Here is a 51,666-nt window from a genome sequence, read left to right as displayed (position 1 = left end):
TTCTTAGCCATCCTCAGGGGGTTGGGAAGTATTTTAGAGAAGAGTCTGTATAATCAACAAATGTCCTGCTAAAGATACAGGGAAGGTTAATTTTCAAAGAAAGAACTTTAAAAAAAAGGATTGTCAGTAGGCCCCTGTTCTAATTTTGTTTCATTAACAATGTTTTTTCTATTGTTTTTAGGTTGTCAAAAGCCACAGCTATGCTACAAAAACTACAAATTCTGAGGCTGGGATTATGAACAGAATCTACTGTTATAACCAAATAAAACACACAACAAAGTATTTGAAATGAAAATATATAGATACATATATGTATATATACTTTTTGTTACATTGTACAGGCACATAACAAATATAGTTTTACTGTTATACAATTAAACATGTTTTAGATTTTCTTAGTAGTGTTTAGTCTAGGACTACTCCTCCAGTTCAAAATCCCACATTGGGTCCCCCAGGAGGTGTCTGCCCCAGACTCACAGTTCTTTGTGGGTCTACAACTCCCATAACTGTAGTTCTTGGGCCCCCACCAATGCATTTTACCCTTATTAAACAGCCAGAGGCCACCATTAGTTCAAGCAAAGTCATTTATTAAGATGACAAAGTAAAGACTAGTAACAAATGTGCCCCCATAAACCTGGGGCACACTTTCCCACAAGTACAAACATCAGTGAGAAGAATGGGCACACGCATACAGCATATTTAAAGCAAACATGGTGAACACACATGACCCAGGCAATTTACACATCCAACACTGTAGCCTGTGTCCTTTGCCATCTCAAAGGGAACAGTACCTCCATTGGACTTCCTGGGTCTATTTCCTGCTGACCCTAGTGGCTCCAACTGAGCAAGTAATTTCATTTCAAGATGCCATAATAATGGCAGTGGGGGGGGGGGGTTGTGGGAAAGAAGGAAATTCCTTTCCCCTACTTCGTCAAGAGACAAAGAGCAACAATTCTTAAGAGCTTCTTAGTTCACCTTCATAAGAACGGTTCTTGATTCTTGACTCACTACCTAGAATGAGGCAGCAAGGTAGACAGCGGATAGAGCCCTGGGCCTGGAGTCAGGAAGACCCAAGTTCAAATACCCAAGGATTTGGGGGAGAAATGTTTTGCTTTTATTAGCTTTTACTTTGCCAACTCAGTAAATGCCTTTGCTTAGACATTTACTTGCTGGGCAAGTAAGTCACTTAACCTCTGTCTGCCTCCATTTCTTCACCTCCCAGGATTTTTGTGAGGATCTCATGAGATAATAATTATAAAGCACAGTGCCAGGGCACAGAGTATGTGCTATAACATTTGTTATAAATTATTTTAAAGAGATTATGTTTTTCTTTTTAAAAAATCCCCAAGGCCTTGGCTGGTTTTTAAGCCAGTCAATGACTAGGCATCCTCCAATTCCATCAAATTCAACTGAAGAGTTTCACAACTTGTGAGAGTAGCAAAGAATAATCAGATATTTAAACTCCATTTCAGATGTTAACATCTGTTTGTCTCTATTATCTGCTCCTTTTATTTTATAAATCAATTGAGTAGGGATCTCCTAATCATTCCCACTATATATTTTCCTCTTTTGGTTAATTCTCCAGTCAACAGTACAACAGATTGTAATCAGTTGTACTTTAACTTTGGGATTCTAGAATTTAGAACCGGATGGGCCCAGCTAGATTTTTGAATTCTTCCTCTTACTTTGCAGATACTAACACAGAGCCCAAGAGAAGGGAACTGACCTGTTCACTGTCACAGAGGTAGAAAACAGCCCAAATGGGGTTTAAATCCATGTCCTCTGACTCTGAATTCAAGATTCTGTCCCTTTCCTTTGCTGCCTTTTGGTAATATACACATGTGTATATGTATTAAAAGACAAAGATTCTACATTCAGGCACTCAGCACCTAGGGTTCTGTTGGGCCACTTAGCCTGAGGCTGAGAGCAAGAAACCATTGCCAGTACTCCATGACCCCACCCCAGCTTTCTACTCAGCTCCACTGTACCATCTAGTGCCTGGGTTATCACCATCACCTCTCCCTGGACCTTTCTGGATTTCCCCCGAGTCCCAGGACTCCTTCAGACCAGAGGAGTTTTCTCTCCCTCCTACCCAACATTTCACCTTTTCTCTAATGACAACCTATCAGCATTTTTGATATTGTAAAAATTAAGTTATTTGCAATGCAGTATAAGTAAACATACAATGGAGTTGGCATACAGATGAAAAGGTTAACTTAACACAAATTGCAAAAATTCCTATGGTGTAATCCAGATGCTTAGAACCAGCCAGAGAACACTTGACTTGCTCTGTTTGGGCTTCAATCTGCTAATATCCTTGTGCCTTGACTTGGTCTTGATACAAACTTAGTTCTTACTCCCCTGCTATGAGTTTATCCTGCCAAGACTATTCTATCTTAACCTTCAAAGATATTCTTTCCTATTTCTCAGCTATTGGGTATAGGGATTGGGATTTGGACATGTTTTCTCCTATTAGCCCCCTACCTCACAATTTATTGGGCCTGAGATTTCTCACTCTTCTGAGAGTCATGGATCATGGGTAAGAAAATATCAATTTTTTTTTCCTCCAAGACTATCCATGAGGAAAGACATTTTCCTACCTGGTTCCAAAGCTGATTCATGTTCACCACAGGCTTTCACCATTAGCTGCCTCACTCTTCCTCTGAGAGTCTCTATACTTGGTATTACCATTTAGAAATTTCTCTCTCATTCTTCTATCTCTTTCTCTTTTCTGACTACTTCCCCATACAGGATCTTTTCAAGTGGTTCAGACCCTAATGGTAAAATCCCTACCTATGTTATGTTGACTAAGGACTATCTCTGCCCCATTAGCTTACCCATTTCCCCAAGTGTGGCTCTCTATGCCCTAACCACATGACTTCCACAACCAAACAAAATAGATCTTTAGTTGTGAATGTATGTTCTCAAGTGGACTCACTTTGTCTCCCCGTTATTGATAGACTACCCAGTAGTCAATAGAGATTAAACATCTTTTCTCATCTTCAGAGAAAGAATCAACCATTTCTCCACTACACAGTAGCCTTGCTTGGGCTCCTCTGCCTACATTCCCAAGGGATGCTGTTAAAATCAGTAAATGAAAACTAAATAGATATAGCAAGATCAATGTATTCTCTAGTAACTGGACAGAATGATCTCACCATAATTACCTGTGCCATCAGATAGTCCTCTCTTTTCTCCATAGAGAGAGAATATAGAGGCAGAGGACTTCTACTGAAATCTTGCCTCTGACACTACACAAACAGAAAATATGGCACAGTGGAAAAAGACAACTGGATTTCTAGTCGGAGGACTTGATTTAATATTCCACCTCTGCTACTTACTACTACTTGATGACCTTGGGCAAGTCACTCAGTTTTCCTGGGGCTCAGTTTTCTCCTTTGTAGAATGAGGACCTTCCAGCTCTAAATTTATGGTCTTATGATTTAGTGTCAAGCTCACCCAAGACTTGCTATCCTTCCAGTCCTCTCTTTTGTCCCTTTGACCTGAGAAGATCTTAGAGAAACAATTTCAGCCACTTCCATCAGCTCTTGCCAGGCATCTAGGGTACCAGACAGCTCAAGGCAACAGAAATTCCCAGGCATGGGACAAAAACAGGAAGATCATGATGTTACCAGGGAAGGAGAAATACTGATTGGAATGAGGGCACCAATGAGGGGATGGGAGAAGGGATGGTGAAGGCATGCAGGAGGAGAAAAGATACTGGATCCCAGAAGTCTTGGATTCTTGTGGCAGTGGCAAGGAAAGATTAAAGTTAGAACCAGAAGGTAATAGAGGTAACTTACCAAAAGAGAATCAGGAGAGAATGATCTTGTTATCTGGAAAGACCTCAGGCAGGGTGGGCTATAACAGTCTTGGCTACAGTTATAAAAAGTTAGTGATGCCAAGGCACTATGGTGAAGCAATAAGACATGGTAGTAGAACGCAGAAATGGTGTCAAGAAGACCTGGGCTTGAAATCTGCCCAAGATTCTTACTAGCTGCATGACTCTGGGCAAGACAATAAACTCTGGGAGCCTCGGTTTCCTCATCTGAAAAATGAGGGAGTTGCATTTGATAAGTTCTAAGATCCCTTTCAGTTGTGAATCTGTAACTCTATGATCTACCTCAGCAGCTCCTAGGAATATGTCTCCAATAACTCAAGACATCTAAGAGTGAGACTAAAAGTCATCCCTTTCTGACCTTACTGCCTCTTTAAGCTCCCTTGCTTCTCAAGCAGGCTTAGGATGCTTTGTACATAGTAGGCTCTTAAGCTACTTTGGAATGACAATTCCAATTGTCCAATGACAATTCTAAGGGGCAATCAGAAGGCCTGGTGCCTTGTTTCTTCTGTCTGTGGTATTAGTAAAAGTAGATAGGTAGAGGTTTCCTAGCAATCCAAATCAGACAGCCCACAACTGGAATAGCTTTCAGTTCTGAAGGTCACATTTAAATTTTTTTCCCTTATTTTATTCCAGTAACAAATCTACACATAAGTTTTCCAATGTTACATGATTCATTTTGTCTCCCTCCCTTTTTCCCTCCCCCCTCCCAAGCAATTCCACTGGGTTATACATGGATTATCACTCCAAACCTATTTCCATATTGTTCATTTTTGTAATGGAGTAATTTTAAAACCAAAACCCCAAACCATATACCCAAATAAACAAGGGATAAATCATATGTTTTCTTCTCTGTTTCTATCAAATGTTAAGAGAGACACAGACAAAAGTGTGTCCACTGGAGTTAGTGTGTCTGGGACCCTTGTCTGAAGAGTAGTTAGAGGAATTAAGGCTATTGAATTTGGAGAAGAGAAAACTCAGGGCAAAGGTCTTAGCCATATTCAGATATTTGAAGGGCCAACATGAGGAGGAAAGTTGAGATTTCTTATAATTTGAGGAAATTGAACTGGAAGCACTGGGAGAAGTTTCAAAGAGGAAAATTTCTCATGAGTTCGGGGGATCAATTTCTGACTGATAAAACAATTGAATAATAGTATAGAACCCCCCCTTATAGTATTGGTGTCCCAAAAGTCTCAGTGTAATTTAAAGCTTAATTAGCTTGATATTGCTGTATTGTTCTTCCCATCACTATAACTTTTAGCAGACTACCTTATCAGTGAAGGTATTCAAACAATCAGTCAGGGTGTCAATAGACATTTATTATGTGCCTACTATTTGCAGTGACTGTGCTAAGGCCTGGGTTTGGGCTCTGTCCTGAAAGCTGGAGGGCTGTCAGGAATGTTGTAAAAAGGATTCCTATATAGGGTGAGAAATTGGACTATAGGCCCTCTGAGATTCCTTGCAGCATTTAGATTGTATGATTAATGCTTGCTGAGCCTGAAATGAAAGATCAAGTCTTACATTCCACAAGGAAGGGATTTGAAGACAAAAGGCCTCGTAGGGCTGGAGACTGGGGGACATTGCCCCTTGGCAAGGAGACAATGATTCTGAGACTTCATAAGGAGTGGGCTATGGAGATGCTAGCCAGAGGAGGGAGGCAGGGTCACACTAGGCCAGAGAGGAGCTCACCTGGTGTATACTACATATGACTACAGATGGAAACTCATCATCGGGTAGTTTTCTATTTTAGTTGGTTAGTCTCATTAACCAGGAGCTAAGCTCAAGAGTTTCTACCAGCAAAAGAAATGTCATATGGGTGCAATTTAATTTTCTAGATTTAATTGTCCCTAGCCATCACCCAGCATTCTTGATGCTTCACGAAGCATTGTGAAGTTGCCCAGTCATAAAGTTGTTCGCCATAAGTTGGGGTTTGGTGATGTACTTTTGGGAAAGAAGCAAGACTTCCCCTTCATGGTTCCAAGCTAGCTAGGGAATAACAATCTACCTTGCCTGAATGGTAGAGAAATGCCTTATTATGGCACGATAAATTTATTTCTGCATCTCCTGTATCATTTCTGCTTCTATAGCAAAGTTTCTCAAAACAAAGTGCCATCTGGACAAATCAACTTCATGAGCAGAAATCTTATGTTACATGTTCTGAGAAGTTTAGTCTCAAAAGCACCTCTTTTACTAAACTCTGCTAGAGGGAAACTCCATTTTTCCCCCTCAGGTTGGCCTAGCCTTTTGAGCTGTGTGATTCTTTGTTTCATAAAAAGGCAAGGAATAATCATAGAAGTTTTGCATCCTCAATTTGCAATCCTCAATCAGTCTTTATTTTTTTCAGTCTTTTTTACATCAACGTAATTTCTCCCTGTGTTCCCCCTCTTGCCAAATCCAGACAGCTATATCATATAATAAGGAAAAATTCAGTATAACCAGTCAATCCTGTGAAACAGTCTGAAAATGTTTATGATATACATCTGTGGACTTCCCATCTGTACAAAGAAGAGGGGTGGGAGTCTTTTCTCATATCTCTTCTTCCAAGTCATGTTTGTTATTTGTAATTTTGCCACAGTAACTGTTCATTTTTATTAATAATTGAGCTTTTCATTTACATTGTTTAATCACTGTGTATTTTGTTTTCTTGCCTCTGCTTATTTCAATTTTCATCAGGTCAAGTCTTTTTTGTGATTCTCTTTATTCATTGTATTGTCATTATTTCCTTACAGCTAGTGATATTCCTTTACATTTATGTACCATAATTTGTTTAGCCATTCATTAATCCACAGGTACCTACTTTGTTCCTAATTCTTCACTATCAGAAAAAGTATTTCTATAAAAATTTTGGCAAACAGATACTTCCTTCATATCAATGGCCTTATAATGGTAAAAACTTAGTAATGAAATCTCAATCAAAGAGCAAAGAGTATGGACATTTTAGACTTCTATTTGCATAATTCCAAATTGCTCTCTAAAATGGATGTACTTATTCTCAACTCCATTAACAATGTACTAATATGCTCATTTCCCCACAATCTCTCCAGTATTGACTATTTTCACCTTTTTTCTCATATTTGCCAATTTGTAGGGGGCAAGATGAAACCAATATTATTTTGATTTGCATTTCTCTTATTAGAGATTTGGAACATTTTTTCTTATAGCTATTAAGAGTTTAGAATTGTCCTTTTGGAAACTGTATACTTTGTCCATCCTTATTGTGGAATGGCTTTTAGGCTCAATTTGTTGTTAACATATCATGGATGCCAAATCCTTATCAGAGAAATTTGATGTAATTTCCCACCATTTCCCCATTTATTTTCTTCCCTTCTTATCCTAACTGCATTAATTTTTAAAGCTTTTCAGAAAAAAAAGAAAAAAAAAGCTTTTCAGTTCCACATTATCAAAGTTTTCTATTTTATCTTTTATAATTGCCTCTATCTTTTTTTTTAGTTAAGAAGATATCACCTAACCATCACTGTGAAATATATGCTCTGCTTCTCTTCTAATATTTTTACAGTATGAGTTTTAATATTAAAGTTTCATACCTATTTAGAATGTATTCTGCAATTTTATGTAAAGAATTACTAAGATCAATTTCTGCAGACCGCTTTCCAATTTTCTTAAGTTTTTTTCCTAAGAAATTTGTATTTTGAACTTTACTGAATACTGAGTTTCATTGGTTCAGATTCACCATTGTCTAGTCTTGTCCATTGATCTGGCTCTATTTTTAAGACAATACCAGAGTTTTAATGATGATTACTTTTTGCATAATATGAAATGTTGAAAGGGCTATCCCCCTTTTCTCTATCTCTTCATTATTTTCTTTGATCTTCTAGATGTTTTATTTTTCCAAATGAATGTTATTATTTAATTGAGCTTTGTAATGTGTCCCATTAATGATTGGTATAGCATTAAAATTATAAAATAATTTTGGTACTACTATCATTTTTATTATATTGGCATGGCACAGACATGAGCACTGAATATTTCTCCAGCTTTTTAAGTTACTCCTTATTTCATTAAGGAGGAATTTAAAAATTAAATCTATACAGTTATTTTGTACACTTTGGTAGACTGAACTACAGATAGACATTTTATATATATGTTGTAGCTACTTGGTATTGTGAGTAAACCGAGGCTTGTATTTGATCAGCTAAAGTTGCTGTAGCTATGCTAAAGCTGTCAGGGGTTAAACTAATTTGTAGGCGGTAGATAGAAGGCCAGAAGCAGTTTGATCCAATCCTTATTTACTTATTCTATGGGAAGAAGTAGGGAGAGGACATAGAAGGATAGAACTAGAAGTTAGGAATAGGATAGGAAATCTCTTAAGCTTACACTAAAATCTCTAAATTAAAAAAAACTGGCTGCTTTCTTTGCAGCTTCTTCTTGTCTGCAGAGCAGACCTACACTTAACTACTCTCTCTAAACTAAGATTAAATTCTGTCTTAGTACCCGATGCTAAATGAAGAATCTTAAATTTATAATAAACTCCTTAAATTAATTCCTATAGTAATGGTCAGCTGAAAGCAGTCTGTCACACACACAGACAGTTCTGCAGCTCCCCTCAAAGAGCTGTGAAGAATAGGCCTCAAAGTCAGACCTATCTCCTTTAGAGTACTGAGAAGGGAAACCCCTCAGTAACTAGACTCTTAACTAAAAGTAAGTCTTTTCTTCTTCAACTTCCTTAAATCTGTTCTCAAACTCCAACTGCCACCAGTCAAACTGTTAGAGACTTCTTGACAGAGAGCCCAGAGAAGATGGAGCCCAGAACCAACTGAAATTCTCTCTTTTATCATAAGCCACTTAAAGAGCCAGAAGCAAGATGTTTGCCGTTTCTTAAACACAGCATTATATTAATAAAACTTCTGCTCCTAATGAGACAGAATGAACATTCACTAAATTCCTTATAATATTGGACTAGGATTTTCCTTTCTATTATTGCCTCTTAGATCTTATTACATGTTATTATAAAGGTATTATTATTTAAAGGTATTATTGTTATAGAGAAACTGTTGATTTTTGAGTCTGCTGTTTAGCTGAAGATATTGTCTTGATTGGGATCTTTGCTGATTCTCAAAGAATACTTAAATAGACCAATATATCTTCAGCAAATGGGATAATTTTTATCTTCTCATTATGTATCATACCTTAAATTTTTTTCTTGTTTTGTTAGCATTTTAAGAACTCTATCAAAACAACAGAGGAGAAAGCAGATATTTTTGCTTTACTCCAGAATTTACTGGGAAAGGCTCCAGTGATGCTTTCTTTTGGTCTTAAATACATTTTGTGACTGTATAAAAGGTCCGCTTATGTCAATACATTTTATTCAACATATGAATATGTTGTCCTTTGTCAAAGACTTTTCCCTCATCTATTGAGATAACTATGCAGTTTGAGTTGCTTTTATTTTTAATATATTTTGATTGCTTTCCTTGTATTGAGTCATCTTTACATCCCTTGTATAAATCCAATCTGTTTATGAACAATTTCTTGGAGGAATTGCTGTCATCTAACAGGATTTATTTTAAAATTATTAATTCTCATTAATGATATCAGTATACACCTACACCTATCAGACTGACCAATATGGCAGTAGAGGAAAGTGATAAATGTTGGAGGGGATGTGGCAAAATTGGGACACTAATGCATTTTTGGTGGAGTTGTGAACACATCTAATTATTCTGGAGGACAATTTGAAATTATGCCCAAAAGACTATAAAACTCTGCATATCTTTTGATCCTGTAATACCATTACTGGGTCTGTATCCCAAAGAGATAATAAAAAGGGGGAAAGGACCTACTTATATAAAAATATTTATAGTTCTTTTTATAGTGGCAAAGAATTGGAAACTGAAGGGATGTCCAATTAATTGGAGAATGGCTGGACAAATTGTGGTACATGTTGGTGATGGAATACTATTGTGCTATAAGAAATGAGAAGCAAGATGATTTCAGTAAAAGCTGGAAAGATCTGCATGAACAGATGCAGAGTGAAAGAAGTAGAACCAGGAGAACATTATAACAACAATATTGTATGATGATCAACTTTGAAAACTTGGCTACTCTCAGCAATGATCTGAGACAATCCTGATCGACTTATGTTGGGGAATGCTATCCACCCTCCAGAGAAAGAATTGTTGGAGTCATCTTTCACATCAAGTGTATTTATGGTTTTATTTGGGGGTTTTGGCTATATATGAATATGCTCTTACAATAACTACCAATATGGAAGTGTATTTTGCATGACAATAAAAATAATTTTAATGTAAAAATGGTATCAGTACATAGTTCTGTGTTTTATTCTTTCTGGGGGCATTAAGATTGTATTTACTAATTATTCTTTAAAATTTTGAGAGAATTCTCCTACGAATCTATCAGGAAAAGTACCCCCCCCCCCTTTGTTGTTTCTTTAATATCCAGTTCTATCTTACCTCCCTGAATTTGGATTAAGATTTCTATTTAGTTTTATGGTAGTTTGAGAATTTCATGTTTTTGAAGGTATCCCCAGTTTCTTCCACATTCTTTGTTAGCATTTTGCTGTCCATAGTAGATCCTGATTATATTTTTTTACTTCTTCTGGTTTTATTGTGACTTTATCTTGTTTATTTGCTATTTTATTGACTTGATTTTTGCTCTAATATTTTTTTTTAAATCCTGAGCTTTTCTTAGAATCAATACTGTGTATTGGTTCCAAGGCAGAAAAGTGGTAAGGGCTAGGCAATGCTGGTTAAGTGACTTGCCCAGGATTATACAGCTAGGAAATGACTGAAGCCAGATTTAAACTGAGAACCTCCAGTCTCTAGGCCTGGCTCTCAGTCCACTGAGCCACCTGGATGACACTGTTCTATTCTTTTTAATGAGATTGGCTAAAGGCTGAAAAAATAAAATTTGAATTTTATTTAACATTTCTAGAGTTTTTCTTGGATTTCCAGTTTTTCTCCTTCTCTAATTTTTAATATCATCCTCCCTTTGTGGTTCCTTTGGTTATGTTTGTTGGCTAACTTTTTAAAATGTGTATTCAGTTCATAAATACTCTCAATTTTTCCATTTTGTTACTGTATTTTGTTAGGGATGTGATTTTTTTTTTTAAACCCTTACCTTCTGTCTTGGAGTCAATACTGTGTATTGGCTCCAAGGCAGAAGAGTGGTAAGGGCTAGGCAATGGGGGTCAAGTGACTTGCCCAGGGTCACACAACTGGGAAGTGTCTGAGGTCAGATTTGAACCTAGGACCTCCCGTCTCTAGGCCTAGCTCTCAACACACTGAGCTACCCAGCTGCCCCCTTGGGATGTGATTTTTATTCTGCTTTAGTTGCACCCTAGAAATTTTGGTATGTTGTTTCATCATTATCATTTTTTCCACACAATTATCATGTCTACGATTTGTTCTTTGACCATTCATTGTTTAAGATTTCATTATTATTAAGTCTCCATTTGGGTCTGTGTCCATGAACTAATTTTGCACTCTTTTTATTATGTTATAATCTGAAATGGATATGTTTATTATTTCAGCTTTTTTATATTTGTTTATAATATCACTGTGTTCTATCTAACACATGATCAGTTTTTGTAAAAGTTTCATGCAGTGCTGAAAAATACACATTTAGTAGACCCATTTAGAAGATGCCATAAATCATTTAGCTCAAGTTTCTCTGGAAATTTTTTTCAATTCTGTATTTTCCTTTTTGTTATCTTTGTTTGATTTGTAAAAAACTGAAAAAAAATAACACTGAAATTTCATAGCACTGTTGTCTTACTACCTATATCTTCTTGTGATTCAGTTAATCTTTCCTTTATGAATTTAAATGCTCAGGATTTAGAAGATACAAGTTTATGTTGATATTAGTTTGCGATCTATGATTACTTTTAGTTTATGGAGTTTATTTCATTTTATGTTGTTAGTCTGGGGGGTTGATTTTTTTTTTTTAAGATTCACCTGAGGTGTAGTAAAATTTGTTCCAGACTAACATTTTTAATTCTATATATGACTTTGTTTCTTAGGTATATTTCTCCTAAGCAATTGATTATGGAATTTTGCTTCCTTATTCCATTTGTCATTCTGTTTCATTTTATTAGTTTGTTTAATCTATTCACATAAAGTTATGAGATTTTTGTTTTACTCCATTTGCTTCCAATACTTTTTTTCAAATTAGAATTTCTCTCCTTTTCCTATATAAACACAGCACAAAATCACTTCAGTTATTTTTGCTTAGTGTACTTTAAGACAACTCTATTCCCACCAACTCTCTACCCTTTACCTACAATACCCCTCCCCACCTCCAGTTTGTTACTCTTTCCCTATTTTTTATTATTTCCCTTTTCTTTCTTTTTTTCATTTTATCCAGTTATTTAAAGCTACTCCGTTTTTTTCCCTCTTGGTTAATTAAGTGCTCAAGTAAATCCCCTCTTCCTCTATTCCCTTTCAACTTGTTTTGTTAGATTTTAAAATTTCATTTTCATTGCCTTTTTTTCCTAAAAAGGATTTCCTATTCCCTTGTACAGTTAATTACTTATCTTCTTTTTCTTTCTATTCCAGACTTTAATTCTTTGGTTCATTGCCCTTATACTTAGTCCTTCTTTAGTCTCTGGTTTTTAGTTTCTTTATTTTCCATGGAATTAAAGTTTCTAAGGAACCTATTTTAGGTTACCTCTTTTAAACCTTTTCTATGTTATTGCTGTCTAGAGCTTGATCCCTTACCCCCTTTACCTGCCATGCCCCACTCTTAGAAATACCAATTCTTACAGGTAATAGAATGTTGCTGTTTGTCCTTCATTTTCAAAGAGGATCAAGGGCACTATGGGGTGATGTCTTGATTTATTTATGGATTGGATTTGAGTGAAGCAGAGTTAAAGTTATCAGCCTCACTCTTAAAGAGTCATTGAAGTCCAGGATGACCAGTGATGGCCCAGGCCTTCATGGCTGTTGGAACAATGTGCCCATCTTCCCATTCCTCTGAAGTCTTCACATGCTTGGAGAAGACATTCCCCTAACTCACTGACAGATCTGAGGCTTGTTGGTCACCTTCAATTTGTTTTAGTCTGTCTGCTGTGATAGTTGTGCTGAAATGTCACCACTGTGTACACTACAGCTTCTTGGAGCCACAATTGAGGGTTGGGTGAAAGGTGGACACCAAAGGTAGAGAAACAGCCCTGAAAGGAGCTTAGCAAGCCCTCATGCCATATACTCCTGGTGATAGAATATCATTCCCTGGCAGGTGGGATTTTTTTCCCACATCCCTGAATGATCAGTTCATCATTAACTTTTATAATTAACTTTATTATTTATTATTAACTTTGCCCTTCCCATAGCCATTTCGCTTCATTTGTCAGGAAATCTCCTCTCTGTGCCCTCTGATTCATCTGTTCGCCCAGGAGGCCTGATTCTCCCTCTCCTGCAGCAGGATGAGTAATCTCTCTCAACACCAAATCCCTGCAGATTATACCCACTATAAGGTCTTCATTTCCCTTTATAGAATAGCTCTCTTCCCCATTGGGAGCATTTGTCAGTGGTATTGCCTCCTACTACTGAAAAACAGCAACAACTCTTTCCCTGCTATTCGGTGTTTCCTCACCCATTCTCCTGTATGCTGTCGTCTTCCTCAGAGACTATAGGGTTATTTTCCCTTCATTATTAACTGTTGACATAATTAGAATACAACACATATTCCCCTCTATCTTCTTCCTTTTCTCTCCCCTATTATGTGCCCTCCTATTCTATAATTCAGTCCCACAGAAGGATTGATCTATTGGTTGGAAAGGTGGAGTGATTTTGAGGGCCCGTTTCCCCATCATTTCTATTTGACTTCTAATTTCAAATTTGCTTCCTTTCATATTTTTTTCTTTTTCCTAAACCCTAACTTTCTGTCTTGGAAACAATACTAAGTACTGGTATCAAGGCTGAAGAGCTAGGCAACTGGAGTTAAGTGACTTGCCCAGGGTTACACAGCTAAGAAGTATCTGAGGTCAAATTTTAACTCAGGACTCCCATCTCTAGCTCTTGCTCTCACTCCACCTGAGTCACCTATCAGCTCCTCCTTTCATATTTTTAGAAAGAAATCTGAATCTCTTATTTTGTGCTGGTTGTTGTTTATAATATTTGTTTACCTTTCCTATGTTACTGTCTTCTGGGATGTTAGCAAAGTGAATAATTTGCTCATGTCTAGTTTTCTTTCTAGTAATGCTTAGAATGCCTCTTTTATTTTTATTGAGCATCTTTTTTATTTCTTAGTGCTTTAGGTTCAGGTTTACAAGGCATTTCACTCTGGGTTATCTCTTGAAGCCTTTACTCTTCAAATATATCATTCCATTCCCTCCTGTGGTTTTGGGGGAGGCAATAAAGGGAAGAAGGCTATGGAGTAGTGGTGTGTTTAAATTTCCTTTCCTTTATATTGGAAGGCCTTCCCCTGGTTGCTTGCAGAATTTATCAGTAGAATAGTTCAATTTAACCACAATGTTTAGGGCTTTTGCTCGTTTTCTGGAAGTAATTTGAGTTTTTTCAGTTGGCACACTTTTCTATGTTCAAAACTTCAGGGATATTTTCTTGTATTATTTCTTGCATTATCAAGTTCAGGTTTTTTTACTTATCTTGTTCTTTTGGGAGACCTATAATCCTTAAATTATAACACCACATCCTATTTTCTAGAACATTTTATTTTGCTTATATGAAGATCATGTTTTCTTTTAAACTTATTTTTTTCTTCTCTTCCTCCAGATTGTCCTTCATTTCTTTATATTTATATTCCCAATCAACTTATTCTTTTGTTTCTTTGGTAAGACTTTGCACAGTGCATTCAAATTTATCTATTATGTCAATTATTTCTGCTGTGCATGCTTTCCCAATTATTTTTCTTTTAAACCATTCATTAATATCCTGCTGTGGTTCCATTCTCCCTTAGGAATCCAGAGTTCTCTGCTTCCCTAGGCAATGATTCATATTCCTTTGTTTTGTATTATGTGTTCATATTCTGGATGTTCTGGAGGCTATATTCCTTTCTATTTTTAGTATCTTTATCAGTTTATCTGCTTATGTTCAAAATATTTAACTGAATTTTCTTTCTCCTAAGATCCTTTGTCTCTTTCCTTATATTCCCCTGATGCTCACTTTCTGACTCCTTCCTCTCTACAGTTTCACTGGATGTTGGACTTCAATGCTATCTCAGCCTCCTCCAACACTCAGCAATTCATATTCCAGCAGGTGACTTCTTGAGGGACAGAACAGGCCCTGGTTAGCTGCTGGACCTTTTTGGCTTCAGACAGGCCTGGGCATGGTGGAAACATATACTCTAGGCATTCCACCCCAGGTTCTTCTGTGTCTTAGTTCTCTAGCAGAGTAATGCTTCAACATAGAGTGCTGCATTCCCAGTTAAGAGCAAGTGTTTGTCTTTGGTTTTCTGTGCCCCTTGGGATGAGGACAGGGAGGTCAGTACGTTCTGAATGGGATGAGGGAATAAGTATGTTAAAAATTAACCATCTCTGCTTTTAGTTCATTGAGTATTTTTACCTCCTGAAGGGTTCTTGGTGTCCTGGACCCTGGAGACAACTAAAATTGCAAGCTGAACTGCAAGAGATAACTTGCACATAATTTCAATTTTGGAGATGTTTGAAAAGTCACGAGGATTGGATATATTGTCTAATCCTCCATATTACCGGCCATGTGAACCAGAAAATATGACAAAAATCTCAAAATAAGATATGGAGCAAGTGAGAGAAAATAATACCTAATGTTTTCAAAACATGCCATTTGAACTTCAGAACAACCCTTTCACATTGGTATTATTATCCCCATTTAACAGAAGAGGAAGCTAAAGCTCAGTAACAGGGTAACTGGTGGGTTGGAACAAAGCAAAATTGCTTGATATTCCTTAGATGAGGTCCAATGTACTTGCCCCTCTTCAATAAAATATTCATTGTGCTGGACCTGGAATCAAGAAGATGTTCATTCCAACATTGCCATGGATACCAACAGCTTTCTGACCCACAGACAGTTATTCAGCTTCTCTAGGCCTTAGCTTTTTCTCATATATATAAAAGAGCTTTGCAAGCATTAAAAGCTGATACAAATGTGAATTATTATTATTCCTAAACATTTCAAGATAAAGAAACTTAAATGTTGGAATATAATAATAACGATCTAAATTTTCTAATGAGTCTTTATACTATTAAATTTTTATAGAGAAAAACTTGAATCTATGAGAAGAGTTCCTTATTAAGTCTGTTTAGCTCTATTTTTCCTCTTATAAAGAGATTCAAATATAGCTCCTGCACAGTAAGAGCAAAACAGTGTTTTTTCCCATTACGACATTTTTTGCTTTGTTTATTATCAATTAGACCCAAATTAGGCCTCAAAAGAAGAAATCTTGTTAACATTCTGATTAGTGATATTGGCAAGTTGCCAGCTAAAAAGCTCCTATTTCTTCCTTTGATAAGAACTGAAAGAGTAATAACAAATGGAAAAAATAAAATTATGGCTTCCCTCCTGGTGCCAATCAAAATCATGTATTTCCCAGACTGCAAAATTACAACATTTGAAAGCTGGAAAGAAAAGGGTTGATTCTTGTTAGGTTTAGGAAGACATTTTTGTTGTCACTTTAACAAACTTTCCATCCAAAATATCAAAAACATACTTAAAAGCTATATTAACACTAAATGTAGAAATAATTCCAAATTGCCAAAAAAAAAAAGCCCCAAATATGTTAAAGTACTTAGTCGCTTAAGAAAAGGCACACTTAATATTCCTTTATAAGCAGACGTTCATCAGGAACTAAGTGAATTTGAAAAGGAGAGAGAGAGATGATAGCCCATTTATTATGTGTTAGGAACTGGGCTAAGTGCTGGGAATGCAAATCAAAGTCAGAAAGACAGCCTTACCCTCAAGGAGCTTACATTCTAATGGGGGAAGATGACACATAAAAAGAAATTAGAAAAAGAGGGAGGAAGGCAAGGGTACCTGTAAGAAAGAAAAGAGCTAGGCCAGGAATGGACCAAAAAATGAACATGAATGGCCTGGGCCATTCATGAAATGGCAGTCCTGGGCAGGAGCTCACTAATAAGTGGAGAACAGCAGGGTCAAGGCATCTCCAGGATGAGGAGACTGCTAGTAAAGCGATATTTAAAGTTCAGAGTCAGGAGTGGAGCTGAGAGAGAGAAGATGCTCCATCTCATTAATTTTATTGACTTTATTCATACACATCTGTCATCTTAGAATTGGGATGAATATCAGTGGTTATTTCTAAATGATAAAAGAATGTCTAACTATATAAATCGATCAATCAATAAACACTTATTAAGTGCCTACTATGTGCCAGGCACTATGCTAAGCACTGAGGATGCAAAAAGAGGCAAAAGACAGTCCCTGCTCTCAAGGAGTTTCCAGTTTGGTAGGGCCCTCCAAGTTCTGGGCAAATGTAGAAAAGGCCCTATTCTTGGGGACCTTCACCCAAAAGGCCATGTAAGTCATTATGGGGCAACATCCTGATATTCAGGTGAGTCTTTTGCTTTCCCACAGAGTTCTACACAACCTGTCCAAGCCGCCACATGGTGGTTTGAACTTCTCTCCTCCACCAGAAGGCAAACATACTCTAAGGCTGCTGGACCAGCAACTTCCTTGCCATTTATCCTACAACATTTGAATAATGTAAGGAAATAGGTGGGCAGCAAAGGACAGGTATTCTGCTTCCCTATTTTATGGCTTTCTAATGGGAGCTTGCTACTCTTCTAGATTTGGGGAAGTTGCAAGTGAGAAACTTCCCCTCTCTGAGAGCAAGCTGCTCAAGGACCTCTCTTTCTCTCTCTAGAAAGAGCAGATCCATAAACTCTCAAACTTAAGAATAAGTGCATGCATTTTTATTCTCCCACCAAAACAAAGAGAAAATGAAATAAACCCAGAAAGAAATGGTTCTGGAGCACCCCGGAGTTTGCAGGGACCACTGCGGCTATAAGGGTGATAGGTAACTCCAAGCAAGTCCTACACCTCAGTCCCAATCCCTTTGGAAATTGTCATAAAAGAGTCAATCGACTTGACAGCTCCCTCCATTTATTTACAACTTTCCATTTGCTCCCTCCCCCTAAGGTAGAGCTATTATTAAAACTGAAGAGGTGACCCATTATATGCCTAACCAAAGTGTGATTTTGGTGTGAACAGGTCTAGTTTCAGACATTGGGTGACATTTTTGGTTTCAGAGTATTCTCCCAACATGAACTTTACACAAGGAGAGATGGATGATAAGGAAAGGCTTATTGATTTTATCCCTCAGGCCTCTGCCTCTTGAACAGTGAATTTTAAATTCACAACAAACAAAATAATACTCAAAAGCTTCGAAACAAATGACTTAAGAACTGTCAGAAAAGAAAGCCAAGGAGTTCAAGGTTCCATGCTAATTTATAAATCAATTGGAGATCAAAGTCTCCATTAAAATTCTCCAGTTTTCAAGAAAGGGGAAAGTGGAGCATTAATACCTTAAAAAGAAAAATCTAAAAAAGGGAATGAATAGTCCTCCAGTAGCCATCAGCATTGTAGCAATGTTGAATGGAAATAATTTGTGCGTGCAAAAAAAACAATAATGTAATTCCATCCTGTCGTATTTGAAATAATATTCTTAAATGCAATGGAACACTACTGTGCTGTTAAAAAATGAAGACACAGTTTCAGAGAATAGCATAAAAAAATATTCTGAAAGACTTGAGAAATCTATCAATGCAATAATCAACCAAGATTCCCGAAGACCTTTGGTAAAAAATACCCCTCAACCTTCTGATCCAGAAATGATGGACTAACATGCACACATTTTTGGATATGGTCAACATGGGAATTTGTTTTACTAGACTATACACTTGTTAGAAGACTGTCTTCCCCCACCCCCAATGGGAGGGGAAAGTAAATGCTTAATAACTTAAGAGAACATTTACAACATATGTAAAGGTATCATATAATAAGGGGCATTCAAGGTTTTGATTGCTGATGTTCAAGAGGTGGTCACCATGAAAATTCCTATTAAAAAAAAATTTTAATAGGCATAAGCTAAGTTAAATCCACTTAATTCAGTACTTCAAAAGAACTGCAATTTCCTAAATGTGGACACTCTTTTGCTTGACATGGATCGCCACTACCCCCTCCAGGTTTGGGTAAATGTTGGCCATGAATTGCTGTGACCAAAAAAAAAAAATTCATCATCTTGTAGTCGACTTTCTATTCATAAACCAGCATTCAGAGAGGCTGATTCTTGGATGACAGTCCTTCGCTGAGCCTGAGCTCAGAGCCTTTCCAGCTAGGGAGGACCTGCCAATCGGCTGTGCTCAATTGGCATCGCCTTCGAGAATCTCTGGTCACCCTTAAGCCTTAAAGAGTCATCGGAATAAAACTTCAGGAGAGAAGTTAGATATTCTATTGACAATAATTAGAGATATCCAGAACATGATTTTCATCATTATGTTTTTCTCTGAGTGAAAAGGAGGGGAGAAATGTTACTTTTTCAGCTTAAAAGTATCTTTAAAAAAAAAATCACTTCCAGTGTGCATCTGTGATGTTAGAAGCTGGGGGAAAAAAATAACTACCTCTAGGATTTCATCTTATGTGGTAGGCCTCCTTCTGTAAAGCTCTTTTAAATGTGATAAAAATCACCAGCACGCTGGAGGGAATGCTAAGCCACGCAAACAGCACAGACAGAGGCATATTTAAAGGATAAGTCAATTTACATTTTTTTTTAAAAAAAAAACACCTCTAACGGTAGGCAGCTTTTTACAGCTCTGACTACTAAGACATTTTGCATTTATAATTCAGAGTAACCAACCACCACGTCTCATGATAGGTTAGAGGATCATAAGTTTAGAACTGGAAGGGACATTACAGGTCATCCAAACCAGCCCCTTAATTTTACAGATGAGGGGAACGCATCTGTAAGCCAGAGACATGGAGTAACTTGCTCAAATTCACACAGGTTGCCTAGAAATGTCGTTTAGTCACTTTTAGTCATGCCCAATTCTTTGCGACCCTATTTATGGGTTTTCTTGGCAAAGATGCTGGAGTTGTTTGCCATTTGCTTCTCCAGCTCATTTTACAGATGAGGAAACTGAGGCAAACAGGGTCAAGTGACTTGTCAAGGATCACACAGCCAGTAAGTGTGTGAGGCCAGACTTGAATTCAGGTCTCTCCGATTCCAGGCCTGGCGTTCTATTCTCTGCATCACCTAGCTGCTCCAGTGCCAGGATTCAAATCCAGGTTCTCTGACTACAAAGCCAGTGCTCTTTCCACTGGACCACAAAGAGAAGATAAGGGTCTGAGTCTTGACCCTCAGCCACTAATGAGGTCTGGGGACTCTTTTCTTGTCTTGCTCACTTTCATATTTTTAAGGAGGGAAATAATGATGTATCCATCTACACTTCTCTCCTTTTTTACCTAAAATAATGCAATATAATGCATCAATGCATGTCAGAGAGAGAGCCTATGTTTGGATAAATTCTGACACCTAATACCTCTGTGCCCAAGTCATTTAACTTTGGGGGGAACCTCAGTTTCCTGAGTTGTAATAAAGGCAATTATATACTTGTATATGTAACTATATGAGCACATACATATGTGCTTATATTTGCATGTAATACATGCATTACATGTGTCTATACCCATCATGCATGTATGGCATCCAGGGTGTGCACGTGTTGTTTACGCATTATACCCACCACAAGCACACATGTACACACACACACATGCGTGCGGGTCTAGGTGTCCCCAGCTCACCCCACTAGAATCCTGGGGCTCCTTAGGCCCCTGGTGCCACTCTGGTTGATAAGGGAGTTTTGACCAGTTCCATTTCTGACCTGGACCGGTCTAACCCCTTTAAACAATCTGGTGGGATGCCGGTTCCAGGGGGGGTTCACCATATGATGTCATGTTTAGTAGATTCCCAATCAGCCCATCCTACTACAGCTCAGAAAACCCAAGCTCGAGAAATCCACCAGACTCGGTCAAACTGTAGCTGGGATTATGGGTCAGCAGGCTCAGTAACAAATATTTTAATATGGTGCTACGAGGCTTGCAAAGCATTGTGTATACATTACATCGGGGGACTGTGACAGAGGCTGGCAATAAGTAATTTATATATATATAATAAATAATAAAATAATAATCCTCACAATAACCCTATGAAGTAGGTATTATGCAGCTATTTTTGTGCCCATTTTACAAATGTGAAGGCTGAGGATGGGAGAGGTTATGCTCCCTGCCCAGGGTCTTTAAAGTTAGGAAGGTAAAATCTGATGGTACTGGAAACCAAGCGCCATGGCCAGTGGCCCATCTACTGCACTATTCGTCCATGGGACAAATGGGACAATGGGAAGGAGTCAGACAAGATGATTTTGAAGGGCGCTTCTAGCTCAAAATCTACGCTTCTCTTCCTCAAATATCCTGTTACTTTGAAAGGTACCCCATTGATTTTAGTGACCAGAGGAAGTAGTCCTCAAATATTCCTAGAAGTATTTTGTCTGAACCTCTTCTTTGCCTCCCTTGACTCCGTATCTATCCTAGGAACATGTTCAGATTTTCAAGCCAAGCTTTTAGGGTTTCCTCTTTTACTCTCATCAAAAATCTTCTCAGTTCTTTACTTTTTGCCATCAGACTGCTATCATCTACATATCTGAGATGGATAATTCTCCTGGCAACCTGCATTCTGGCTTTTGATTCATCCAGCCTGGCATTTCCCTGGATGTACGCTGCATGGAATAGACAATATACAGCCTTGTTGTATTCCTTTCCAATTTTAAACCAATTAGTTGTTTAATGCTCAGTTCTAACTGTTGCTTCCTGACCCACTCTTTGCTTCATATCAATATTCAGCATCTCTTCTTCAGTAGCTTATGATGAATTCAAGGGGAGGAAGGGATAGAGAACTAGAAGGGACCTTAGGGACCTAGTTCTATCCTGGAGGAAAACAAAAGTAGCACAGGCAAAGTCGGGGTTCAAATGCAGATCCTTTGACTCCCAATCTGATGATCTCTCCATCCTACTATAACACTTGCAGTTATTATTTAACTCCCAAGGTCAAGAGAATTAATCTTCTCCCCAGAGTATTATGCTTTATATCAGTGTTATTAGACTCAGATGGAACCAAGTGCCACTAATCTACCTATAGGGATTCTTGCACATCACATAATGACAGTCTTAAAAAATAGCCTCTCTTTGTTGTATTTTATTTTGCTAAATATTTCCCAAATACATTTTAAACTACTTTGGCTCACAGTGCTGCAGGAAGGCTGAGTGTTTGACATCTCTGCTCTAAATGCTTATTGTTAGAGAATTGCAAATTAAAGCGACTTAAGAGGTTCCGACTGGCAAAGATGACAAAAAGATGAAAATGATGAATGTTGGAGGGGTGGTGGGAAAATAGGTACTCTAGTGTCCTGAGAATGGAGCCGTGATTGGTCCAGGTATTCTGAAAAGTAGTCTGGAGCCCTTCTTGGGAAATGATCCAACTTTACATGCCCTTTGACCCAGCTGCACCACTACTAGGCTTATGCCCCCAAATAAACCAAAGAAAGGGAAAAAAATATATGAAAAATATTTATAGTAGCTCTTTCCATGGTAGCCCAAAATTGTAAACTAAAGAGCTATCTTTCTACAAGGGGAATGGTGAAATGAATTGTGCAATATGAATATAATGGAATATAAGAAAGGATGAAATGGACAATTTCAGAGGAAACTGGAAAGATCTTTGTGAACTAATACAAGGTGAAGGGAGCAAAACTAGAATAATCTTTACACTAATAACATCATGGAGAAAAACAACTTTGAAAGACTTTAGAATCATTGCAACAATCAATGCAATGATCAATGACGAGTGCTACAGAAAGTGAAACACGCCACTCATCTCCTGATACACAGGTAATGATGAACTTAAAATGCAGATAGAAACATATTTTTGAACATGACTAATGAGGGAATTTGATATGCTGGACTCTATAGTTCTGTATTGAGGGATATGAGTTTAGTTTTGCTTAAAGAGGGGAGGTGGTGGGGACAGATTAAATTTTTTTCAATTGCTCCTTGAAAAATAGAAAAAATGATTTTTAAAAAGGAATGGATCATGAAGGAGTATTTAGGTATTAAATCATTTGGAAGACTTTCTCTCCATTTAACTCGGGGTATCTACACTTGCTCTTCTAAAGCAGTCATCTCCAAAGAGGTCCTTTAGGGGGCTATCTTAGTATGGTACAAATAAAAAGGATGGGAATGTGGGTCACATGGCATCCTCCTCTTTATGACTAACCATGGGGCTTGTCTCTACTGCAACCACACCCACCCTTCACCAATAATCTCCCAACACTCCTTGACTTTGCTCTCCTCCTCCTCCTGTTCATGCTTCCAACCTTTCCCCCTTCTGTAGCCGGTATTAGTTACTCCCTCAGGGCAATGATAATGGAACCACACCTTGGACACTCTAGTAACAGATTCACCCATCCCAGTGGGAAAACCCCCTCCCCCTTCCATCTCAATTGACCCCAGATCACCTTGTGGCAATGGCAAGAACTGCCTGGGAGGGTATGCTTTGAACTTCAGGGAAGTGAGCAGGGAGCAAGACTTCCCAAGAATGAACAAGTAGGAAAGAGTTGGGAGACCCCATTGCTTTATCTTCTCCTAAAAACTCATCCCTGTTCCAGATTTCTCTTATTTCTATTTGGGGAACTCTCACCCTTCCAGTAACCTAGATCAAAAACTCGCTGGCATCCTTGATGACTCATTTTGACTCAATCCTTTGTCAAAGTTTGATGTTTCTCTCTCTTTCCTCTTTCCCTTCACTGTACTCACCCAGCCATCACCCCACTTCAGGTCACAATCACCCTCTCCCATTTATTAAGACAGAGATCTCCCAAATGGTCCTCCATTCCTCAAGTTTCACCGATCCATGTCAGTCCACCCTCTCCACAGCCCATCCAAAGGGATTTTCCTGAAGTGTAGGAATGCTTCTCTCCTCATTAAATAAACACCAGCAGTTCTCTATTTCCCTCCATCAAGTATGGACTCCTCTCTTTGAAAACCTGGCCCCCATCTACTATTTCTTTCTAACTTTAGTATACATTACTGTCCTTTTCTGGGCTCTACAGGAAAGAAGTGAGCATTCTAATGTACCAGGTACTCTGCTAAGTGCTTTACAAATATCATCACTTTTGAGCCTTACAACCGCCTTGGGAGGTAAGTACTAATATTATCCCCATTTTGCAGTTGAAGAAACTGAAGCAGACAGAAGTTAAGTGACTTGCCCAATGTCACATAGCTAGCATCTGAGACAGGATTTGAACTCAGTTCTTCCTGACTTCAGGTCTTCCTGACTCCAGGTCCAGTGCTCTAGCCACTGTACCCACTAGCTGCCCTATCCAGGAAAACGTCCCACTGTACTGTTCTTCACACATAAAAACATAGCTAAAATATCCAAGTATCAATAGGACATTAAAGCGTGGTACCAATAATTAAGCAGAACTACATCAAAAACAAAGAATGATTTATGTGAGAAACTTTCTGCTCAATTAAAATTAGAGATAGTTCACTTATATCTGTTGTTTTGGTATTGGGTTTGATGAATAAATCCAGAAAAACATGACTCCTGCTGAGAAGCTGTTATTTTTTGACCCGATATTGGGTATTGTATTGTGTATCTTTCAGTGAAAAATGAATATAAAATAATCATGGTAACGGGACCCGGGCAGGAAGGACTGGCCAAGGGAGTCTGCTCTTTGAAGCTGGGTCACATATTCTCCCTCCTGGTTTTGGTCCAAGAGACCATGTGGAAACTTTAGGGATCCGTTTCAGTCATGATGACTCAGGAGTTGGTACTTGGTGATGAAAAAGTCTTAAAAACTGATGACTCAAAAGGAGCTGATTAAGAATTGAATGAGCATACAAAGGGTGTAACTTGTCCATCTCTTTTGCTGTTGTTGTCAAGGGAGTCAAGAACTGCTTTGAGTTGCTAGGGGAGGGAGTGGCAGTTGGCCATGCTCCCCCAACTGACCACTGTGGGTCCATCAGTCCATGGTAATTCCGTTTCTTTTATCCTTATTCTTTTCCTCATTCTTGGTGAATGTGAACCCTGAGATGGGAATACCTGGGTGACCTTGTCAGGATGGGAAATCCAGAAGTCCCAAAGCTAACTATGTAGAGCTGTAGGGAGGGATTTTGTTTTCTTTTGTTTTCTTTTGTTTTGTTTTTTAAATAAGAGTCTACCAGAGCAGGGCAGCAAGGTGGCTCAGGGGATAGAGAGCCAGGCATGAGACAGGAGGATCTGGGTTCAAATGTAGCCTGAGACACACACTTCCTAGCTCTGTGAGCCTGGGCAAGTTACTTAACCCCCAATTGCCTAGCTGTTAACTGTTCTTCTGCCTTAGAACCAGTACAGAGTATTGATTCTAAGATGGAAGGTCAGGGTTTAAAAAAAAAAAAACTCTGCTAGAGTCAGTTAGCAGGGATTATTGCTATAGCAATAGAGCCAATAACAGAGGAAGTACATAGGTACATGTGGAAAGATGGAGCCAAGGACAGCAACAGCTTCAGGGAGTATGACCCTTTAAGGGAAAAAGGCTAAGTATGGACTTTTTCTTGAAAGGCACCAATAATCAGAGCTCAGTGGAAAGCCATACAAAGAGAAACAGGATGTCCAAATTTGAGCCCATTCTCCCCAAGAGAACTTGTGTTTTTAAGGGGAGAGTGTGCCCCCAGTTTGGCCACATTTTGTACTAAGTATTCTTGCTGTATCTTCTCAGTAAACCCTCTTACTAAAAGCAATTGAAGTCATGAATGCTTGATTAATGATGGAAAGTACATCATTGACAGTTCAGAAGTTATAGCACTAGAAACCCCACTTTTTAGAGTTATTCTCAGAACTCTAAGGGAAATAGAAGTCCACTGGCCTATAGGGACTGAGCCCACCAATGTGATTGGGAGTAGGGGAAGTGAGCTTTCACAGGTTACTAGGCAACCAAACAGAAACATACCTACTTGGCTAGTTACATTGATCAAAATGACTAACTTATTTACTAATTATTTTCAAATTTTTCTTAAATCCTAAGACAGAAAATCTTCTAAAATAACAAAGCATATTCAATTCTACTTTGCTTAAAAGTAAGAAAAAAGTTTTTTATTAGTATAGAATATATATATATATTCACACACATATAGGATTTGTGACAGAAATAAATATTACTGATAGGTGCCTATGATCAAAAGAGTTTGGAGATTTTTGCTTTAAAAAAGGAGCAGCAATTGACTATCTCTAGGTGCTAGAAAGTTAACAGTCCATTCTGAATTGAGCTTACTTCATGGCCTAGCCCTATCACCAAAGGTGGCCAAACTCCTAGCCAAAGTAAAAGCAAATAATTTGTGTATCATCTTCAGTATTAATCATATGCTAAGGCATCATGGTGTAGTGGGAAAATCATCAGAAGTTTTGAGTTGAGTTCCCAGCTCTTTAACCCCAGGCAAATCACTGAGATATGTTTTCCACTGATAAAGTGCTATATAAAAGCCAGTTGTGTTTTTATCATTTTACAAGTGTCAAAATGCACCCATATTTCATCATCTCTTTTAATTCCAGTAGCTCTTGGCTGCATTGTTTCTTCAAGGTATGCTCTCCTATGGAAAATATCTGAGTATTTCCCCAGAATCTACCAAAAGCCTCCGAGTCTCAAGCCAATTTCTCTTGGTGGCAGGTAGAGGGGCTAAACAAATATTCAGAAAACACTAGCTCTTCCAAATTTACCCCCACACTCCTCCAGCCCCCAAATTCCTCCTCTTCTTCCCTTCTTAACATTGAATAGATGACCTAGCCAGGTCTGACCCTGTCGACTCCCCAACCTTCCCCATTTACCATATAAATTCCATTGGCTGTTACTTCCTTTATAACCTGGCCTCTTCCTAGGTTTCTAGCCTTCTTACATTTTACTCCCCCCTCTATGAACCCCTACATTCTGTCACTGGCCTCCATGCGATTCCTGATACAAGGTACTCCTTAGTACATGCATGCCTAGTTGAACTTCCACCTTGGCTATGCTTGAAAATGTCCTTCTGCATTTTAAATTCATCATCTCTCTGTCAGGAGGTGAATGGTATGCTTCATTTTCATCCTTTTGGTATTGTGGTTATCATTGAACTGATTAGTGTTCTCAAGTTGAAATTCTTTTTCTTTATAATGTTGTCACTATATAAAGTGTTGTACTAGTTTTGCTTACCCCTGCATCAATTCATAAAGGTCTTCCTAGTTTCCTCTTGAAACTACCCATTTCATCATTTCTTATGGCACAATAATATTCCATTACTTTCACAAACCACCATTTGTTTAGCCATTGCCTAATGGGAGGACATTTATTTGGTTTCCAGTTTGGGGCTACCATGAAAAGAACTGTTAGTTATTTTTATATTTATAGTTTTTTGTCTTTGATTTCTTTGGGGTACAAGTATGGTAATGTGATATATAGCTGGGTCAAAGTGGCAACTTTCTTGGCATAGGTTCAAATTGTTTTCCAGAATGGCTCAATAAACTCATGGGTCCACCAATAGCACACTAGTATAGCTGCTTTTCCAAAGCCCTGCCAACATTTGCCATTTTCCTCAACTGTTTTTGAGTTTGTTCTAATATTTCTTCTTGACTGGTGGTGATTGTTTTCTCTAATCCATTTCTACAGCCCTCATCTTGGCTATAGTTTTCAGACTTTTGTTCTAAACAAAACTCCTGTTTTTCTCAAAAGCTCTAATTTCAATAATCTTCATTTTTTAAAATATCACTTCATTTCTTCTACTCTCTCTTGTTCTTATAACCAGTCAGTATATGTTATGGAATTTTTTCTGAATTAACTTTTTGGGCTTCTCTTAATATTTCCTCATTGTATAAGGCATTTTGTTTCCCATTTTCTGTTTCTAGATTAGGACTCCATATAAAGCTAAGCTTTGCCCCTCCTTTTCACATCCCTAGGTGAGATAGTCAGGTCCTTCTTGGTCCTGTAAGGATGTACCACTGCTGCTGTAATTCTGAATGGAGTGACCAGTCCCCACCCCTCTGCTACAATCTCTGGCTTCTCCCTCTGGGCTGGCAGCCCAATGTGGGTGATATGGCCCCAGCCCATCACTAACTCCTTTTCCTTGCACAATCCCTAACTGGGAGTTGGTTCTGTGTCCTGTTGAGGCTCTGATAAACCCCATTTATACACAGGAGATTATTCCATGCTCAGTCCTCCTTTAAGGCCCCCCCCCCAAACTTGAACCTGGTTGTTGAGTTGGCCTTGACTCCTGCCATGTTCCCTCAAGTGTAAGCTGCCTTTTGTCCTTTCGAGCTGAAGTAGTGACCTTTAGGTAAGAGTTGGCTTCAACCCTCAAATAATTTCATCCTGGTTTCTGCCTCCCCTAAAATATCTCTGCTCCAAGCATTTACATGTTTCCAGTGTGTATAATTTCTGAAATCAGTTTAGGGACAAGCTTCAGGCCATTTGTTGGAGTCTGTGTCTGCTTCTTCCTCCTCTGGCCCAACCCCTCCACTAGGACCTCTAGGCTTCTTGTCTTTTTTTGTTCAGTCCTAGACTGGAAGAGACTATCATACTTTCTTTGGCCTTTCTTGATCCTGGTGACCTGTTAGCTCTTTGCTATAGCAAATGTAAAACAAATGGGTTCTTCTATAACTTTCTACCTCACTGTCTTAACTGGTAATCATGATAAAAACTTTTTTTTTTTGGAGTTAAACTGAGTTAAAATCCTATGATGGTAGGACACCAGCCTGAGTTTCTTGGGATTTTAACTCTCTTCTTCCCTCCCCTCCAGGCAAGTATTTTCTAAAATTAAAGTTATTCAACAACCTGCATGAAAAATGCCAGATTTACCTCTTGGGGAGGCACAAGAATCTTGGGCCTGAAGGAGTAGAAAGTAAATAAAAAGACTCTTTGACCTTCCTCTGAGCTACTGAAGTCAGATTGTTCCCTTTTAGTTTCCATTTGTTTCAGGACCACATTTCTTTTCTTCTACAACTGACTTTTTCCTTAAGAAACCAAAACAAAAAAATGCCAACCACCCCACCCACCCTGCTATCCCATACTTCCAGGCCCAGTGGGTTTCTTTCCCTTCTCCAGGGTGGTTGCCTAGCAACAAGGATTCCATGCTGGGTGGCAGTTGGTCCTCTGAGTATCTACCTCCTCAGAAGTCCTTGTGGCAGTTGGCCAATGAACCGGTCTCTTGTGGTGTTTCAGGATGCTGAAGAGTCCAAATAACCCCCAAGTGCCTCTGGGCCTATACAACAGCTCTCAAAGATTTCAGAACACTTTTAGGGGATTATCCAAGATACCCTTTGAGATCTTCACAATTTTTTTTCAATAAATATCATGACCCTGTAAGATTGGTAGAGGTCTGATAAATAAAAAAGTCAGCATTTATATGAAGAATGGTTTAAATATGCATTATCACCTGGGAGCCTCACAATGCCTCTGTGAAGTAGGCATTAGTACAATTAGAATTATTTTGTTTATTATGAGGAAACTGAGGTTTAGAAAGGTTTGGGGCCACTTATGGCCACACAACTAATGTTATCAGAGTTAGAATTTGAATGCCAGTCTTCCTGACAACAAGTCCAACAACAATAAGTTCACCTCAATAAGCATTTACTTATTAAGCACCCACTACATGCCAGACATTGTGCTAAATGGTATGCATACAAAGAAAGGCAAATGAATCCCAGACAGGGGAGATGACATACAAGATACATGCAAGGTAAATGGGAGAGCACACTCAGAAAAGTGTTGTCTCTGGGATATGTGAGAAGGGGAAAGAGGAGGACTAAGCATTTATGCAATGCCTACTGTATGCCAGGCGCTACACTAAGGCTCTTGCAAAAGGTAAGTTTTGGTCAAAGACTTGAAGGAAGCTGAAAGGTGGGTATAAGAAAGGAGAGCATTCCAGACTTGCGCAACAACCATTTGAAAGGCACAGAAAGTCAGGAGAATGGAGTAAACTGTATAAGGAAAGGTGAGAAGAGCCAGTATCACTGTATCACAGAGTCTATGGAGGGAGATGATTGTAAAGATTTTGAAGGCCTTAAAAAAACCATAGGATAAGAGGGAGCCATTGGAGTTTAATGAGTAAGAGAGTAGCATGTCCAGACTTTCACTTTAGGAAAATCATTTTATCCACTACATAAAAACTCCCATTAGACTGGGAATTCTACCAAAAGTTCTTTTATTTTTTTAATTTTAAATTTAAATTTAAAAAATGTTTCTATGTTTGCATGATTCATTTTTCTTTCCCTCCCCTCTTAGAGCTAACAAGCAATTTCACTGGATTGTACAAATGTTATCATTTGATATCTATTTCCACATTATCATTCATTTTTACCATGGAACAATCTTTTAAAGCCAAAACCCAAAATCATATACTTATATAAACAAATGATTAGTGACAAGTTTTTATTTTGCCTTTCTCTCAATATGGATAGCATTCTTTCTCATACGATCCTCAGGAATGTCCTAGATTGTTACATTACTAGTAGTAAAGTTCATTACATTGAACTGTTGCACAATGTTTCACTTTCGGTATTCAATGTTCTCTTGGTTCTGCTCATTTCACTCTGCGTCAGTTCTTGGAGGTCTTTCCAGTTCATATAGAAATCTTCCAGTTCATCACTCCTTACATCTACCAAAAGTTCTTAACACTTCTGCATGTGGTGGAGTCTATGAACTCCTTCTCAAAGGAATATTGTTTTTTTGTTTGTTTTTGTTTGTAACTGAAGGGAAAGCTAAATTTTGGTTAATAGTCATTGAAAATAAAGATATCTTTTTTCCCATCTAGGTTCATAGACCCCCTGAAGTCTATCCATAGTCTGTGGACTCCTAAGAACTCTTAGTCTATAATGGAAGGAACCCTTAGTGATTACTTAATCCTGTCTGTGCCTGAAATCAGGAAAATCTATGATCAAATCCAATTTCAGACACTTGTTAGTTGTTTGACCCTGAGCAAGTCACTTAACTTCTGTCTGCCTCAATTTCTTTGTATGAGGATAATAACAGCAACCTCCCAGGGTTATTTGATTCTCACAAATGGAGAACAAATGAAAAAATAATTGTAAAGTGCCTAGAAGAGTGCTTGGCACATAGAAAGTATATCAATGTTAGCTATTTTTAAGAGAGGAGGAAACTAAGGCCCAATAAAGTCACCCAGAGTTGTTCAGCTGGTAAGTGACTGAGCTGGGGCTAAAACTCAGCCTTCTTTTTTATTATTTTTTACTATACTATTGATTACCACTATTTTACAGATGGGAAACTGAGGCATAAAGAGGTTTAAAGACAAAGCATAAATCTAAGGAATAGAATTGCCAGCAGCATCCTCCCTGCCTTGCATGTAGCATATTCAGCTGTCAAATAAAAAAACTTGTCTGTGTGTGTATGTTTGGGAAAGCATTGAGTGTCACACACCATCAGCCCTGTCAATCACATCTATTCTCATGGAGGGTGATCACTCTCTGATACCACTTTCAAATTTGAAGCAAGACAAGATACAGTGTCAGTTATCTCTATTTGGCTCGAGTTTTTTTTGTTTTTTTTTTTTTTATCTCAGATTTGTCTTCCTCTTGCCAGCCAGCATCCTGCTGGGCTGTTTCTCAGATTAGTCAATATAAACTAAGAGAATAAAATTTATTTTAATATTTTCTGAAGCAATATATAGGTAGAATGCTACAGTAAATCCTCTGGGGTAGGAGTAAAGGAATAGGATAAATTCTAAAGTTACATATACCATGACTTCAAGATTATCTCTCTCCCACTAGCATAAATAATCATGAATTATCTATATTCATTGCAAGCCCCTTTTAACTCTCAGTTTGAGGGATGGGAATAATAACCTGACTATGTTATATCAGGCTAATTCAGAATCACAAATAGCAGACATAGGGGGGATGTCAAAGGTCATCTAATTCAAACCTTACAGAAAGCATGAATTCTATTTTTGATAAATCCAACAAGTGGTTATCCAGCCTCCACTTTAAAAATGACCATTTATGGGGCATCTAGGTGCCATCGTGGATAAGCTAACAGGCCTGGAGATGAATGGTCCTGGGTTCAAATCTGAACTCAAATACTTTCTAGCTGTGTGAATCTGGGCATGTCACTTAACCACAATTTTCCTTACTGCTTTTCTGCCTCAGAACTGATAATGTTGATTTTTTTAAGACAGCAGGTAAGAGTTTTACAAAGAAAAAAAATTTATCATTTACAAGAAACTACCCTCCATGACAGCCTCTTTAATTTTTGACAAATCTAAGAGATTTGTTTTTGTTTTAGGTTGAGAAGTTCAGTTAAATCAATAAGTATTAAGCTTCTACTATGGTCCTGGGGCAGCTGGGTGCCAGGCCTGGAGTCAGGAGGACCTCAGTTGAAATCTGACCTCAAACACTTTAGCTGTGTGATCCCAGGCAGCTCATTTAACCCTAGTTGCCTTAGTTTCCTCATCTGTAAAGTGGACTGGAAAAAGAAATGGGAAACTACTCTAGTATCTTTGCCAAAAAAAAATCCCAAATGGAGTCACAAAGGATCAGATCTGACCAAAAATGCCTGAAAAACTGTGTGCCTAGCAGTGTGTGCTAAGCCCCGGGGATACAATGAAAGGGGAAAGAGAATCCCTACCCCCAGGAAGCTCACAGTCTAATTGGGGAGACAACATACAAATAACCACACCCAACAAGCTACATACACAATAAATAGGAAATAACAGAGAGGGCACAAAAATTAAGAGGGATTAGGAAAGGCTTCCTGTAGAATTTCTGTCTAGAATAGTTTTAACAAATTAATTTGTTTTTTAAACTCTTACCCTTTGTCTTAGAATTGATACTAAATATAAGTTTCAAGGTAGAAGAGCAGAAGAAAGGGCGCGGCATTTGGGATTAAGTGACTTGCCCAGGGTCATACAGCTAGGAAATGTCTGAGAACACAGTTGAATCCAGGCTTGGCTATCTATTGAGCCACCTAGCTGCCCCTCAAGCTGATTTTAATTCTGCCATCCAGTACCAAGCACAATAGCTCTCCAGCTGTTCAAAGGCAGTTCTCAGGTTTACTCTAAACCCATCCACTCTATCTGATGGTATATGCAATATTCCATAGCCCACAGACCTAGGGCTAGAAGTCTGAGTCAGCCAGCTAGCATTTAAATATCTGCTATGTGCCAGGCACTGTGCTAGAGGCCATTCCAACCAACTCACTCATTTTACCAATGAGGAGACCAAGACTCAAAGGGGTTAAGCGCTGTGCCTAAAGTCATAGACAGGGAATAAGTAACAGATCCTAGATGGGAACGTTGTCATCTTCAAGCTAAGTATTATCAACGGAGCCTTCAATTCATCTTCGTTGGTATAAAATTGAGATTTGAACTCTGGACTCCATTCCCCAGGAGTCCTTGCTAGCTCCCAGAATGCCCTCTAATCTCACTGAATTCTCACCTGGGACGAGAACAAAATTTTATTTAAAGGGTCTTCCCCGTAGGTGGGCTCTCTTTTTGGACTTCCGTTTTGGAATGATGTGAGGTTATCTTGTCTAGGCCTCTGGCCTAGGCACGTGTTATTTCTTATCCTGTATTTTCTTTAATCCTTAACCTTTAATAAACCTCTAAAAAATATAATACTCCTTGTAGAGAGAAACTAATTTCTACCTGCCTCAGTCTCCCCTAAATTTTAACTGTTACAGTGGCTTGATTCTCCTCCCTTCCTGGGATGTTTTTAAGAGGAGGGCAAGCACTGAAAAGGGAAAACCATCTACAGAATCCCTTCTTTCCCTGGGATGGACAGCTCTATTCTTCTGACAGTTAAATTTTGATGTAGTCTGGCAGGTCAACAATGAGCCTCCTGATTCTTTACCTTCTAATCATCTTTCAGAACTAAGACCATATAGGAATCCCATGGTTTCTCCGCTCACTCCCCTCCTCCATCCACATCACGTATGTCAAAAGTAATGAGCTGTCCCCTAATGATGAAGGAATGAAGAACAATCAAGGGGAATTCTAACTTGTTGCAGTTTTCAGGAATAAACATTTTGTATTTCTAGCAGCTTTCTCTTTGTGGCAAAACTGGAAATTGAGGAGATGTCCATCGATCGGGGAATGGCTAAACAAGTTGTGGTAATATGATTGTGATGGAATACTACTGTGCCATAAGAAATGACGATCAGCTGAATTTCTATTATTTTTAATACCCCATACCATCTGCCTTGGAATCAATACTAAGTATTGGTTCCAAAGCAGAAGAGGGGTAAGGGCTGGGCAAATGGAGTTAAGTGACTTGTCTAGGGTCACACAGTTAGCAAATGTCTGAGGCCATATTTGACCCCAGGACCACCTCAGTAGATAGAAAACTAAGACTAGTTTTCTATCCACTGAGCCACTTAGTTGTCCCTGAGCAGGTTAATTGAAAAAAAAAACTTGGAAAGACTTACATGAAATTATAAAGAGCAAAATGAACAGAATCAATAGAATATTCTATACCACAACAGAAGTATTGTTTGAAGAATAACTGGTGTCTGTTTACCTCCAGAGAAAGAACTAATAAATATAAATACACACGACATATATTTTATATATACATATATATTTTATATATACATAGATCTTTTTTTTAATGCTTACCTTCTGTTTTGGAAACCATTCTAGGTATCTATTTCAAGGCAGAAGAGTAGGAAGGGCTAGGCAATTGGGGTTAAGTGACTTACTCAGGGTCACACAGATAGGAAGTATCTGAGGTCAGATTTGGACCCTGGACTCCCATCCCTACTACAGTCTCCAGGCCTGGCTCTCTAACCACTGAGCAACATAGCTGCCCCTGTAAATATTTCTTTTTGCCAAATGATGCCTTCTCTGGTACAGGGAAGAGAGAGAAGCAGGGATGGAGATGCCTGAGAACTTTAATGTAACAAACAAGCAAACAAATATTTCTTAAAGGGCTCATGTTGCTTGAATGAAAGGATGAAATTATATCATTGATTATCAGTTGGAAGGAGGTCATCTAGTTCACCCCCAACCTAAACAAGACTCCTCCCTACAGAATACCAAGTGATGGCCAGCCAGTCTCCATTTGAAGACTTCCTCGTTGATCTCCACTAGTCTCCTGACACTGAGGGGCCAAAGGAGGCATTCAGACCAACAGGTATCATTTCTCATTCATTTGGATTTATAGGACTTCTCTTTTGGTTATAAGTTTTGAGTTCACAATTCAACTGACCTACATCATTCTGTTAATAAGCATTATGTTCAATGTGTCTTTGGAAAAGGTATATCCTGTAGACTTGGAACAGAACAATAATGAGCTGTTCATCTGTTTATATGTCTATCAACAGAGAGAAAAAGAAATGACAAACTTCTTACGTCTGTCTTCTTCCAGACCTGTTAAATTTCTTTTGTTTATAGTAATGGAAATATTGACGGGGAATTACCTGTGAAGACGAGCATTCCCCTAAACTGCCTGAAATGACCATAAGAAGGCTGGTCTACAGCAAAGCTCTTAAGTGGGAGAACCAATGGATACCTAGTGAAGAATGGCAAAAATAATATATAACCTTCCTCCCCTCTTTGCATAGGTGAAAGATGAATGGTATGGAATATTGCATATACGGTCATACACAGCTAATTGGTTTTGCCAAGTTGCCTTTTTTCCCCTTTCTTTTTTTTAAACTTACGTTTGTAAGAGATGGCTTTCTGGGTAGAGGAGAAGGAGTGATACATGGTTATAGATCGAAATGAAGGAGATATTAAAACCAAAATAAATCTATAAAAATGATATTTTAAAGTGACATGACTTTTCTGTGAAACTGCATCTGATCATAGATACCTTGCCTCAAATATTTTACAAGCTCTCTGCCTCCGTTTTCCCATTTGTAAAATGAGAATAATACAGCTTTTTACCTCACAGAATTGTTGTGAGGATCAAGTGCAATGATGTGTATAAGGTGCTTTGCAAATTTTAAGATGCTATGTCAGTTTTATCTATGATGATAGATGAGTGATTATGTATAGAATACAGTAATGGTCTTGACTCTACATTGCCTATAGATTGAATGAATCAACGAATGAGTAAATGGATGAATGAATGAATGAGTGAATGGACAAATGGAAAAGCATTTATTAAAGTAAGGAGGTAGAGCATAAAAGTATTAAGAGCATTTGTTAAGTGTTTACCATGTGCCAAGCATACTCAGCCTCCCCAAACTGGCATTCAAGGTTCTCCACAATCTAGCCCAAATTTACTCATTTAACTTTATCTCTGCCTCTCAACATCAACCCTCTTTAATACAGGCAGTCTTCCAGTGTCCACAATGCACTTTGATTATTCTCGCCTCCATGTCTTTGCCCATTCAGTTGCCTCTCCTTTCTTCCCTACATAAATTTTGTGAACCCTTTACCATCATGGCTGCCTTTTATTGTGTGGTCTCTAGTTTATTAGCCTCCTTGTTATAACTATGAAATCTAGAAACTCAGTACTATATTCCAGATGTGCTCTGATCAGGGCAGCTTACAGGGAACCATCTCCTCCTTATTCCTGGAACTTCTGCTTATTGTAAAGTGACCCCAAATCAAATTAGCCTTTGGCTGTCACATCATACTGCTGTCTCATACTGAACTGATAGAAGCCATAAAAATTCCATGATCTTTTTCAGACAAACTGCGTCTAACTGTTCTGTTTGTGAATTTGTGAAGTTGAACCCAAGCAGAAAATATCTTTTCCAATTACATTTCATCTTACTAGATTCAGCCCAACACAAAGGCCTTGGGATCCTGACTATCTCCTAGTGTGTTAGCTTCTCCTCCCAAATCACCAGGCATTTGTTGGTTCCAGTCATGTGCTGCTCACTGTGCTAAGAGATGAAGAGTCAGAGAAAGTCCAAAGATATTCCTTTTTCTCTGGGAATTCAGTCTAATGGGAGACAACATACAAACAGCTATGTACGTACATGATAAATTAGAAATAATCACTAGAAAGAAGTCACTAAAGGGGAGGCTTCTTGCTAAAGGAAACCAGGGACATCAGGAAGCAGAGATTTTGTGTCATCTACAAATCTGATTAGCATACATTGTAAGATTTTATCCAAGTCATTGATAAAATAGTAAGCAATCAAGATCCTAGGCCTCCAAATGCAAATGAATATTACATTCATAGCACTAGTCTTACTGATATATCATCATTATAGCTTGTGTCTTGAGTTTTTCCAGTACTGGAAATGGATTTACTCTGATCTATTCATATTCTGGAGGCAGCCAAGTGGCTGGGTAGATAGAAAGCTGGGTCTGGGGGCAGGAAGACCTAAGTTCAGATATGAATGCAGACACTCACTAGCTGTGGGACCTTGATCAAGACACTTAACCTCTGTTTGCCTTAATGTACTGGAGAAGGAAATGGCAAACCACTCCAGTATCTTTGCCAAAAAAAACCCATGAACAGTATTGGCATGCTGTGGTCCACGAGGTCACAAAGAATTGGACACAACTGAAGAACATTCATTCTCTTATTGACCTAGGAGGGCATGGGAAGAGATGACTCCTTGTTTTGACTATCTTTCTTTAAGAAGCAGAACCTGCAAAGGTCATTCCTCATGGAAGAGGCAGAGTTCAAAAACTCCCTGCAATGGCAGATATCACAACCTGTTCAAGCTTCTCCTGCGGAAATACAATGATCCAGGACAATTCTGAGGGACTTGGGAAAAAGAATGTTTTCCACCTTCAGAGAAAGAATTGTTAGAATAGAAATACAGATGAAAACATATGATTTATGACTTGTTTATTTGGGTATATGATTTGGGTTTTTGGTTTTATGGGATTGTTTTACTTACAAGAATAATATGAAGATAAAAATTTTAAGTTAATTAAATTTTTTTTAAAGCTTCTCTTGTTGTTGTGTCCTATGTATTCCTATCTCCCTCTTTACAGGCCTTTGTCTAGATCTCTTGACAGCTAATGAAACCAAAGACCCAGCAATTAGGTGACAGCATAAAAGCAAGGAGGACTTGAGACCTGGAAGACCTAAATTCAAATCCTGCCGGTAAGTTCCCTCTATCTCAGTTTCCTTATCTATTAAGTGAGATTGGACTCTGTGGCCTCTAAGATGCCTTCAGACACTAAATCTATTATTATTCCTTCCTTGCTCCTGCATCCAATTCCTTTTCCACTCATATATCTCTGTCTTGGGGTGATAAAATCAGAGATTTAAAGCCAAACCCAATCTCTATCCCTGTTTTATTTTTTTACTTTCTCTGTTTAGGGTCTTCTCCAGAAGGAATTTCTCAGACTAGCATCTTCCCAACAATTTCATCATAGCTGCTTAAGAAACTAAGAGTTTAAATGATTTGTCCAGGGTCTCACAGCCAATGCGTCTGAGGCAGTACCAAAAGCCAGGAATTCCTGTTTTAGAAACAGTTCTCAATCCACCTCCCAGACAGATTACTCCGTATGTATGGGCAAGTCACAATCTCTCAGGGGCAACATAGAGAACTACCATACATTGCCAGTCTGTATTGGCAAAGCGACTTTCCTCCCCAAAGAGATACCCATATCAAAGATCTCTGTCGAAGCAGATTCAGTCTCTATAGACAATAAACATGAGACTATACCGTGAACTTAGTGGTTTCTATGTTCATCCTCTTAATAAATTCCGTGAAATTTATTTTTTATTACTTTATTTTTTTTGTATTATTTTTTGTATTACTTCATTTTGGTCTTTGCGATCTCAGCCCCTAGCACAGTGCTCAGCACCCAGAAGTGCTTAGTAAATGCTTGTCGATCAATTGATCGGTCTCATTTTACAGATGAGGAAACTGAGGCGGGGTTGAGGGGAGGGGAGCAGAGGCAGAGACTTGCCTGAAGTTACACAGGTAATAAGTAGCAGCTAATTCAGTTACAAGTCTAACACAGAGATTAACAACTGTGCTGAAAAGCGAGGTGATGTCTTTTACTGCTTGGGGTAAAAATACATCACTGGAGAGAGTTCATCAGGAAGCTTGAGAAGCAAGAGCAGAACCGGGCAGAAGGTGGCAGAAATTGTAACAACTCCCGCACCCCTTGGGCGAGATAGGCTTTGCAAAGCCCTGAGTGATGAGGAGAGACGCTTGCAATTTAGGAAACGTAGCCGTTGCACCCACTGGTTCAGCTAGTAGAAGGTGGCAAACAGGCTGACCCCCTCCAGCTGTGCCCAATGCCTCCAGGTGCAAGCCTGTCCCGGCCGGAGAAAAGAAGGGGGTGGGGAGGAGGGCACATGTATTTCCATGTGAATTTCTCGGGCTAGGGGCGGGAGAGAACAGGGGAGGTGGCCCTCTGCGCATGCGTCGGCCGCGGGGGGTGGGGGGGAAAGTAGGTCAGACTCCTACTCTCACGTGACCCCTCTCCCCTCAGCTACCCCCGTCTCCTCCCTCTGGAAGGCCCCCGCAGCCGGGATGCGCTCTGCAGCCAACGTGACCGGGGAAGGGAGGAGGCGGGGCCGGTTCGGGGAGCGCGCCGCTGCTGCTGCTGGAGTGGATTCTCTGGTTCTTGGCCCACTGTAGCTGGGCGGGAATAGGCTCGGGCGGTAGAAAGAGTGCGCGAGGAAGCCCAACTCCCCAGACACGAGCGTGGGTGGGGCCCCGGGGGCAAGACAAGAGATCCAAAGTACCCACAGCCATATCTGGAGGGAGAAGTTAGGTCATGGTTAGCCCAGTCTGGGGAAGCAGGAGTATCTGGAAGAAAGGAGCCGACTCTCATGGCAGGTGTCCGCGCACACGTGCCGAATCCTGCCGAACGCGGGTCTGACTAACGTGCAAAGGGTTTTCTAAGGGCTGTTTTTAAAGCGACACGAATCATCTCCTTTGTTCCTTATACATTGCCCAGACTCCCACCGGAGGGGAATCAAAACCATCCCAAATCCTGCCCTGCATTTAATATAAATAACTCACCTTCTTATAGTTCCTCGAGATTTACACAAGTGTTTCCAGGTGGAGGGTATGAGGGATGAGGAAACTGAGGCATAAAAAGTCGCTTAACCTCCGGTTGCCTCAGTTTCCTCATCTACAAAATGGGGATAATCTTAAGGTGGTTGTGAAGGTGAAATCAAATATTTGTAAAGTGCTTTTCTTTATGAACAGAAAGGGTAAGTGACTTGCCTAGGGCTACACAGCCAGTAAGTATTGGATCAATTTCTTCAGGTATCCACGCCCATCATTTTTCCTACCCACTCTGCCCCAGTGCAATCCCACAATTCATGCTGCCTTTCAGGTTCGCAGCTTGCTGTTTAATATCGTGATATGCCTTCACTGGTATTTAGCATTTATCTTCTTTTATTTGGAATGTTTAAAACACACACGTTTTGGGGGCTGTAGATGTGACTCCTTTGTTTTGTACAAAGAGAAGAAATACAATTTGGACCTTCAGGCATGCGGATGCTCACTGGCCCATACTCTAATATTCTCATGCAGGAATATTCACCCTGAGGTCTATAAACTCTTCGTTTTAATTTTTGCTAGCATTTCAATATAATTGATTTCCTTTGTAATCAGAATTGTTTTGTGCATTTAAAAATATCTGGAGAAAGGGTCCATTGTGTTCCTCAGACTGCCAGGGGGGTCCCTGAAAAGGTTAAGGACCCCAACTCTAAAGACTGAGGGATCTCAGTGAGGGTAATCTCTCTAATGGTGTATGCCTGCCTATTCTGAGCAACTTTTGTTTTAAGTTTTCCTACATGTCTGCCACTGAGGACACTTAAGCATTTTAGGAAGTTTTCTTGATATTCTGTATGGTATGGATGCATACCAATTGACAATATGGGATTTCCATTGCTTTGTTCTTACTCTTGGTATATGGTCTATGACCATCCTGTGTGTGTGTGGGGGGGGGGGGTGTTTTTCTGGTTATGTATTTATCCAGGAGCACAAGTGCGGTGGGGGCTGGATAAATGGCCTCAGGGGGCCTCATGTGGCACTTGGGCTGTAGTTTGGGGACCCCCATCTAGATGCTAGTTCTTGGCATCTCCACCTAGAGAATGTAGTATCATTAAAAGTACCAGAAAAGTGGTGGTATCATAGTATAGTATCATCATCATAAACACACACATACTTCTGTTTTTCTTTTCCTGATGTTAAAGTTCTATTTGCATCCTACTTTGCCAAATAAAGGAAGGGTTAGAACAGTACTTGTAACCTATCAGATTCCAACAGCTCAGTTCTTATAACAGAGAAAGAGGTAAGAAGCTCTACACAAACTAGAAAAAAGCACGGGATTTTTTAAACCTCACAGAAGACAGAGAAAAAAGCTACATCCACAGTTCCCAAAGGTCTGTTTGACTTGGAATGCTTAAGACTTATCACTGTTTGGAAACAAAATTTAAGGGAATGCTCCTTCCAATTCAGCTTTAACCTGGTTGGCATCAGCAACTGAAGTTAGAAGAAAAGCAGACCAGTTTCCAAAGGATCACATTAGGTCTGTGAATAATTGAATCTTAAGTACTAAGTCGTAGGACTATGATGCCAAAAGTCTTAGTGAAATTTTCAGCTTTAATTGTAACTTCCTTAAGGCCAAATGGGTAGAAAGACAAAGTCAGGATTCAAACCCAAGTCCCCTGATGTCAAATCTGATGTTCCCTTTTCCCAAGGAAAAAAAAAGAGCCTTGCTTATTTGCTTGATTTATTAGAAAAAGTCTATGGAAGCACACTGAATTTGGAGTCAGAAAACTTGGGTTTGAATCCTGCCTACTCCTTACTACTCTTGTGGTTTTAGACAAGTCCCTTCATACTTGCTAGGCCTCACTTTTCTATTAAATGAGGATATATTCCTTGGCACTCCTTGGCCTTTAATGTCCATTCTAACCCTAATTCTTGGATCATCTGCAGGTAAATTTTGAGTAGAATTATACTTATCAAGTTATTAGTTATAATTGTCTACATACTTGCCCAATTCTTTTGTTTAACATGATCATAAGATCATAGATTTAGAGATGGAAAGGTATTTAGTGGTATCTAGTTCAACCCTTCCCCCTAATTTATCTATGAGGAAACTGAGACTCAGACAATAACATGCGTTTTCTCTGGTCACCTAGGTAGTAAGAAGTGAAAGATCCAGAATTTGGACTTTAATCCTGTGCCTCTAGCTCTCTTCCAACCACACTGCCTTCATCCACTGGCTATGGTAGAGGGCCACCATACTCCACCCAGAGCTTCTAGAGTCATTGTTGTTATGATTAACTACAAGATAAGGTACCAGATCATTTCCCTTGTGCTCATCATTCCCTTCTCCCCTAAGGTTTTTGTTCGGAGACGTGTGTTGGTATCTGTGTATGTGCGTGTGTTTGTGTGGGAGAGGTGGCACACATCACTGAGCTGAGATCCCACCTTACTGAAGTGCTAGCTAAGTGTGCCTTATAAATAACCACTCATCCAGGACAAGCAGTGTTTTTGCCAAGCAAGTAGGAAAAAAGTCTGCTTCATCTATTTTTTGTGAGCTTCCAAGAAAGAAAGCAAGTTGGTTGGAAAAAAAAATTCTAGGTTGCTCAGATTTTTGAACAAAGATTATCTCAGCCATGTGATTTTGTGGTTTATTTTGATGGGGGTATTCTTTCCAGTGGTGAAGCTTGCAACCCCAATAAACAGTTCATTCATGCACTTCCATAAAGGATCTACCTTTATATTGGAGGATTTCTTCAGATTTCTTTCTTTTTAAAAAAATGTTAAGTAGTCTTTAGTATATCCCAAGTAGTACTTGAATGTCTGCTCGTGTCTAATCTAACCAATGTTAAGACTGGTGTGTTTGGAAGACTAAGACATGGGAGGGAAAAGTCCCTCCTCATCTGAGTTAGGAGTGGTATAGAGGAAAGAATATTGGTTTTGGAGAGAGAAGGCTTGGGTTCTAATCCAGGCTGTGCTGCTGTGTGATTTGGGGCAAATTGTGGTCCCTTTCCAGGCTACAGTTTTAGCATCTATAAAATCGAGGTAGGGTTGGACTAGATATCTCTCAGGTCCCTTTTCATTCTAGGTCTATACTTCTAAGAGAGCAAGTATAAACTAAAAAGTCAGTCTAGGCCTAGGTTGCTATCAGAGTCTTCAGGGCACTGAAATACCAGGAATTATGATGTCTACCTTTTGAAAAGGGATGCATTCCAGAACCTGGAGCAAGTGTGGATTTTCACCACATTCCCCTGTGGCAGGAGGAAGACTGTGAGCTTTGGAGGACTCAGAGGATTTGGGACTTCCCATCTTCCCATCAGAACTCTCAAAGTTTTCTCAAATCAACAGTTGCCAGTGTCTGTATTGGGAGTCAAGGTCTATCTAGGTGGACTTCACTAAAAGTACATCATGGTGAAGGGGAACTTCTTGACCATCCCATGAATGGGCAAAAGGGAGTCCAACAACTGGGGGCCCCTTTGCTAGATGTGCACTCTGGCTTTAAGCTCACTTTCCCCCCAAAACCCTGTACATAGGGGAGTCAAAGATGTGTGAGGGGACTCTTTTTGCATCATCTTTTCTAAATGAACTCCCTTAGTGAATACGTTTTCAATAACTACTATAGGCTGGCTAAAGAAATTGGCTTTTGACTGCTTATCGTGGGATAAAGAACACCTACGAGGACTCAAGCCAATGACAATGAAAAGAATCAACCTCTACCTCACTCCATGGTATCCATAGAAGTCTGAGGAGAAGATGGCCTGGCTCTGGGACCTGAGAATCATCCAAAAGAGGAGGAGTTGGACTGGGCATCCTTAGAGTCTATGCAGGCTGCATTGGGATAACCGTTTTGAAGCAGAGATTCAGGCCAGGAAGGAAGAGAACCTACAGGGAGTATATTTGTTTAGTTCAAGCCGACTTCCTGAGGACCTGGTCCTTTTATAGCAGCTGCTGATATTTTCCTAGGCGAGCTAGCTGGGATGGTGGATAAAGTGCTTCCTGACTTGGAGTTAGGGAGACCTGAGTTTGAATAGTGTTTAATTATTTACTGGTTGTGTGACTTTTGGCAAGTTACTTAGGTCCCCTCTATCTCAGTTTCCTCATATGTAAAATTAAGGAGTTTACTTGGTTGACCTTTAAGATCCCTTCTAGTTCTAAATCTATGATCCCACAATTTATCCTCTCCATACCAATGAGGGCTGCTATGGTGGAGGATGGGGAAAAATAGGGTAAAAGGTGAAAAGTTACAAGATTCCAGAAGGGAACTCAGAGGCTAATCCAGACTCCTTGTTTTACAGTTGGAGAAACTGAGACCTAGGGAGGGTAAGCAAGTTTCCCGGGATCATACCGATAATGTGAATATTTGATCCTAAGGATAAAGTACCTGGACAACTTTCTTTTGTTAATGGATTAATTGATTTGAAATCTGACCACCCAAATCTCCTGCTCCTCAATCTTGGGTTCAGTTCAGTCTTCATCCTGCCCAAGATGTGCCCAAGATCATGGCCTTTTAACCTGGGATCTGTGAACTTGTTTTAAAAAATATTTTGTCAATTGTGTTTTGTAATCACTGTCTTCTTCTGTAATTCCATGCATTTAAAAGCATCCTGAGGAGTCCATTGACTTCACCAGACTGCTGAAGGGCTCTAGGATTCAAAAAAGCTAAAGAACTCCAAGGGCTTTCTATCCAACTGCATGTCAATACCTTGGCTCCATGCTTTTCATCCCCCCTTTTTTTTTATTCCACTGTGAATGCTTAGACTAATATAATTTACATTGTCAAAGAACAGCACTGAAAAGCAAAAGTTATAGACTTTAGACACAATTATATAGCTGTTCCAGCACTACTTTTATTTTCAATAAGGATATGAGATGGTTCTATGCCCAGCAAATGTTCTAATCTAAAAAGAGAAAATACAGTTTATATTCATATGAGCCTTTGAAATCTGCTTTCCTCAAATAGAGGGCGCATGTCAGACTATGCCCGGTTTTCCACTCCTCTATCACAAAACCAATTTTTACCCTGGGAACTATTTCCTTCCTGGAATCAGATCCAGTTTAGACTTTCCTCTTGTCGTTAGAAGGATTAAGTTATCATTAAGGCTAGTCAAGAATTTATTAGCTGCTCTGCTTTTGGCACAGAATGCCAGCAGTTATTTGGATAACCGAAGCCTCCCATGACTACTGCCTGTGCCAGGCTCATGGACCTCAAACAAACTCCCTAGGACTAGTCTAAGTCACAGATGACTTGCAGTCTCTATAGGTGGAGAACATTCTCTTATCAGAAGTTCCCCACAACAACAATCACAGATCTGTATCTATTCCAAATTCCCTTCACTCTTCATCATGCTTTGACGCTTTACACTGTGCCCATTGCTCCCAAATACTTTTCCCCAGGAACCAACTGGAGACAGATTCAAGACTTCATCAAGATTCAATCCAGACAACTATTCATACATTTATATGAAGCTTAGAAGATCCAAGTATCCTGAATTTCAAAATGTTTGATATCTATGCCTGTGATTTCTTCATTATTTAATTAATTTTTCATTTGGAGATGAAATAATTAGAGGAAACATTTTCTATGTATTGGAAACCAGAATTAAGTTAAGACCACAGTATAGCAGCCTATAAGGAAATCTAAATAGGTGGGTAGCACAGTGGTCAGAGCACTAAGCCTGGAGTTAAGAAGACTTAAGTTCAAATTTGACCCCAGATATTTCCTCCTAGCTTTGTGACCCTGGGCAAATTATTTAACCTTTGTCTGTCTCAGCTTCTTCAACTGTAAAATTAGGATAATAATAGCATCTTCCTCCCAGTGGTGTTATAAGGATCAAATGAGATCATATTTTAAAAGCATTTTTTATGGTACTTAACACATAGTAGGTACTTAGTAAATGCTTCCTTCCCTCCCTGTCTTCTTTCTTCCTTCCTCTCTCCTTTCCTTCCTTCTTTCCATCCTCCATCCTTCACTCCTCCCTTACTCCTTCCTTCCTTTTGTATTCCTCCTCTTTCTCCCTCCCTCCCTTTCTCCCCCTCCATCCTTCTTTCCTTCACAATTTAGGGCTGAAAGGGAACTTAGAAATAATTTAATCTGATTCTCTCAACTTAAGATGGGGAAACTGAGGCTCAGAAAAATTATGTGACTTGTCAAAATTCACACTGTAAACCAGTACCAGAGCCAGTACTAGAACTCAGGCCTCCTAACAAGCCTAACCTTCTTTAGATCATCACATTGTTCATGATATCTTCTGTAGGATACTATACTTTGTCAAGTTGATCCAGAGACACCTACCATCATGAAACATTTATGTCCTTCCTCTAGATGCATGTTGAAGATTTTAATCAATTATAGGATTAATAATGGTAAGGCTAGGGGCAACTAGGTAGCTCAGTGGATTGAGAGCCAGGCCTAGAGACTGGAGGTCCTAGGTTCAAATCTGGCCTCACACACTTCCCAGCTGTGTGACCCTGAGCAAGTCACTTGATCCCCATTGCCTAGCCCTTACCACTCTTCTGCCTTAGAGCCAATACACAGTATTGACTCTAAGACGGAAGGTAAGGGTTTAATAATAATTAAAAAAATGATGGTAAGGCTTAACTAAAAGAAAAACCTTGCCCAGTTTTACCATTTGGGGTCTTTTTAGTCTTTTGAAAACTTGGTTTAGTGATGCTCAAGAGGGCTAGAGAGTTAAAATGGCATGTCCTAATATAGGATCTGTAACAATTGATATCAATTTTTTCTGTTTAATCACTGAAGCACATTCTGGAATTACAGGACAAAAATCACAAGAGACTTAATAGCCTAAATCCTTGGGGATGGTTTATTTAGCAAAATTAAACTTGTTTGCTGAACTGGAAGTTAAACAGGGTCTGTCCTCCTATCTCTTCAGACCTGGCCCTCCATTGTCACTTGTGGGATTGATTTTTCCCTCTTACAATAGACTGGAGATAGCAAGGGCACCCAGAATAAGGATGGGAAAATGAGGCAAGGTGACATACAATCAAGAAAAGCAAACATTAGTGAACTTTTCTGCCCTCCCCCCAAGAACTTATTTCCTCAAACAACAATAGTCAACAGTTTACAAATATACTTAACCTTAAATCACCTGTAATGGTGTGACCAGAAGGAACCTGCTTAAAAATCAATAAATTTAAAAGATGAGGTCTTTGTTTGGGTATTCTCCACTAGATGTTAAGGGAAATTAGCACTTATTAATTTCCCCCACACTTTTCGTGATTTTATATTTACAGGAACATGTTTAAGATACATACACATGTATACGCATGCATACCAGGTGAGACTACAGTAGGAATTAGACTGTATGTGGGCAGGGTTATTCTGCCTTTTTGCAAATAGACTGTTTGTCTTTTGTTTCAAAGAGGACCAATAACATCACAGGGAGACATCTTGACTTGAGCATGAATTAAAGTGAGGCTGAGTTATACAAAATCATCAGCCTCACTCTTTTTCAGAATCCCCAAAGTCCAGGGGCAAAGCAGAAGTCAGGATGATTATGATGACCCAGGATGCAATGCACATCTGACCAAGCTCTAAGGGCTCCACAGCACCTGCTTCCAATGCCTTCATGGGCACTGGAACAAATAGTTCTCATCTATCTGCCCATTCCACTGGGCAGTGTCTTCTTAGGGTAGACATCCCCTAACTTACTGATGGATTTGAGGCTTGTCAGTTTCCCTCAGTCTGGTTTGGCCCATCTGCTGAGACAGTTTTACTAGAGGGTGGCCACTGCATGATACCGCCTCTTAGAGAGAGCTGGGCAACAGATGGACACCAAAGGCAGATGAGCAGCCCTGAAAAGGACTCGGCAAGCCCTCACAGCAGAGGTGCTGGTCCTCCCTGAACACCCCACACATTCCACTAGTTCCCAAATGCCTATTCCTGGTTAACACACTAGAAAGCATGCAAGGGAATTATGAAAGTCCTTAAATGAAATTCCTCAATATAATATCAAATTTCACATTTGTTGTCAATTGATGTTTTTATTATCCTATTTGAGCTCTGACAGCAACACTAAGTTATTATTATCTCTCCAAAGCAGGAAGGCTCTCTCAGGGAATGTCAAACCACCACCACCATGACCACTCTCTCTCCTCATACTCTAATGAAGATAGCCTAGGACCCTGAGCCCAAGAGTCTTAGGAAGAGCAGTGTCCATCAATCCCTAGATCTGCTTCTAGCCCAGGCCCCATGGGCCATCATTGAGTGGAGAAATCCAAATGGAGACGGGGCCCACCTTCCCCCCCCCCCCCCAGCAATAACTGCAGATAGCCCAGGAGCCCTGGAAGTGGTCCAGCCCTCACAGCCATCATCCGGGAAAATAGTGGAGAGGGTCCAGTCATCTCTGCCAACCACTGTACCTAGAGCATACAAGCCAACCTAGCTGAAGCAGCAAGACTCCCTGAGGGAGTCACTGTGTGCCAGGCCAGTCAGACCAGTACCACCTCCTTGACCATCATCACCCTTCAGACCCTAATGGGTACAGATAGCCTTCCGCTATCCTCTATGCAAGTAGCCGTTGTGGAGATGCAGCCTGGCAACTCGGTTCTCCTGTAGGGGCTACAGCCACGGCCACTGACGACTTGCAAAGAAAGTTCTGACCATCAAGGTTCTTGGCACTGTTCAATATTCAACATCAGAAACTGGAATGATTGTGCCAGGAGGTACGCATTTAAATAAGAGGCACGATAGGACTTTTCCATCTGACTTGCAGCTGAAACGTTTTATATCGTTGTCTCTTTATTCAAATGGGAGCTCCTTGAGAATGGAGACTCTTACTTTTCTGTTTGTGTCTCTAACTTAGCAGTGTTGCTTCATTCTGAGATAAACAATAGAAACAGGTTACATATGGAAAGTACTTTACAGACTTTAAAACTCTATATAAATTTCAGCTATCATTACTACTTGCCATATTACTTGGTGAATACCAAATTCCCTTGGGTTTGGAAGTCCTTTTCTGAAAATAGGAGAGAGGAGAGGATCCAGTTGGAATCTTTCTGGGTCTTATAGAACCTCAGATTCAAAATCCACATGAGAGGAAGGTACTTTTAAGAAACTATTGATATCTTTCGTTTTGCTATTCCTCATATGATACCCATCTCTCCGTTCTGGACATTTTCACTGGCTGTCCCTCAGGCCTAGAATTCTCTCTCTCCTTATTCCCGCCCTCTGCATTCTCTAGCTTCCTCCCAGCTTAGCTAAAATCTGACCTTTTGCAAGAAGTCTTTCCCAAAGCTGGAATGACTTACACGAACTGACAGAAAGTGAAGTGAGTAGAACCAGGAGAACAGTGTATACAGTAACAAATACTGTATGATGATTAACCATGAAGGACTAAACTATTATCAGCAAAACAAGGTTCCAAGATAGCCCCAAAGGATCCAGGATAAAAACAAACAACACTAACCATAGCCAAAGAAGGAACTGTTGGTATCTGATTATAGACCAAAGTATGCTAATCTTTGCTTTGTTTCCTCCATGAGTTTTTTATGGTATATGTGATATGTCTTCAGTCACAACATCGGCACTATGGAAAGATCAGACTATTTACTGCCTGGGGAGGGGAGGGAAAGGAAGGGAGAGAATATGAATTACAAAATGTCAGAAAACAATTGTCAAAAATTATTTTTATGTGTAATTGAAAAAATGAAATTTAACAAAAAATTGTAAAAGGAAGCATTTCTCAATCCTTCTTAATTCTAGTGTCCTTCCTCTATTAATTATATCTACCTTATCCTGCATATGCCTTGTTTATACATAGTTATTTGCATGTCATCTTCCTCATTAGATTGTGAGTGCCTTGAAACCAAGGGCTGTCTTTTGGCTTTTCTTTAGCCTAATGAACCACATTGTAGATTATTCCCCCTCCCCCCCTACACCCCCCACAACTCTTATCTTCTGTCTTAGAATGTGATACTAAATATTGGGTCCAAGGCAGAAAATTGGTAAGGGTGAGGCAAATGGAGTTAACTAACTTGCCATGGTCACATGGATAGAAAGTCTCTGAAGTCACATTTGAACCCAGGACCCACTGTCTTTGGGCCTGGCTGTCTATCCACTGAGCCACCTAGTTGTCCCATAGCAATGGTTTTTCTTCAGATTCACATTGCTGGCAAAGAAGCTCCTTTAATCTGCACCTCAATTATTGAGAAATAAACTGTAGCCCTGGTAGAAGCAAGAGTAAAGACAGGTCCTAGCATGAATATTCCCTGTTGCCTCTTCCCTCCTTCATCTCAGGCAATCTCCCTAGATGGGATGGGTCTCATCTGTTGAACAACTGACCTTCTTAGTCATCCAACACATAATCATTTCAATAATTTGCTCCTGTTGCTACCTAGAACACCCCCAACTCACCACTAGTACTGAATGATGGTTTTGACTCTTTGCTCTTTCCTGCCCTTCAATCCCCCGCCACAGCTCCTGCACTCAGTTTCTGAACAAGTTAGAGGCGGTGTTTAAATTTAAGCAGGAGGCCACCAAGGCCACCAGCACCAAATGAGACAATATCTGCTTGTCTGTAAAATGGGGGATAATAGGACTACCTATCTCTCAGGATTATTGTGAGGATTGGAGCAAATAATATTTGTTTTTAAAGGTCTTAGCACAATGCCTGGCCCATAGTAGATGGTTAATAAATGCTTATTTCAAAAATAGGCAATGAGAAAACAAAACCATCACTCATTGCAGAAGATATGATGGACTACTTAGAGAATCCTAAGGAATCAATTAAAAAACTAGTCAAAAAAATTAAGAATTTTAGCAAAGTTTCAGGATATAAAACAAACCCACATAAATCATCAATATTTCTTTATGCTGCCAACAAAACCCAGCAGAAAGAGAAATTCCATTTAAAATAATGGTAAATGATATAAAATACTTGAGTGTCTACCTACCTAGACAAACCTAGAGACTATATAAACACAGTTACAAAGCATTTTTCACACAAATAAAGATATATCCAAACAACTGGAGAAAACTAATTGCTTATGGGTAGACTGAGCCAAAATAATAAAAATTATAATTCTACCTAAATTAATTTACTTATTCAGCATCATACCAATCAAACTAACATAATTATTTTGTTAATCTAGGAAAAATAACAAAATTTATCTGAAAGGACTAACGGTCAAGATTATCAAGGGAATCAGTAAAAAGAAATGTGAAGGAAGAAAGCCTAGCAGTACCCGATTTCAAACTATATTACAAAGCAGTAATCATCAAAACAATTTGGAAAGTAGTTTGGCAGAAGCTAGACATAGAGCAACATATCATATATACCAAGACAGGATCAAAATAGGTATATGATTTTTACATAAAAGGTGCTATTATGGGGAGTAGGAGAGCATTTTACCTGTCAGATTTATGGATAAGGATTAGAGTTTATGGCCAAAGTAAAGATAGAGAGGATCAGCAGGAAAAAAATAAATAATTTTGAATACATGATATTAAAAAGTTTTTACACAAATAAAACCAATGTATTCAGGGTTAAGAGGAAAACAGAAAACTGGGAAGGAATTTTTACAGCAAATTTCTCTGACAGAGGTCATTATATAGAGAATAGAGTAAATTTTATAAATATAAGAGCCATTCCCAAGTTGATAAATGGCCAAGGGTTATGAAAAAGCAGAAGGAACAATTAAAGCTCTAAATAATTTTTTTAAACCCTTACCTTCCGTCTTAGAATAGTACTTTGTATTGGTTCTAAGGCAGAAGAGCAGTAAGGGCTAGGCAATGGGGGTCAAGTCACACAGCTAGGAGGGGTCTGAGGCCACATTTGAAGCCTGTCGTCTGTCCTGGGCCTGGCTCTCAATCTACTAAGCCACCCAGCTGCCCCCTTCTAAATCATTATTGATTAGAGAAATGCAGATTAAAACAATTCTGAGGTTCCATCTCATACCTATCAGATTGACTAACAAGACAAAAAAGGAAAATAATAAA

General features: G+C 39.2%; 2 long non-coding RNA genes across 4 annotated transcripts; one reads left to right on the top strand and one right to left on the bottom strand.

Annotated features, from left to right (window-relative positions):
* Positions 1–282: 282 nt before the first annotated feature.
* LOC130457212 (uncharacterized) lies at positions 283–28,960 on the bottom strand. Its single transcript, XR_008916336.1, has 2 exons — positions 28,677–28,960; positions 283–15,265 (listed from the first exon to the last, which is right to left on the bottom strand). It is a non-coding gene; the product is annotated as an uncharacterized LOC130457212 (long non-coding RNA).
* On the top strand, positions 27,796–38,485 carry LOC103104963 (uncharacterized). 3 transcript variants are annotated; one of them, XR_001628017.2, is made up of 4 exons: positions 27,796–28,155; positions 34,862–34,963; positions 37,738–37,849; positions 38,069–38,485. It is a non-coding gene; the product is annotated as an uncharacterized LOC103104963 (long non-coding RNA). The 3 variants fall into 3 exon arrangements; XR_461949.3 differs by lacking the exon at positions 27,796–28,155 and adding an exon at positions 29,002–29,556; XR_008916335.1 differs by lacking the exon at positions 27,796–28,155 and adding an exon at positions 29,563–29,811.
* The last annotated feature ends 13,181 nt before the right edge of the window (positions 38,486–51,666 follow it).

The sequence above is a fragment of the Monodelphis domestica genome, chromosome 2 (genome assembly GCF_027887165.1).
Source record: "Monodelphis domestica isolate mMonDom1 chromosome 2, mMonDom1.pri, whole genome shotgun sequence".
NCBI lineage: Eukaryota > Metazoa > Chordata > Mammalia > Didelphimorphia > Didelphidae > Monodelphis > Monodelphis domestica.
Note: the sequence above shows the minus strand (reverse complement) of the source record. Positions and strands in the feature narration are given on the sequence as shown.